The sequence below is a fragment of the Papaver somniferum genome, chromosome 8 (genome assembly GCF_003573695.1).
Source record: "Papaver somniferum cultivar HN1 chromosome 8, ASM357369v1, whole genome shotgun sequence".
Classification (NCBI taxonomy): domain Eukaryota; kingdom Viridiplantae; phylum Streptophyta; class Magnoliopsida; order Ranunculales; family Papaveraceae; genus Papaver; species Papaver somniferum.
In genome coordinates this window covers 86,193,841-86,265,929 of record NC_039365.1, presented here as the reverse complement: position 1 = coordinate 86,265,929, position 72,089 = coordinate 86,193,841, and the positions used below count along the sequence as shown (strand labels likewise).

Below are 72,089 nucleotides of genomic sequence, written 5' to 3'. Positions count from 1 at the left end.
GCCACACCTCTAGTGCTCGTGGGAAATTTTAAAGTGACCTGATTGGTCGGTAGGAAGGAGAGGGGCCGTCCAAGCATGGGTATGGACACACTTCTGGTGTGAGTGTGGCGGCTTTAGAGCAACCTGATTGGTCGATGGGAAGTGGGGTCGGCAAGTAAGGGCCCAGCCACAACTTATGCGCGCGTGGCTAGTTTGAGACGACCTGATTGGTCGAGGGAAATAGGGCCGGTTTAGGATGGGGCGTGGCCAATGGCAAGTGGCGCCAGTCCTAAGGCATGGCCACGCCTCCCTTTGCTGCTGCGGATCCCTGATTCTGGGCAAGATTTTGCACCTACTAACCCATGGAGGATTAATTACCTAGTTTTCCTAAGCTTACTTTCGACAAGAAAAGTCTGGTATACTGCGCAAGGGGCAAAAGAAATTGATTGAATTCTATGTGTTGACACAAAGTTCTTTAAGTTCATTGTCAGAGAGCGGCATGCTTTCTGATTGAATACTTTATGCAAAGACCTTATCCTTGATATTTGGAAATTCGTGCTACTCTACTGCGAGTGAACACAAATTTTCATGCCATATCAACATTAAGGGTTCAGCCGAGGAACATAACATAGAAAGCATTCAAAGAAACTTATATTAAGTGAATATAGGCAAGGCGCCGAAATTTACAGAACATCTGGGATGGTTCCTACATGCGCCAGTCGGGATACATTTCATGTAAGTATATTGAACGGCTCAATAAGTATGCCAGTGGAGAGGTTGACACTCATGGCTCTGTTTCCCTACAGAGTGACGTCACATCAGATGTAAGGCTTTACAGTTTTAACCTTAAGTTAAAAACCACCATCAACACCTGTTATATCAAAACATGGTAGGTAGTGGTTTCAGAATCGGAAGGAATGAAGTTTCTATACTCATTTGGATTAGGTAGGGAGTAAGCTATTCTCGGAATATTTCCGAGTTTTATATGGTACTTACGTGGAAGAAGGGAAGATATCTTATTTGTTGTATTTGATTATGTCTTAAGAAGGAATTTTGAGGAACCAGAAGACGCGTAAAGGAAGATTGCAAGTTGAGATAAACTCGTGACTTGAAGAGAAAGTCCGATACTTTCTACCCAAGAAGGCTTATTTTTTGAGATTTAATCTATTTGCTATCTATATATAGGGATCTAGGAGGTCACACAAAGGGAATCGGGAGTTTGGGGTCTGAAAAGAAGGCATTGGAAGGCTAGGAAAAAGTTGCAGAGAATTTTCTCTGCTGGTGCTGCCGGAGAAGAAGAAGAGAATAACAGATAGACAAAGTCGTAGAAAGCGTTGCCTATTCTTTCAAATTCAATATCTTTGTAACAATTTTTGCAACAATTATTTCGAGTTCGCAACTCTGCTGTTAGAGCTTCTCTGTAACAGTGAGTTCTGTAAAAATTATATATGTTACAAACTCGTTGCTTTATACTTTTTTTCATATTTCTCATCTTTAAATATTCAAAAAAAAATCAATCTCAACAAGTCCGAGAATCGAATCATTTTATTTACCACTTTCAAAACAACATCAACGACCTTTACTCTAATAACAAATTAACTCGCCAGTTACGAACAAATTAGATGTGTATCCCAATATTTTCCTCTCTTCTCGCCAGTTACGAACAAAAAAGTTGAAAATAGTGATCTCAATGTTAGAAGCACTAAGATACAAAATTTTCGCGAGAAAAATAATCATTGACATAAACTATTCTCTAGGCCAGTTACGAACAAAGAGATCAATTAATGTGATATGACTCAACATAATAATTATATCCTCCCTAGACATGTACGGACGTAGAGGTTAAAGTTAACCCCTTATTCTCTGGCGGTTATGCAATCAAGGAGAAAAGCATATTCCCACAGAACATCTTACGAAATCCTGTAGAAGTATATTCACAAAGTGTAATCGTGGAAAGATCAATACTGCAACTCTCAAAAAACTTTACTCCTCTTTTGACAAGAATTAAGAGTTTAACCTATGAGAACATATGAGATATATGTTCTAATCAACAGAATATGATAGCAAAGAACAAATCTCACAAAATAATCAATACATATATAATCCATAAATATTAGGTATTGCGATTCATCTTCCAAAATAAAATTTAACTCAATAAACTTTAAACATGCAAGATGATAGTATTTGGAATAGCTAGTGTCACACATAAAAACTACTCCAAAAGCTAGTGTTCCTCCTTAAACTATAAAAATAAATTTCTACAAGAGTTAACTAGTAAACATATTTTTGAGGAATGTTTTATCATTCTCGAACTCAATGTCAGCAACGGGCCTTGGAACATGCGGTTTTTGAATAAGAGTGTTAATTCCTTCAAGGTTATTAGTTTGTTCTTTGACAAGTGGCTTATTCAATCTTGAGAGATTTCTATAGAAATCCTTGAGTCCTTGCACTTCCATCTTTGTCTTCTTAAATTCTTCAAGAATATTTGCAAACCTTTGTTGATTTGAGCAATTTGCTTTAGGTTACTTCATGTTCTTCCTTTTTGTCTTGATGAGCGAATCTTTTTCCTTAGTGTAGGATTTCTCTATTTCCTTAGTAATGAAATCAACCACCATCAAAATACAAGTCTCACTAGAAGAGATCGTGCTTGAAGGCTCCGCAGTCCTTATGAATATGGGAGTTGTGCAAAAAGCACAAATATGTAGCCCTTCAAAAGCAGTTTATGTTTTGGAAGAATTCCAAAAATTGTAATGACCAAAACCTCCACTAGTATTGTCCCTACTTATCCACTGCAATTATCCGATAGTGTAGGATTTTTAATGGGAACCTCCCGGTTCATCGTTAAACAACTTCCTGGGAGGTCACCCATCCCTGAATTACTCCATACCAAGCATGATTAACTGCAGAGTTTTATGCCTACTCTGGAGCCAACTGTGCTGAAAAGGTCTCGGTGACAGGAAAGGACAAGCCATTACTTATGTTCCATTCGGACAACCACTACCGAATATCAGGGTATTACAATACCACCAACTTAAATTGGAGTCGTCCCCGGTTCCGGAATATTTTCAATCCCAGATCTCCTATGTTCCCTGCCCCTCATGAGAATAGTACCTGACCCAATCCATCCAACGTACTCTCTTACCCTCAGAAGGTGACCTGTCGTCAGCTCTAATACATTTTGTAACGCCTCCCCCCCCTCCCGCACACCCACCCCACCCACACCCCACCAATATTGTCCCCATTAACCACTACGGTTATACGACAATGTGGGGTTTTCCAGGGGCACCGCTGCGGTCATCCAATAAAAGCTTCCCTGGAGGTCACCCATCCCTGGATTATTCCTGTGAGCACGCTTAACTGCAGAGTTTTTTGCCAACTCTGGAGCCAAATGTGCTGAAAAGGCCTCGGTGTTAAGAAAGGACAAGCCATTACTTATATTATATTCGTCCAACCACTGTCGAATATCGGGGTATTACATCTCACTCCTTACGACATGCATATATTAGACACCATGCACATTTTTTACATCGGCAATATAAATTTTTAACTGTGATCATCTGAGAACGCCACCCCCTGTCCAAATGTTATTTTCTTCACTTAAAAGAATGTGCATCTTTGCATCACAATCACATTTTACAGTATTGCAACATCAGTTTTTGGTTGTTTATTCCCGATACCTTTCTTGTATTTTTTTTTTGTATTACTGGTCGTAAGCATACCATATAAGTTGCAACCACTATTCTCCCACACCTACACGAGTTTTATTTGTTGATCAAACCCGTACTGTGAAACTATTTTATTTCCCATAGTCTATATAATACTCTTTTGCGTCTTTATACTTTTTTAATTTCGTTTTTTAATAAGGTATTGGCATGCTGCTATTGTTGTTAGAGCACTGCTCGGTCAAACTCGCATGCGTTGTTATCTCAAGCATGTTTTTCAATGTTAGTGATCAAAACTATAAGTCTTTATTTATATCCTATTTATAAATGTCTCGGACTAGGACATAGTTTGTGTAGTTGAGCTTAGACTTCCCGACGCTTATCATTTGAAGAAGAAGAACTACTAAGGAGAGCTTGTAGAACTTCATCGACAAAAGGTATGTGGAGACTTAAACTCATCTATCACTTGGAAAGTCTATTTCTACTTTATCTCCTACATTGAGACATAAGTCGTGTTACGATATAGTTTTCTCTATACACATTTGAGATTTCGAGTTGAGTATATATCGCTTACATATTTCTCGAAATATGTGTTGGTAAGCTTTCGCTTCGACCAAATTCATCTTATATCATGAGAAAATTGTTGAGTAACATATTACATGGTTTGTGTGATACAATCATTTAGTGTAAGACTTGGAATGTTTGGATAATGATTATTTCAATATCTTGAAAATTGCTTTGATGCTAATAGTGTGTGAAAAAGGCTATTGTCATTATAGAAGAATGTTTCAATGATTGAAATAAAGAGTTTAGAATCATGTAACCATCTTTGGATATAATCATATATAGTGTGTTCGCACATTAGTGTATAAGTCCAAAACCGGAGCCTAAAGTATGCATACCGGTGTGTATACAAAAAGGTTGTAGGAGACTGGGTAAGTATGCGTACCCGTACGCATACTGGCGGAAGTTCACGTCCGTGAATTTCTGCTGAGTTTGAAAACCAAAACCAAACTCATCTGGTTACCTAAAGTACGCGTACCCATACGCATACTGGCGGAAAGTTCACGTCCGTGAATTTCTGTGAGTTTGAAAACTAAAACAAACTCAAATCCCGTTACTTAAGTACGCATACCCGTACGCATACTTAAGTAGTTACTTTCTAAAATCGGTTATACATGAACCTAAAATATTTATCAATAAGGAATGCAATCTTTGCAAACCGTGCCTATAATGTTCATGTATCGATTCGAGTGAATCAAACCGATTTTGCTTCAATTGTGTTCTTGTATAAATCCATGAGAATATAGCAATTGAACAACTCTTTAACTAGTTTCATTTGTGTCATTTGAACTAGTTATGGTTAAGATGAATAAGGTTGATATGAGAGTAATCATATGGCTAACCTCGGTTAACTATTTGTGAACCAACATGATGTACACGTTTGCTTACGGTTACATAAACCCAAACGAGGGTACTTTTCATTTGTGTGTAACAAGCTAAGTTCGATCTAACGGTTGAAAGATATTAGCTTGGTTGAATCAGGTTTTTCATCTAACGGTGATTATTGAATGCTTTGTTACCAAGGTAACTTGGATTGCAAACCCTGATCTGAAAACTATATAAAGGAGAACTCTAGCAACTGGGAAACCTAATCCCCACACCTCCTGTGTGTTACTAGTTGCATAACTAGAGTCGATTATCCTTTAACCTTAGGTTTCTTCTTGAGACCCTGTAGGTTAACGACTTGAAGACTTTATTGGGATTGTGAAGCCAGGCCCAACTATTCTCTTTGTAGTTGCATGATCTGATCTTGCTGTTTTTATCGTGATTGAGTGCAATTGTAGAATTGGATTGAGATTTATATCTCTGATAGGAAAGATAAAAAAGTAATCACAAACACCTTCGTCTCATCGTTTGTGATTCTACAATAACTTGTTTCGCTAGTCGATTAAGTTTATTGTGAGGTGATTGATAATACTAGGTTGTTCTTCGAGAATATAAGTCTGGTTTATCAATTGGTTCCTGTTCACCTTGATTTATCAAAAGACGGAACAAAAACTCTTGGGTATTTTTGTGGGAGAAAGATTTATTCAATCCTATAGACTTTTCTGTGTGAGACAGATTTGTTTGTCAAGTCTTCGACTTTGGGTTGTAGCAACTCTTAGTTGTATGTGAGATCAGCTAAGGGAATCAAGTGCATAGTATCCTGCTAGGATCAGAGACGTAAGGAGCGCAACTGCACCTCGCATCAGTGTAAGATTGATTAGGATTCAACTACAGTCCAGTCCGAACTTAATTGGTAGTAGGCTAGTGTCTGTAGCGGCTTAATACAGTGTGGTGTTCAATATGGACTAGGTCCATGGGTCTTTTTTCATTTGCGGTTTCCTCGTTAACAAAATTTTGGTGTCTGTGTTATTTCTTTTTCGCATTATATTTTGTTATATAATTGAAATATCACAGGTTGTGAGTTAAGATCAATCAATCAGAATATCCAACCTTGGGTTTTTGATTTACATTGATTGACACCTGAACATTGGTCTTTGGTACCGTTCAAGTTACTCCTCTTATATTCAATCGGGCTCGTGGATTTCTATTTACTGATTGCGGATTGAATTAAGAGTTAGAAATAATAAACTCTTTGATATACTTTATTCTAGATTGAGTCTGACTATCTAGTTGATTCTCTAGAAAGTTTATTAGAGTAAGTCCTCTCAGATTTCCAAACGAATTGTTGGGTGTGGTTGTTAGACCCCCCGCATTTTAAATTGTCCCTACTTGAACTCATTCGCATTATTTATATTCATATCAAAATCCTCATTCAAAAATTGAATAATTAATCCACTGCTCTTGGAATTAGATATCCGAAAAATATTAAGTGTATACAATTATCAAATAAATAAATATTGATATCCAATAATGTCTAGGATGTACATTGGTTGTTGGTGAAATGGACTATATGTGACACAAGAAAATACAAACTACACCACATCAAATGATATATACTAATGTTATCATATACGTTATCAATAAATTGATCATGTTTGAAATATATAACAAGACGTACTATAGCCAAGAAGAATATCCTTTACCGTTGATATCCAGCAGAAGAACTAACAGAAAAACAATTACGGTTTTATGAAAAGAAATGTGAACTTTCAATATTATGTGACAAAACAAGATTATGGAGATACATTATAATTTTTCTTTTATTATGTTCCTTAATTAAGATCCATCTTGGCTAAGCTAGAGCAATACAAGGATACGAGCTTATAAAGATATCACATCCTCAACGATATAATAAACCTGTAGATGTATGAAAGGTGACGACAGTAATGATTTGTCTTTTTTTGGGTTTTATACAAAAAAAAAATTAAGACCCCCCCTAATCCACAAAGACGGATAAGAAGGTAACAAGACCTATAATTAAGAAAGAAATCTTGAACATGCTTAAGAAAAAGTCAGCAGGTGATGATGAAACTGATGAAGAAGCTATAGGAAGTGAAGACGATGAAGAATAAACTGAAGTAAATGGGAGTGACGAAGAGAGTAAAGGAAGTGAAGACGATAAATAATAAAGTGAAGAAGAAATTGAAGAAGTCCAAGATGCTAATACATTATTTTTCACTAAGGAAGATGCACATACCTTTCCTGAAAAGTACATTGGTATCGTTGATAATCTGAGGATGCAATGAGTGTACCGTGGCCTGATTTGATACATTCTTTCTTAGAGAAGCAACTTAATGACAACCAAGATGTTTGTACTGGGAGTAGTTACAATCAAGATGATGTAATAAAAACTAATGGTAATCGCATCTATTTGTTGGTAAGATTACCTAGTAATTTCCAAGAGTATTTTACGTAATGACAATCAAGCTTTATAGTAGTAAAAAATGATAGTTGTGTATCTGACTTTGTTTGGTATTTTTTCCCCAATGAAGCTTGGGTATGCAGAGCATACCAAAATGAGAGTAATGCAAATCCCCTAGATCCTTGACTGGAAAATATGTACCAAAATGAGATATCAAGGAAGCATAGTGATTAGAATTATTGTCCGTAATGATAATATTATCTACATAGACAAGAACATAGGTCAGTTTGGAACCAAGTTTCTGCACAAAAATACTTGAGTAAGCTGGTGAAGGAATGAAGTCAATACCCACTAAAACATCAACTAGTTTCTCATACCAAGCCCCTGGTGCTTGTTTAAGACCATATAGTGACTTGTGAAGTTTGCAGACATAGTTAGGATGTTCAGCATCTTGAAAACCAGGTGGTTGGGTCATGTGTACATCCTCCTTTAAATCACCATGCAAAAAGGAATTACTTATGTCTAACTGATTAATTTCCAATCAAAATTCACTACAATGGATAAGATTAATCTAATTGTATTTGATTTAACAATAAGACTAAAAGCATCAGTGTAGTCAAGTCCTTCAAGTTGATGAAACCCCTTAGCAACTAGCCTTGCTTTGTGTCTTTTCACTGAACCATTTGCATCATATTTAATTAAAAACCCATTTGCATCTAACCAGATTTTGTGAAGGATCAGGAGGAACCAATGACAAATACCTTCTTCCTTAGGAGCTTTATTCTCAACATGCATTGTATTTAACCAAACTGGTATTTTAGCAGCTTGAAAATAAAAATTGGTGTAATGGATATAATATCATCCAGATAAGCAATGAGAATAGGGTATAGATATAATATCATCCAGATAAGCAGAGAGTAAATATTTGGGTTTAAAAATGTCGTGTTTTGATGTAGTAAGCATCTGATGAGTATTTTGGTCAGTTGAGTGTGCAGTTACATTGGAAGGAGTGGATGAGGGGGAAGTAACTGCAGAAGGAATAGTGGTAGTAATGGAAGGAGTAGAGGAAATGAAAGTAGATGGAAGAGATGATGATGGAGCACAGAGAATGTTAGTGTCTAGCATGGCAACAGACATGTAAAGGTTATAAATGGAACCAGGGGAAGTGGATGTAGTAAGAGTAGTATATGGAAAATAAGATTCAAAGAAATTGACATGTCTAGACACATAAATTTTACTTGTTACAGGATTGAAGCACCTATACCCCTTGGGTTGCTTACTGTAACCAAGAAAAATGCATTGTTCACTCTTAGGAGATAGTTTAGAAGAAGTATATGGTTTAAGCCATGGAAAACAAAGACATCCAAAACTTTTAAGAAAAGAATAATCTGGAGGTTTATGAAATAGAACTTCAAAAGGAGATAAGTGAGAAAGGGATTTTGTAAGTAATTTGTTTATGGTATAATTGGCAGTAGATAAATCTTCAAGCCAGAATGAGAGAGGAAGAGAAGATTGAAGTAAAAAGGTTTTCGTGATATCAAGAAGGTGTTTGTGATTTATATCGGCAATACCATTCTATTCAGGTATGATTGACACCATGAGTAGAAAGGAATTTATTAAGTTCATGATTAAAAAACTCACCACCGCCATCAGTTCTAATGCATTTGATCATGCAAGATAGAAGGTTTTCTACTGAGGATTTGAACTGTAAAAATATTGCTTTAAAATTAGATTTGTGTGCAAGAGGAAAAAACCAATAGAAATTTGAAAAGTCATCAATTATATTGACATAATATTTATGACCTGACAGAGAAGTGATGGGAGCAGGGCCCCATACATCAAGATGCAGCCATTGCAAAGGTGTAATGGAAAATGTAGTAGAAACTGAAAAAGGTAGTATGTGACTTCTGCCTAATTAAAAACACACATAATAGGCTTGGACATAATATTTTCAAGCTTTATTATTTTACGGACTCTACTGAAAGATTCAAAGGAGGGATGTGCAAGTCTTATATTCCAGACTGCAGTTGAAGCTTGAACACAAGATAAAGTTGTAGGAAAGGTTAGAATGAGTGATTTGTAGTTGAAGATAGGGTATAGACCATTGTCACTGGTCCCCTGAAAAAGAATCTTCCTTGTGTGAAGATCCTTAATATAGAAACCAGAATAAGTGAAAGTTATAGAATAATTGTTATCTCTGGCAAATTTGTGAACTGAAATAATATTTTGAGAGGCTTGTGGAACATGAATAGTATGATTTAGATAAAAAAAATATGATTAGGAATAGAGATTTTAGAGTTCCCACAATGCTTAATTGACATACCTGCACCATTCGCTGTACCAATAACATCAGCACCAGAATAAGAAGTAGAAGCTTCAAGATTACCAACACCAGATGTCAAATGATATTAGCACCAGAATTCATATACCATGGATTTTCACCAAAGATATTAGTTGCAGCAAGCATGGCATATATGTTTCTTGGAGGCTGTCTACCTTGATAAGCAAAATTCATGTGATTCCAGCATTCAGTAGCATCATGACCATACTTCCTACAAATTTGACATGTAGGTTTGTCTCTAGAGATCAGAAGGAGGTGGTCTTGCAGAAGGATAAGTTGGTGTTGTAGTTGAAGTAGGAGTTGGAGTTGGAAGAATACCATATCCGGAACCTCTACCTAAGGAGAAATTATGTTGACTGCGCCCACCACCACCACCTCTATGAAAAAAATTATAACCACGACTACCACCTCTACCTGGTGGTTTGTAAGAAGCAGCAAAATCTCCATTGCTTGATTCAGCAACTAAGAACTTGTTTCTTTAAGGTACTATCATTTCTTTACTAATTAACAGATTGTGAAGTTCAACACTAAAGACAGGTGGATTATTAATCCTTATGGAAGTAGTAAAAGCATTATAATCTGAATGAAAAGCAGATAATATGACCACTACAAGTTTATCATCAGTTACCTTAGATCCAGCTACATGAAGCTGATCGGAAATAGTTTTAATCTCATTAAGAAGAGTAGAAACAGTTTTGTCACCTTGTTTGAGAGATATTAGATTTGTTCGTAATTTAATTGAGTGCGTTGAAGAAGATCTTGCAAATCTTTCCTCAATACTCTTCCATAATTCATATGAAGTAGAAGATCCTGTGAAGTAAGGAATCACAGAATCAGAGATTGTATAGTTAATCCAGAGTAGAATAGTTGAGTATTCATCAATCAAGTTTAAGTACAATGTATTTTCTATTCCATTGATTTCATTTCTTAGAGATGTGAATTGAACAGGACACGGAAACGATCCATCATGATATTTCATAATTATGAACTTTCGAATAACATGAATCTTTAGTGATTTCCATATCAAAAAATTATCATCTTTGAGCTTAAGATGAACTATACTGGTTAATTGATGAACATGAACCCTAGAAATTGAATTAGAGGTTGGATTTTCCATCACAACAGGAGAAGAAGATGATAGAAATTCTTGAAGTATAAAAGATTGTTGAAAATTTTTTAAAAAAGACATCAAAGATCAAGAAAAATTCAAGAAATTTCGATCAAGAAATTTTTTAGAAGAAGATCCATATGACTCTCATACCATAGTGGGATTAATGAAGAAAGGGAATCATTTTCATTAACCATAACAGAAGAGATAAATCTCTTTATATATAGACAAGGACTCTGTTACAGACAGAATGTCAAAGACAACACACTGTTGTACAGACTAAAAGATTAATTGCACTCAGTTCATACGAAAGGCACTCTAAACAGTCACAACTGAAAAAATAATTGTCTTTCAGTTCCTTTACTAATATTGACATGTACTGAACTGTTCATTCATATCAATATGTACTGTTGAAAAACTTATTCTCTGATTGATTAAAAGTACTTCCTAGGATATGTACCGATTTTTTTTACATCATACCTTGCAGGTTTGATTTACTTGAATTCCATCAAGAAGCAACGTCAAAGTTGGATTAACCAGCAATTCCTAATTTGTGGAAATTGAGTTAATCCTTACTTTTCTTGGGCCTACATAAATATCCCTGGCAATAATAATTATATCCTCCAACTTTTAGAGGAAACTAATTTTACTCATTAATACCAGAAACATCCTTTTTGAATAAGTCTGAAACACGTTGAGTTATAACCTATTTCTATAATACAAGATCTAAAACATTTTTGTTTCTCTTTATAGGCATCACCACCACCACATATATATCTCTACTACCACTTCCGCTGCCTCCAACGGTTCCAAGTTAACTACTGAAATTCGTTATCACTTCATTTTCAACTTTGATTCCCAATCTGGTTCAGGTGAAAATTGATTTGCCATTAAGATCCAGATCGGATCATTTCTAGTATGTTAATTCCATTTTTCATTTTATTCCCAACTTTGATTCCCCATATTAATTTGTGTTTTGAGGTGAAACTGTTTTTTCTTACAGGAGAGCTCTTCGTGAATCTAAAAGTTCCTCTTTTTAATTTAGTTGAAGATTTAGGAAATGATGATCTGATTTTGGATTCAATTTCAGGTAATTTTCGATTTTAAGATCTGCATTTTTTATTAACTGGAGTTTAATAATTAATCTCGTTGATAGAGAAACAACTAATCCTGGTGGTTGTAGTGGCGGAGGAGTTGGTGGTGGTGGTGAACTAAATTGATGTTACGTTTTTGGGATTTTTTGGTGAATTTTTCTTGGGATGGTAATGAAATAAATATGTTGGGTTTGCAATTCAGCTAGTAATTCTGGTGATGATACATTGATACTCATTCTAGCACAACAAATATTTGTTTCGTTTATGATTTTGGAGTACAATATGTTATTGATGAATTTTTCCGTGATATTGGTAATTAATAACAATGAACATTTCAACAAGGTAAAACACCCGTTGCTGATGGTAAAGCTTATATGTGTTAGGGGAATTATCGATTTGAATGATGTCAATCTGGCTTCTGAGCTAAATAAAAGTGTGCTTGAGTAGCTACATTTGAAGATGTTCTAGCGTGATTGTTAGTGATTTGTATTTGTGTTGTAATATAAGCATTAATCTGATGATGCGATGCGATGTTGTCATGGGGTTTATGGTTAAATAGTTGGATATGCACTGGTGTTGATAATGAATGATTCGAGTTAATGGTGTTCAAGTTGTTGTTGTTTATGAAGCTACATGTGATGATAAATTGTTGTTGTTGACCTAATTTTCATGGGATCAAATACGGTTGTTGGGATCAACTCCTGTTGTTGACCCAATTTTTTATGGGATCAACCACTGTTGTTGATCCTTTCAATTCCTATTATTGACAATATTTCCTTTGGATAAGTATAATCATGCTTGTAGTTTAAATCATGTAATTTTCTTCCAATGTTGAACTTGTGGTGCAATGGTAACTGACTCCATGTAAGATGATGTGTGTTCGACTCACGCCAAGTTTACTCCATTTACATGGATCAAGTTTCATTGTTGATCCAATTTAGGGGATCAACTACCGGCTCAACTTCTACCGTTGATCTTTTTTTTTGGGATCAACTACCGTTGTTGATCCCCTAAATTGGATCAACTTCTACTGTTGTTTCTATTTTTATTTGGATCAACTACTGTTGTTGATCCAAAAATATTTGAACCAGTGGTGGTGGCGGCGACGACGAACTAGTCGTGGTGGCGGCGACGGACTAGTGGTGGTGGAGGACTGTTGATGGTGTAATGGTGATGGTGAAGGAGTGGTGGTGGAAGATTAGTGGTGGTGGTGGTTGGTAGGTCGTGGTCGTTGAACGGTGGTGGTGGAATGGTAGTTGAATTTTGGTGGTGGTGGTGCTAATGGTGGTGGTGAAGTGGTAGATGAAGAACTTTGTTCCATTTTAAAATAAAGAAAAATATTATATGGGTTAGGGTATTAAGGTAATCTAATTTTAAATAGATAAGGTTATTAAAAAGTATGGACATATTTATTGTTGTACAAGGATATACTCCATTCCATTTTAAATGATGTTTTTGGAGTTTTCACGCAGATTAACAAATGGAGAGAGACATGAAGGTTTTCCATCTTCAAACATTAATTGCTATTAGTGCATCTAAAAAAAAATTTATGGTTCCAAGATAAAATGTAAGGGTATAATTGGTAGTTTTGTGGAAAAATATGAAAACTTTCAAGTATTGTGGAACAAAAATATAACCCTAAAACATCAACTAAAATGGAACGGAAGGAGTATTTATTGGGTGTCAAAAGCAGGGACATATAAATAACTAGGAATTACTAGGTAGTCCAGGAAACCCAGTACCGGTTACTCTCTAATCCATCCCTAGAATAAAATTATCCGCTGGTCCAAATGTTTTTGGACCAGAATATTTATTCCCTAGTCCAAAACGTGCGGGTCACACAAGACAAGTTTTTTAAAAGTACCAAAAATATCGTTTCCTCAACTCCACGAACAAATCAAATTCAGCTTCTTTCTCTTTTTTTTCATCTCAGATTTGTTTCTCTTTGGTTTTCTCTGCTCCTGCGTTTTGGTTCATCACAGTATCTGGTAGCGTCTTTCAATTAGGCTCATCACAGCTATTATCTCGTAAATCATCTGTGCTTCGAAATCAGATTCGAACAAGGTATTTATCTCGTAAATCATCTTCCTCTGCTGTTGTTCTTGGAATGTTGATGAATAATTAGGTTTATTCTGATCCGATTTCTATCAGAATAGTTGTCTATGATGTACATTGTTATCTTTCTTTTATGATTTCAGTTTTGTGATGATTTACATTGTTCAATTCAGTTTCCGTTCGATTTACATTGTGATTTTTGTGTGTTTCAATTAGGTATCTTAAAATCGAATTAGGTTAATCTCAGATTCGAACAAGGTATGTTACTATAATCACCTTTTCTCTGCTGCTGTTCTGTTTTAGTTTCTTTGTAATCTGATATAGGTTTGTTTTACTGTATTTTTTGATATAGGTTTGTTTTGTTAGATAGATTGTGTAGTAATTTTGTATTCTCTTTTTGATATAGCTGCAGTTCTTCTATTTATAGAAGATGAAACTCAAAACATATTGATATGTTGTAAAATATATTCTACATGTTACATACCAATACGTACTGCATATAGCCTGCAAATATATCTTACTAAAATACAGTATATGCCAATACATATCAATATGTATAACGTATAGGAATTTAGAGACTTAGTTATTCTACATGTTACATACCAATACGTACTACATATAGCCTGCGCTCTTAGTATGTATCGTGCAATATAGTAGATGCCAATACATATCAATATGTATAACTTATATCCATTCAGAGACTTAGTTAATTTTTTGATCATTTACAGGGTTAACATGTCTGACGTTGCTCCCAAACCAGACTTCTCCATCTATTCTCATGTATACCATAAGCAATATCATTTTGCATATGAGGTTACATCGTTTTCAACTTTAGAGGATTTGAAATTTTGCATCTGTAATATGTGGATCTGGTTGACTCACCGACAGTATGAACTTTGCATGTAATCTTATCCGACAGTATGAACTTTCTGAAGAATGATTTTGTGTCAGGTATGTATTTCAGTCAGATACATATTAATGTCTTAATTAAGTAAGTTTGATACAATACAATGTACTTTTAAGCAAGTAGTGTTCTGATTTCTCTTTTTCTTTTATCACAGGCTTTAACGTGCAGCAGAATGTTATATCGATGATGTTGCCAGATTCCTTTTCCACAATTCTTTCCTCTAGCCCTTGTTCTATTCTACCGTTTTTCTTTTTGATTTTGTCATTACCAACTGAATTTGGTTAATAAGCATTTCATTTACAGTACGTACATTACAAGTGTACTGAAAATACTGTTTTTGTTGTTTCTTAGAACATCTTTTGGTTTTTGAAACATTATAAGTCTATCAAAATGTAGTTATTGTAGTTATTTTCGAATAATGAAATATGTTGTTAAGTCTATCAAAATGTCAGTATCTATCACCAGTAGTGAAGTATTTACATACTGAAGTATTTTCTGGTTATGCATCAGTTTTTTTAGATGCATAATACATTATGCATTATTTTTGTTTTAACTGCATAATGTCTTATGCATTACTTTTTTTCACTTTTCTGGTTATGCGTCAGTTTTTTTTAGATGCATAAGACATTATGCATTATTTTGTTTTAGATGCATAATGTCTTATGCATTACTTTTCTCACTTTTCTGGTTATGCATCAGTTTTTTTTTAGATGCATAAGACATTATGCATTAATTTTTTTTGCTGCATAATGTCTTATGCATTACTTTTCTCACTTTTTCTGGTTATGCATCAGTTTTTTTAGATGCATAAGACATTAGCATTATTTTGTTTTAGCTGCATATTGTCTTATGCATTACTTTTTTCACTTTTCTGATTTATGGATTTTTATGCACGTGCATAATGTCTTCTGCATCATTTTGTTTAGTGCATAAGACATTATGCATTATTTTGTTTTAGCTGCATAATGTCTTATGCATTACTTTTTTTTTTTCACTTTTCTGGTTATGCATCAGTGTTTTTTAGATGCATAATACATTATGCATTATTTTTGTTTTAGCTGCATAATGTCTTATGCATTACTTTTTTTCACTTTTCTGGTTATGCATCAGTTTTTTTTAGATGCATAAGACATTATGCATTATTTTGTTTTAGCTGCATAATGTCTTATACATTACTTTTCTCACTTTTCTGGTTATGCATCAGTTTTTTTTTAGATGCATAAGACATTATGCATTATTTTGTTTTAGCTGCATAAGACATTATGCATTATTTTGTTTTATTTTGTTCCCCTTTGCTGGTGGTGAAGGAGTAGCAGCCTTTGTCACTTTTTTTCCTTTTGCTTTAGTAGTTGCCGCTGTTGTTTTTCTTTTTCTTTTTCTTTTTGCTTCAGGAGCATCATCTGCTTTCTTTCCCTTGGTTTTTGCTGTTTTTGTAAACCAAAAGTTTTGTACACATTACATATCAGTATGGCACAACATATAAATTGTAAAAATGAAGTACAAATTGCAGACAACATATTGATATGTAGTACACATATAAATTGACATACTAAATGTTAGTATGTATTAGTTAAACAACAATAAATTTCAATATGTAACAGTACATATTTTAGGTTTTGGGAATATTGCATGTCAATATGAAGTACATATTAGGCTTTGTTTTTGATTTGATTTACTTTTTTCCTGAGGAACCTTACTCATATAACTTGTCAAAATGAAGTACAAATTGCAGACTACATATCAAAAAGTTTTGTACACATTACATATCAGTATGGTACAACATATAACTTGTCAAAATGAAGTATAAATTGCAGACAACATATTGATATGTAGTACACATATAAATTGACATACTAAATTTTAGTATGTATTAGTTAAACAACAATGCATTTCAATATGTAACAGTACATATTTTAGGTTTTGGGAATATTGCATGTCAATATGAAGTACATATTAGGCTTTGTTTTTGATTTGATTGACTTTTTTCCTGAGGAACCTTACTCATATAACTTGTCAAAATGAAGTGCAAATTGCAGACTACATATCAAAAAGTTTTGTACACATTACATATCAGTATGGTACAACATATAACTTGTCAAAATGAAGTACAAATTGCAGACAACATATTGATATGTAGTACACATATAAATTGACATACTAAATTTTAGTATGTATTAGTTAAACAACACTACATTTCAATATGTAACAGTACATATTTTAGGTTTTGGGAATATTGCATGTCAATATGAAGTACATATTTGGCTTTTTTTTTATTTGATTTGCCTTTTTCCTGAGGAACCTTACTCATACTTCTTGTTGTTGGAGATTTAGCAGTAGGGGAGGTTCCTGTTGGTGAATCATCGGTAGACTTCCTTCTTCTTTTCACTGGTGTACAAGATTTAGCAGTAGGGGAGGTTTCTGTTGCTGAATCATCGACAGATTTGCTTCTTCTTTTCAATAGTGTAGGAGATTTAGCAGTAGGGGAGGTTCCTGTTGGTGAATCATCGGTAGACTTCCTTCTTCTTTTCACTGGTGTACAAGATTTAGCAGTAGGGGAGGTTTCTGTTGCTGAATCATCGACAGATTTGCTTCTTCTTTTCAATAGTGTAGGAGATTTAGAAGCAGAGGACGCTTCTGTTGGTGAATCATCGTCAGATTTCTTTCTTCTTTTCACTGGTGATGGAGATACTTCAGTAATTTCTTCTGTAATCGTCCTCTTAATTTTTCTACTTGTACCCATTTCTTCTTCGATTTAATTTAATGAAAATTAGGTCAGATACTGAAAGAAGAAGCAGTTTCTGTTTCTGATAATGGTGATTTTTCGATCTTTTTCTGATAATGGTGATTAATTGCGTTAGGTTGCAGAAGAGAGACGGGAGCAGTTTTCTGAATGTGAAGAAAGACGAAGCACTTTGCGTTTTTCAATTGAGAGTTAGGTTGTAGAAGAGATAGAGAATGCAACTGGAAAAAAAATGAAAAGAAAACGGAAGGAAACTGTACACATCACGTGGTCCAGGGCATATAGGTAAAATAACATGTTTTTAAACTTTATTGGACTAGCCATTAATTGTTATATCCCGCTGGACCAGCCAGTAATCCGGATCGGATTTTCTGGACTAAATAGTAAAGATCTCTATAAATAATGTACCCTCCTAATTTTTTGTTCCGGTTATTACCAAAACCGTACCATCCCACTTCAGGCTCACTAAAGATATATAAGGTGCTGTTTGGTGTAAAGTGCACCCAAAGGATGGCCCTTATAAAAACGGAATTCTTTGTCGAGTGAAATTGGTGAAAACAACAGAACAATGAGCGAATGGGGAATGAGGTCGTCGCATACCATTTTTTGTTTGTTTATTTATTATTTTTGTTAATCACACGTCCTTCGCGTTTTACAGTATTTTATTTTCATCTTTCTTTTCTATGTGACGAAACAGAGTTGTTAATAATAATCGATCAAATCACTCTCCATCTCCAATCAAAATTTCTCTCTCCCTAGACCATCACGAAGAAGAGTTAGTGAAAAGGGTGTCTGTGAGAAGAGAAATTTAAGAAAGGAAACTGATAATTGTTTGCCCTTCTTCTCTGTAGCTAATTAAATTGAGGAAGAAGAAGAAAATCAAGGAGGTAGTCATTAACAAATTCATTTCAAGCAAGAAAGAAATTAATCCTGGCTGTGACTCGCACTACCCACGATGATGACACAGCAGCAGCAGCAACAACGTCTCTCCTGTGGGAAGAGGAAAAAGAAGAAGGAGCTCCAGACACAGCTCATCAGATCAGCAACGGTCACTTCTTTCTTCTATCCAATTCATTCATTTCCCCAATTTACATTTACTTTTTTTTCACTTCTGCAGTAAATAAATAATAAAATAAACTATCCTATTCATCCGTGAATGTATTTTGCTAGTAATTCATATTTGGATTGAATATGTGCATGTATCAGATTCATGGTTTCAAGTAGGATTTGTCCTTACGACTGGTATCAACAGTGCATATGCACTTGGATACTCTGGCACCGTCATAGTTCCACTTGGTTGGTTTGCTGGCTCTATTGGTTTCATTTTAGCTGCTGCAATATCCCTTTATGCCAATGCACTCATCGCCAAACTCCACGAGTTCGGGGGAAGGAGGCATATTAGGTACAGGGATCTCGCTGCACACATTTACGGTATTATATCATTCTATCGTCCTACTTATATCTATTGAATGCTTGATTTTGATTTATGCCCATGCCTTCTTACATTTATTTACATATTTCAGGCAGTAGGAAAGTTTATTCTCTTACATGGGCACTCCAGTATATAAACCTATTCATGATTAACACTGGTTATATCATTTTGGCTGGACAGTCTCTAAAGGTACCTTCTAATAAGCCAAATAGCAAAACCAGGATCCAGCTCAACTTTTATTTTTGGTTTGTTTTGATAATTGAGCATTTCAAAATTTCTCTCTAGCTTATTAACCATTCATAATTCATTCGGTTGAGACTTAATCGCTGTAGCAGCAGTGTTGTGTTACCAAGGTTTTACTTAAATTTGCCTTGGATATTTCCTTTCTTCTGCAGGCAATATATGTCCTCTTCAGGGACGACCACATTCTGAAGCTTCCGCACTTCATTGCGATGGCTGGATTAGTCTGTGCCATCTTTGCTTTTGGGATACCTCACTTGTCAGCACTGAGGATTTGGCTGGGATTTTCTACTTTCTTTAGCTTAATATACATCATTGCAGCTTTTGTTCTTTCACTTCGAGATGGTACAAATCACTTCTGCTAACTGCAATTATGTTATAAACTGTTTACGAAGTCACTTTTTTCCAGGGCTCTCTCTAATCTATTAAAGTCATTTGGTAGCTCAAGTATTGTTATGATTATTATTAGCTTCCAACTTTCCTTGCTGGTTTTGTCTTTTGGTACAATTAAACAATTTTGTACCCCATATGTAAACAGTTTAGTTCACCCTTGGTTTGCACAGGACTCAACCAGACTTGCTTCATTCTTACGTTACTATTGTCAGCTCCTGAAAAGTCTAAAGTAGTAATATGTAATTGTGCATTATTTTCACAATAGGGATGAACGCTCCAGCTAGAGATTACAGCATTCCCGGATCGAAAGCAAGCAAAATCTTCAGCTCTGTTGGGGCAGCTGCAAATCTTCTATTTGCATTTAATACTGGAATGCTCCCAGAGATACAGGTAAGCTAAACTTATCCACGATTATCCCAAGAAAAACATGTGTTTAAAAGGCATAGCATGAAATGAAGATGATGCATGGAGTTGTTCAGTTAGTTTACCTCAGTAGTTTGTATCAAAAGGGTCAATCACCAGTTTCTGCTAGAATGATCACTTCATCATATTTTCAGAATTACAATTCAAACCTTTAATTTCGAGGATGCATAAAGTAATGAGTAACTTTCAACGACTGTACTTCAAAGCATTTCAAACTTCGAGTTTTAAAACATCTTCTCAATGTCTTTTTCAATGTTTGTATGTGCATCTATATATTTTGCAAGAATTATACAGATAGCATCTTGGTTATGTTCCGAAGCAACATGCTTTCTTGGTGTTCTGGCTTATTCAGAACCTGGCTAGCTTAACTAACCTGGGTGCGTTATTCAGTTATACGTTAAGCAGTTTGAAACTTCGAGAGTTTATACTGGATATGGATTGTCAACCTTATAATAATCTCTTACACGCTCCTAAATGTAAAATGTGGACTTAGCGGTTTAACTAGCCCTCAGCCTCATTCGGACTTCTAAATATTTGAGTCAATTAATCACATGAACACTTGGAAATATTACCCCAGCAGAGCAAATCCCCTCATCTGCTTCCATTATCTTAAAGCATTTTAGGCTCAGCTGTCTTTGAACCTTGGGATATAAAAGCAGTAGTAACATCACATCTGCCAGAGATGGGTTTGTATTTGTATTGAAATTAACATGGTTGTTTTTGGTAAAAATATCAAGAAACGTAAATGTTAAATTCTGAGTTTAGTTTGTACATCAATCATGACAGGCAACTGTGGAGCAACCTGTTGTTGACAACATGCTGAAAGCACTCTACTTCCAATTTACTGCTGGAGTTTTGCCGATGTATGCTGTTACTTTTATGGGGTATTGGGCCTACGGATCTACAACATCATCATATCTCCTCAACAATGTAACTGGTCCAATTTGGGTGAAGATAATGGCGAATGCTGCTGCCTTTCTGCAGACAGTCATCGCTTTGCATGTAATTTTCCAACCTTGTGTGTGTTATGTTTTTTTTTTTTTTTTTGAAGAATGTTTTCAAGGATGTCTTTGTGTTTGCAATTAGTAGTCTCATCAACAGTCAAATTTGATGCTTGCGTGATACGTAGATATATACGTGGTATGAGTGACTATCATGCCAAAGTCTCACTTTTGGAATTTTGAAATGGGTATAGAGATCTTGAGGCTTAGGAGAGAACTCCTTCTTTGAAATATCATGCACAGATCCTGTGGGTTGAGCGCCCTTTTCAAGGAAATTGAGAATAGCGGTAACGTTTGATTAAGTTCGACTCTTTATTGGATCATGAAAACCCCACTTGCTCTTCTTTTGTTTGTTTGTTTGTTCAGTTTTTCTTTTGGGTCTGCCACTAGCTGCTCTTTTGCAACTTACGCACCTGTCTAACCTTTAGCTCTTTCTTTCATTATTTGTTTTGCACTTTGTAGATATTTGCTAGTCCAATGTATGAGTACTTGGATACGCGGTATGGAAGATCAAAAGGAAGCGCATTCTCATTTCAGAACTTGTCATTCAGAGTTCTTGTGAGAGGTGGTTACCTATCTGTAAATACCCTGGTTGCAGCTCTACTGCCATTTCTAGGAGACTTCATGAGTCTTACAGGAGCCTTCAGTACATTACCTCTCACGTTTATCCTTGCAAACCACATGTACCTAATGGCGAAGAAGAACAAGCTTACAGTGTCGCAGAAATCGTGGCACTGGCTTAATGTCTGTGTGTTCAGTGGCATGTCAGTTGCAGCTGCAATTGCAGCTTTGAGACTTATCGTGACTGATTCAAAAACATATCATTTCTTTGCTGATATCTGATTATTAATTGCAAAAATATTCCTGGGTTTTCAAGGGGACCTTGAGTAAGTAAAAGGAATCTAGCCTCGCATTCTTCATTTTGTTTGTTTGTTTTCTTCTTGCTCTGCCTTCAACATGTTGTCATTAATTTATGCAAAATGTTGGGCCTTTCAAAGGGGGTATGCTTCCAGAAAAATCAATAACACCCTTTGTCCACACGCCTGAAAATGTAAATTGGCTTTTTTGCTACCTGTAAATGTTGTATGTAGTTCAAGTAATAATATTACAGTGATTTTTCTGAGAATGAAGACCAACTGATATTGTACTCCCTTGTAAATCAGAGCTGGGCATATAAACACCATAAGATTATCTAAAACATCGGTAGCAGAAGCACTGTTATTTGCCAGCTGAATCGAGGCAAGTGAAAAAAGTAGGGTATTCTGCATTTGTACGGTTGTGCCCTGTACGGATGAACCCAAATTATGGTTCTGAAGTACTGACTGTACCAAAAGATTTCAAAGAAACAATAATGTTGGCGGAAAAACCTCTTGCTTCTATTATTTAACTTGTCTATACCAGACCATGAAAAGAAAATTCTTAAGTTATAGAAAGAAGAGTATCCAAAAAATTCAGATGTTCCCATTGTCAATGTGGAAAATGAGAACATAACATTTATAGCGTGGGCAGGGCTATTATTCCTAATGAGACCAATTTTAAGGGTTTCTGAAGCAAACCCCATCAAATATTGACTAAGAGACTGCGACCCATGAAACCTACAAAGGGTCCATATTTCGAATTTTCAAGCTTCTCTGGTGAAGAACTTCTTCGTCTGGTCATGCAGAAAAAGGGAAGTTGTCAGAAAATAAATAAAAAGTTAATGGCAACCATGTTGTATCGGAGGTTCATATTAAAAACTTATACTACATAATACAACAAAGCAAAAGGTTTGAATTTTACCTGCTCCAAAGTCAAAAACATGATCACATTCCACGATCCCAGCCGACCAAAATTTGGTATGAACCCTTTGTAGAATGCAAGAGGGCCCTGCAAGATGCAAATCAGAATATCAAGAAGTTGTTCTCTTCTATAGCTACGAGGTGAGGGAATGACAGAAACTACTTTGATTGTTCATTGCGAAGAAATTGAAAAGAAGGGATAGTAGATTACATCATTTTTCAAAGTCTTGATAAAACAGTCAATGGTGCTTTTGTAGGTTGCGTCACCCATCATTCTTGATTTCACCTGCAAACACCAATATTATTCGTATCAAAATTTCTCCTACCATGTGAACATACTGCTTCTCGTGTTAATCAAAGATACTAATGATGGTTAAAAAACAAGAGACTGGTGGAAGCCTTCGGTAGAGATGAGAAGTCATTGGGAGTTGAACCAAAACCTGCCTACAGCTTAATCCAAGCCAGGTTGTGGGTTCAATTGCCATTTACCTACCTTACTGATACAATAAAAGGAAAAGAAAGCCTAGAATCAGATTATCACTTTGCCAAACTTAGACTATTCTGACTTGGTGACTGATGAATGTAGAATGAAATTGCACGCTAAAAAAATACTTGTACAGCTTATTGACGAATAAAGTACATTGTCAGCTAGGTTACCAGCATAATATATCACCAATACTATTATTCAATCTCATTGTGGCATGTAAGCTTACCACATCAATTGGAGAACCAATACAGACTGCGAAAAATCCTGCCCCTAGACCAGCAAGGAGATGAGTAATAACATTATCTTCGAAACCTGGAAGCTTCAAAATTGTCTGGGTTGGAATGAAGTAAGTCAGATACAGGAACACAAATGTCAATAATACGATAGGCGCCATAAAAATGAATTGACCCCTCAAAATTGAGATTAAGTACTACGTGTTACCTGTTTAATTTGATCATAACTAGCCAGTTCAGCAGCATTTATAATAGCATTCCGAGCTATGTTAGGCCCAATGCCAGTCCAGAGAGCTTTAACTCCTTCCTAAATATTGGAACCAAATTTAGTAAAAGTGATACACAGATAAAAGACCAACGAGATAAATTTAACTTGAAACATAACCTGCTTAACAATGGTGGAGTAAGCGTTCAATGCTCCAGAATAACGTCTTGGAACCCCAGGCAGCAACTTTCCTTCTGATTGAAGTCGGACTTTCACAAGATCAGTAGGATTGGCAACTGCAATTGCCAGAGCACCTGTTCCATGTCATAAAAGGTAGTCAGACATCGGTAACCAAAAGCAACGTAAAGTGATGCTAGCGTGCCTACTGCCAAGCCAGACTAGTTCCAGACTGAAACATACAACTGTTTGGTTTTGAGATAAGTCTTATGGGAGTTGATTACCTATAAAATGAAACAGTAATAGACAATGTATCCTGAATCGGATTAACTACTCTTAAAACGAAAGGTCATAATTACACTCACCAGTAGTTAGTGCAGCAAGAATCTTCTTAGATAACGGGACATCTCCAACAAAGTCACTTCCAACATATAAGCTCTTAACCTGTGTAACACACACCAGAGATGAGCTATCAACGAAAGAGCAAAGTAAAGAAAGTGAAATACAGTCTTGTAAAAATATAAAATCCTAAGACTCACAGGTTCGTATAATCCAATCCTTAAACCTCCATAGATGCACTGACGGTGTAATCCAGGGATAATTCCTTTCCAGAGTGAAGCCATGCCTTCTTCCCTTGCAATTGTAGCGACAGTACCCAACATTCCCCTGTATTTAGGTAGAGAAGCTCCATCTCCTACAGGTTTCTTTTGAAGTTGAAGCCTGACTTTCGCAGTGTCCAAGGGAATAGTACAAATCTGCACGAAACCACCATAATGTAAATTAAAAGCAGTTCACAAATATAATTCTGGGATGAACTCAAACAAAGGGACTATGCCGTAATTCATTTTCTTCCGCCAAAAATTAAGAGTTAAATGGCTACCGATAAACTGAAGAAAGATCACCATTGTCTTTTAGTTGGGGGGTTTTGGATCATTTTTATTATCCCTAAATCTAAGAATTGGGGGTTAGTAAAGCTAAAAGCATAATCGATCCAAGGCAGAGAAAAAAGTTTAAGCAAATCCTAATGTCACAACTGATAGACTCCTCAAAACAAATTTAAAGAAGAAGTGGGATAAAGTACAGATAATTACGATGTTTAATTTTTATTTTTTTTGTTATACCTCAGCGAAACAAGCAGCCATAGCACTACTAGCGAACGTTCCTGCGAAGGAAATTTCGCCCTTGGATTTCAGATCGGCCACCATTATGAGTTTAGTATGTGAGATATGAACACTCCCTCCTGAATTTGTTTTACTGCTGCTACTAATAAGTTAGAAGGATAAATGGAAGAGGTTAGGGATTTTATTTATAAACCAAGAAGAAAGAAGAAGAAGTAATTGTGAAGAAATAAATATAAAGCCTGGCCTTGACCTGACCTGGCAGAGCTAAAATCCCCTTTGAAACCGGGAAATCGAATGTAACCCGTTATGGGGGCCGCATGGTTTATTAGAAGGGCGGCAGTGTGATAGCAATGTCCTTCTAGTTGGTTAGGGAATGTCGGCAGTGTGATAGTAATGTCCCTCCAGTTGGTTAGGGAATGTCCTATAAAGAGTGTAAATTAAGTAGATTACCCTCTCTATTTTTTAACCTAAATCAAAGCTAAATTGAAAATTTGTTTTCTTTCTTCTTCTCTTCTCCTTCTCCCATCAACCGTAACCTCCATTAAAACTCAAAATTTCATCATCTTCGATTAATCGACGATTCGAAAATTAATCAAGTGTAGTGTAATGACTTATATGAGGTATGTTTTGAAAACCCAATTACGATTTGGTTTATTTTGTTCGATTTAAGTTTAATTTCTATCAAAAATTAGGGTTTTAGATGAAAATTGAAATTTCTTGATTTACGTGAGTTATGGTTGATTTTAACTCAATTACGAAGCGTAACTGGATATTTTGATGTTGTTACGGTTGGTAATTTCAATTACCAACCGTATGTTCTTATATCTGAGAATTTTCTTCAGTTACGGTTGGTAACCATTTTAGTTTACGAACCGTAACTCAGTTACGGTTGGTATCGAGCATTTAGTTACCAACCGTAACTGGTTTTACGATTGGGTTTTCTTCAAATTTAACCAGTTACGGTTGGTAGTTCATCTTTTACGAACCGTAACTTCGATTTATGGTTGGTTATGAGCAAAATTCCAACCGTAAATAGCTCTGAAAATGTAAAAAAAAATGAATTTTTTACGTATTTTAGATAACTTTGAGCAACAAAAAGCTAGTTGGGACTAATTTAGAAGTATACCCGATCATTTTCAGATCCTGGTTCTTCATTTTGTTGGTTAATTTCTTCAATTGATTGAGATTGACCTTCTCCTCTAAATTTTTTTTTTTAACTCTAAAAATCTGATTTTGGTTTTGATTTTGAGTTAATATAAGTGAAATTAATCATTAACACTAAACTTAATTATCATCATTAAACTAGGTTATCAATTATGAGGATTAATTTGTCATTTCCAATATTTTTTTTGATAAGAAACATCTTGAATGATCATGTAATGATCCTTTTTGTCCTATTAAAATACCACCCCTCTAATAAATCATACCACCCCTATAACAGATTACAATCGAATAGAATTCGAAAGAGATGACGATGAGATCAAAATATATATTGGGATTCTCTTCTTTACTTTCTTTGGGAAAAGTGAAACTATTTCATTTCCCACTTTCGAAGGCCCCACAAACCCCAGCTGAGGCTGAGCTCACTACTCACTATCACAGAACAATAGTATCGCAAAAACGCACCACCAAAGTTTCTTATTCCTCTTCCCAATTGTTTGAGAATTGGCAAGTTTACAGATGAAATGAGACTCATGTTTTTGGCCAATTGGTTTTGGGGGTTCTGTTATTCTGCCCCAACATCAATTATTATTCTCAGAAACTTATCCTTAGTCATCAGTCACCACCACCCACCATAACTAGAAAGATGGATGAAGCTGAAGCAACCGCATTTATTTATTTTTTTGGTACACAAGGGTATCGAAACTTCCGTTTCTTATGTAAGATTCTAGATGCCAATAATCACTTTGATTTGATGAATAACTTTTCTTCCTTGTACTCCATTTTATAAGTAAATCCGCATATAGTATGGTCTGTGGGAGAGTTTTGCCCTCCCACAGACTAACAAAAAGGCCCCTCCAGAAGAAAAAAAACACAAGTTTATCAACAATACCAATTGAACAGAATATGCATCACAAGAAGTTGTTCTCTTGATCCCCCAGCGGGTGACGATCAATAAGAATAAAGAAAAGATAACATGATCAGATCATTGGACTCTCCAATTTTCGCCGGCGTAAACTGCTTGATCACCCAGCTCTTCTTCTATCCGAAGCAACTGGAAAAATAATAATAGGAAGATCAGGAATTCAATCTATGATCATTCAAAAACCAGTTTCTTTTGTGTTTGTTTTGACTCCGGAAAAATAGCTGTAAACCAGAAGGATCTGCTGACAACTGAGAAGGGATGCAGTATATCAGAAGAAAGAAAGTGAACCTGGTTATATTTTGCAAGCCGTTCACCCCGGCTAGGTGCACCTGCTTTAATCTGACCAGTGGACAGGCCAACAGCTAAATCAGCTATGAAGGAATCTTCAGTCTCCCCACATCTATGGGAAGTTACTACTCCCCAGTCGGCATCCTTAGCTAGCTTCACAGCTTCAATGGCTTCAGTAACAGTTCCAATCTGATTCACCTGTTTCCTCCCACACTAAAATAGTAAGAACATATGGTACTAGTAGCGCTGATGCCAATACAATCCAGTTTTACAAGACACTGAAAAATACAACTTTCACTGCCCTGTTCCTCAAGGTCACATGGCCATTGCTAAAAGTAACATGCACTGATCATTATGCAAGAAAAGTGACTGTTTCTCTTTTCTTTCTTTTTTTCCCTACATAGGATACGTTTTCTACCGTCTACGGTTAGAAGCAGAAAATTTTACTGGTAGGGATTATCAGACAGAGAACAAGCAACTAGAGGAATTTCAGAAGCCAAAACACTAAAAAAGAAAAAAGAAGGTTGATGGACTTGGGAACACTACAGACGGACTAATTTACAACCAAATGTGGGAAAGAGAATACCTTCAAAACGAGTGCATTGCAAGTGAATTCATCTATTGCTTTCTCAGTACGTTTCGGGTTTGACATCAACAAGTCATCTCCAGCAACCTGGAAAAATAATTCTGTAAAGTTGTCTTTGCTTTTACTTTGCATGATACAGTTCTATGAAAGGAAATCACGAAAGATGATGACATCATCGACCAAACTTGGCCAGAATATGGCAAAAAGGCAAGACAAACCACAAGCCATATCTGTTAGCAGTAGGCCAACTACATATACTATATGACAATGTTCCCAATGAAATTTCAATTAGAGATTATCATTGATAAACATCAGTAAGTGACTGGTCAAATAAAGATGCTCATTTTCGCCAAATATCAATACCACAGGGGTGATTATACTAAGGGCAGAGTTAGATCTAATAAATGGACTCCTGTGTAGATATTGTATAAGTTCTGTTGGTGATCCCTAGGTGAGATATCAAATGGTGCTTGCCTGCATGGAACGGACATTTTATGTAGAAATCTTTTACTGTAACTTATGATCTCCAACAGAAAGATAACAAACCTGGCAAATCCCAAGGCTTGTAAATAACTTTGTATGTTCCCAGTCATCCTTGTCAAACGGATCCTCAATAGACACAATTGGGTAAACTGGCAAAAACAAACAAATAAAAGAACAATGAACAATTTTAGGATGATAGAGCTCTATAAAAATAACAGAGTAACCCAAACTTCAGCAGAACTAAGAAAGCACTACCTTTACAGAGTTCTGTATACAGCTCGGCCATATCTTCTGCTGTCTTGAAATTCTGCCCCGATTTATTGGGAGATTTGTAGTCTAAATCATACTTTGTACCTAAGAATTAACACATCTTTTTTCTTCAGTTAAAAACTAACATATAGTCAAATGCTTTTACGTTAACAGTATCAATTGGAAAAGAATTAATCCTCACCTATGCAAAAATCAGTAGCCGCAACATCCATGGCTATCTTAATTCGCTCACTATAACCTGCTCTGTCAATTGCCTGCTTGACGAGATCCAAGCCTTCAGTGAAACTGGCAGAACAAAAATCTCAGCAACCAAATCATCACCATAAATTATCTTCCACCCGCAGCAAGTTTTAACACGTCTTACCTTGAGATATTTGGAGCAAATCCACCATCTTCACCGACATTGCATCCATTTCTTCCGTACTTTTCGATAATAATAGCCTGCTCTGATTGAGATTGGATTAGAATTATCTAATAAGCAGGACGCATGAGTTGAAGAAAGAAAAAACATAGGACACATTCAGCGGAAAAACAGATAGTTCGTGACAATGTGCTGCAGTGAACTGAAAATAAGTGCCTTCATCAGGATGGTACTTGCGCTATGCAATATGGCACTTAATAACCCCAACCTTTCGTGACAATGTGCTGCACTGAACCGAAAATAAGTGCCCTCATCAGGATGGTACTTGCACTATGCAATATGGCACCTAATAACCCCCAACCTTTCATGTACTATGTTGTCCCATTGAATTACTAATCACAAACGACTATTAAACTTCATTTATATTGGAAAGTTGTAAGTCATCCACAGACACAGCATGAAGAATTCATGACAAGTAGGGGACAGGACAAGAAGGTTATTCCTGGGATTCAGATTCTTGAAACTAGGTGAAGATCCAGCCAACAGTTACTTGATTCAACTGATAACAAACCCCATTAAAGGTACTTTTAACACTGAAGGATTCAGTGAAGTAGCACCAAAAGGTCATCTTGTAGCTTAAAAAAGCAGGGAAGATGTTTGAAAATTACTTACGAACAATAACTTGAATGTTATGGAGCATTAACTTTATTAGGTATAAAATATAACACCATTACTTTGGTGATATGGGAATCAGAGATGTGATGCTTCTTAGTTCATCGGAAAGATGTGACCGTTACCAACTTGAATAGATCTAACCACACACACACACAAAAAGGCTACAACTCATATGAGCAAATCTTAGTATTACAGGCAATTAAACAATACACAGATCATATAAATAAACAGGCGGCCATACGCCCAGCTATTTCTGAGCTAACCAGGTCATACAGACATCCCGACTAATGCAAGACCTAGAAAAGTTATTTGTATCATCAAATATACAGGCCAACATACATTATCTATCTAAACTCTCAAGCAACGCAATACAGAATATAAATAACAAAGACACGGATATTTTAGAGAAATTACCTTTAGATGATGATAGGTCTCGGAGCCCATTTGCACTGCCTCTTCAAATGAGTTTGCACCAACAGGGAGAATCATGATTTCCTGATTGTATTTCATTGTCAATTCAAATTGAATGAAGTTCAGGGAAAACTAGAATCTGGGAGTAACTATGTCTGATTTTATAACTGAAATAGTAACCAGATAAAAACCATAAAATTCAGGGGTTATGTTTAGCCACTAAATAATTCATTTGCTAATGCATGCCCTACAGGTAAGAGGTAATTCCATTTTTATAACAATATAAGAGCTCATTGTTACATTCTTATCCGAGATCCAAAGATTCCAAACTTTATAACAATATAAGAGCTCACTGTTACATTCTTATTCGAGATCCAAACGGCCCAATTTTTATGTACATCTCTCATAAACAAATGAAAGCTTGTCGTGTTACTTGAGAGTTAAAAGTGATACCATGACAATGCAAGTTAAGAGGTACAAGCAAGAAGGATGTGAACTTAAAATATTATAATAGCTACCAGTCTAACTCGATATTATATTTACACAATCATCTATCAAAAGGGTGTTGAAAAGTAAACCGATGAAAAGTAAACCGAGCACCTAGGCATACTACATCTATCACCAACCTCGAAAAGGCTTTTCTCTCTCACGAGATGATAGGTAATGTAATTAGATATACTGAAGATAAAAATTTGATTCGATTAAAGTTTAGTGAACTGTATGTATCATTGTTTCAAATGTATATTCATGAACCAAGAACTTATGCGGGGTCGCACTGGCACAATTTGATGCAATTGAATGGTGGGTGTAAGTCTGAAGGATGCATCTTAGTAGCTATTGCATTATGCAAACCGGAATTTCTCATCTCATGGCTAGCTTAGATGCTCACAATCGTCTCACTAGAATTTCTGATGGCTCCAATTTTCACATCAAATTCAACATATTTATGATATATTTTGAGCAGATATTAACAGATAAACAAAGGCTTTGTAACCTGAATCTATATAGAGCATACTTGGATGGACAAATTATTTCCCGCATGTTTTCCACCACTAATAACTGTGAAGGCAGGGACAGGAAGAACGAGGCTGGTTTTACCAGAGAGATCTGCTATGTGCTTGTAAAGTGGAACCTGCAATGGACCACATGAAAGCTCTTAGAATAAGCATTTTATTCTTCAAAATTGAGTAGAAATGAGATAATGTTGTGGTAGCACTCATGCCTCCTTCTCGGCGGCACCAGCTTTACAAGCAGCAATTGAAACGGCTAGTATAGCATTTGCGCCAAGTTCACCCTGCAAGAAAAATAATAAAAGCAAGGTTTGGTGCTTAACCATTCACAGTGATACAAGGTTGTTGTCAGCGTGGTGTAAGGTAAAACCTACGACATTATATCATTTACACTTATTTAGATCATTCTTAATTCATTCTATCAAATCAATGTTTCCAATCTTTTGAATCTCTAAGCCTTTCACCCGACAAGACTATGTTACTCCTCGGAGCAAACAGCCTTATTTCACAAAACTCTTCTTTAAAGCATGAAAAGGCTGCTGATGTAATCAATTTCCGAGTTGCGACTAGCTGGAGTTTACATATGGCACAAGTATTTCCTGAAGAGATCTTAATGAATAGGAGATAAGCCTCACCAAAACCATACATGTGGCACATGCATTTCCTGAATAGATCTCAATATATTGGAGACAATCCTCACCAAAATCATCCTTTCATTTGTATCCTAGAGCTGCTAAATGAGTGCAAGAAGCTATTGTCAACAGTCTCCACCACTATATTTCTTGTTAAGTATAGTAGCCCACTACTTAAATATCAAAATCTTTTGATGTGAAAGATACCCAAGTACAAAGTAAACTCTCATACCTTATTTTCAGTCTTGTCCAAGTCTATCATAGCCTGGTCAATTTGGGACTGCAGAGTTGGATCCATTCCAACTAGAGCTTCAGAGACCTTCTCGTTGATATTTTTAACAGCTCTGCTAACACCTTTTCCAAGATATTTCCCATTGTCACCATCACGTAACTCAAGAGCCTCATACCTGAGGTTAACATATGTAGATAAGAATCTTCACAAAGATCTAAAAATAAATGTACTTTTTAATTACTAGAGAACATTGCTAAAACCTACATTCCAGAAGAAGTTCCGCTCGGAGCTGCAGCTCTAAACATCCCTTTATTCGTGTAAAGGTCGACTTCTACAGTAGGAACCCCTCTGCTATCGAGGATTTGCCTAGCTTTAATCTTCGTGATCACACAACGAACTGCTTTCCTCGTATGATTCGACTAAACAGAATTTTTAAAAATTATATAAAAGACACTAAGTCAAGAAATTAAAAAATCTCAGATAAATAACGATGAAGATTAGTGAATAGTTAGGGCTAAAATGACTTACGATGAACAATACAGGGTCTGGAGCCTTAGCTCTAACAGCAGCATTTACAGCATCTTCAATTTTACGAGAAAGCAAATGCTTATCCAGATATTCCTGAACAGACATTTTTGAGCCTAGCTCCTTTAGATCAAATCAAGAAGTACTGAAACAAAAGAGTTTCCCCAAAAGTTATATGCCCTAGTTCGAAGAATATTGAAACTTGGAGGAGATGCAGAGAAGAAAGATTTTAGTGCCTTCGATGTGGGTATATTACCCCCCGTGCATAAAGGTGGTTGCTCAATATCATCCATTTATTTACTATGGGCCCAGTTAGCAATTCAAAGTTTGGCATACGTACGGATTCGCAAACGTACGAGTATTATACGGATTCATATTTATTGAACTTAAGTTCGGTCAAAAATCCGGTCAAGGAGCGTGATTCATCAGTAAATCGGAACGGCATACGTACGTGTATAATTCATTTTAGAAATATAAGTTCGGCACACAATATTCGGCTTATATATATAATAAACTAGTAAATATTTATGGCGGAAATGTAACGTTTTGTATATGAAATGAAAGAATTTTCTTGTTTTATTGTATTATATATAAAATATATATACTTTTAATCAAAAATAATATCAGGCATAATGGTCGGACAGATAGAGGGAAAGTTTCGGGTCGTTGGTTTGAACCATTTCAATAACATTTTTGTAAAAACCTTTTGAATGTTAACTTGGTTGTTTGGGCTTCGCTGGAATGTTTCTAATGGACCGACTTTGTCACATGAATTCTTGTTTGGGACGGAAAAGTCGTGTATAAACTGGGAAGTTGGTAAAATACACGTACCTGGTTTCCAGTTTTAATAAGACGGTTGATCCATTCGTTCCCGTTCAGCTCGTAAAAGTCCGTGAATCATTCGTGAATGATACGGAGAATTGCTAAGCTAACTAGGCTATGGGGTAATTGTTCCAGATCCGTAGATCCCAACTTAGAAGGACAGTTACTGAATGGAGTGCGGAAGACAAAACAAAAACGAAAACTTATACCATGTTTGTTTGCATCTGACTCATGATCTGAATCTAAGTCAATTGTTGACTCATCGCGAGTCAGATATTAGACTGTTTGTTTTCTATTTTGAGTTAGATCTGACTCAGACCTAATCCCTAAATCGGACTCGTTTGAGTGAGGTATAGAAATACCCCCGACTCATGGGACCAAGTCACTGACTCACATATTTTTGAGTCAGATGAGTCGGGTCTCACTCAAAACAAACATTTTGAGCTTGTTAGAGCACTGCTCGGTCAAACTTGCAAGCGTTGTTATCTCAAGCTTGTTTGTCAAGTTTAGTTGTCAAAACTATAAGTCTTGATTTCTTGTCTACTTATAGTTGTGTCTCAGATTAGGATAGAATGTGTAGTTGAGCTTTAGACTTCACGGCGTTCATCGATTGAAGACGAAGAACTACTAAGGCGAGCTTGTGGAACTTCATCAACAAAAGGTATGTAGAGACTTGAACTCATCTATCACTCAGAAGTCTATTTATATTTTATCTCCTATTCAGACAAAAGTCGTATAGCTATATAGACTTTACATTATACACATTTGATATTTCGAGCTGAGTTTAACTCGCTTACATGTTTCTCGAAATATGTGTTGGTAAGCTTTCGCTTTAACCAAGTTCATCTTTTATTCTTGACGAAATTCAAAAGATGATCATGTGAAAATCGCCTGGTAACATCTTACATGATTTGTGTGAGACGGTCATTTGATGTAGACTCGGAATGTTTTGTATTGATCTATTGATCACCAAAAATTACTTTGAAGCTAATAGTTTGTGTGAGACAGCTATTCCCGTCTTCTAAGAATGTTTCAATGATTAAGATGGAGTTTAGAACAATTAACTATTGATTGGATATAGCATAGTATGCATACTTTTATGTTAATTGTTGCAAGTTACTCCAAGTCCGGGAACCATAATTTACCCGTATGCATAGTGGTTTGACTGTTGAAGTCCGGGAACTTAGTATGCATATCCATATGCGTACTGGCGTAACAGTTCAGGTCCGGGAATTTAGTATGCATACCTGTTTGCATACTAATTCAATTGATGTTAGTCGTGAACGACAGTATGCGTACCCGTTTGCATATTGGCAAACTGACCAGGTCCGGGAACTATGGGTATGCGTACCCGTTTGCATACCTGAGTGGGTTAAGTTCTAAAATCGGTTTATTCGTGAACAAATACATTTATACAATAAGGAAAGCAATCTTTTGCAAACTGTTTCTATAATGTTCATGAATTGATTCAAATGAATTAAAATCGATTTTGCTTCAATTGTATCTTGTATACTTGTATGAGAATATAAACAATTGAACAACTATATAACTAGTTTCATTTGAGTCATTTGAACTTGTTGTGATTAAGATGAACAAGGTTGATTGTTTTTATAAAAGTATTCATATGTCTAACTTTCGGTTAATTATTGTTTAGCCAACCAAGTGTACACGTTTAAATATGGTTACCCATATCTAAATGAAGGCACGGTTCATTTGTACGTAACAAGCTAAGTTCAATCTAACGGTTGAAATATATTAGCTTGAATCCAATCAGGTTTTCATCTAACGGTGAATATTGAATGCCTTGTTACCAAGGTAACATTGATTGCAAACCCTGATTTGAAGACTATACAAGGGAGAACTCTAGCAACTGGGAAACCTAATCCTCACACCTCCTGTGTGATACTAGTTGCGACTAGAGTCGATTCTCCTTTAACCTAGGTTTTTCTAAAACCATTATAGGTTAATGACTTAAAGACTTCATTGGGATTCTAAAGCCAGACGCAACTATTTTCTATGTAGTTGTGCGTTCTGATCTTACTTTGTTCTATCGTATTGAGTACTATCTTCTCTAAGATTTGCTCGAGATTCAATCTCCGATAGGTAAGATAAAAACTAATCAGAAACATCTTCGTCTCATTGTTTGTGATTCCACAATATCTTGTTCCGCTTCCATACGGTTAATATCATTGTGAGGTGATTGATATTACTAGGCTGTTCTTCGGGAATATAAGTCCGGTGTATCAATTGGTTCCTGTTCACCTTGATTTATCAAAAGACGGAACAAAAACTCGTAGGTAATTATGTGGGAGACAAATTTATTTATTCAATAAACTTTGTTGTGTGAGACAGATTTGTTTATCAAGTCTCCGACTTTGGGTCGTAGCAACTCTTAGTTGTGGGTGAGTTCAGCTAAGGGAATCAAGTGCGCAGAGTCCTTCTAGGATTCAGAGGCGTAAGGAATGCGATTGTACCTTGATCAGTCCGAGATTGGTTAGCGCTCAATTACATTCCAATCCGAAGTTAACTTGTAGTTGGCTACAGTCTGTAGCGGCTTAATATAGTGTGGTGTTCAAATCTGGACTAGGTCTCGGGGTTTTTTTGCATTTGCGGTTTCCTCGTTAACAAAATTTCTGGCATCTGTGTTATTTCTTTTCCGCATTATATTTTATATAATTGAAATACCATGGGTTGTGCGTAGTTCAATCAATCGGTAAATCCAACATTTGGTTATTGATTGAAATTGATTGACACTTGAACATTGGTCTTTGGTACCGTTCAAATTGTTTCTCATAATAATCAGGCTCGCGGATTTCTATCTGTTTGTTTTGCTGATTACATTGAGAAACAAAGATGTAACTCTTGGATGTATTTTCCTTGATTGAGTCTGGCTGTCTAGTTGATTCTCTTGGAATTATATTAGAGTTAGTCCATACAGATTGCCTAATGAAATATTGGGTGTGGTTGTTAGACCCTCGCCTTTTCACATTGGTATGTCAAGGTTGGTTGTCATATTTTAGTATCAAAACTCATAAGTCGCTTGATTAGATTAATTACTAGAGTTAACTTTGTTAGGTTAGACTAGGAAGTCTAAAAATGTTGAGATATACAAGTATTACTCTGAAGACCTGAAGATTCCGAAGACGTGTCGACATCAACGATGACATCATCCTTCAACTTGAGGTTAGTAATAAATGACTTTACTTGTTTTCATTTTTATATCTGTTGATGGTGGATTTTTGATGAAAGGCTAAAATCATTAAATCATAATTGTGCATATTTCTGACCTAGCTTCAGACGCGTATGTGAAATTCATATTTTAGGATTTGGACTGAGCGTACAAACCTCATGTCATGATCTCTGAATGAGCCTACAAACCTCATGCCTGACTGATCTTATTCTCATGTGACTTAGTGTATATGACTGAGTTAACTCAGTGACCAGACTCGACTCGTTGGACCTTGACCGATTTATATTTTGATAATTTAACCAGAACCTGACCTTGACCTTTGACTGATGTTGACCTGGACTTAGACGTTGACTGTTAGTTGACTCCTTCTGACCAAACGTGGACCGTTAGTGACCGTTAGTTGACCAGACAGACCAGGCCTTGGATTAATGGACTTGTTTGTGGACTTGGGCTTAGAACTAGATTTCCTAGTTTGATGTTTGGACCCCTTACGGTCCGAATTAGTTTTCGGTTCCTTCTACAAAGTTGTAGATATTCATTAGACGTATCTAATGAGTTATGAAACCAATCTAATTGAATTAGTAAACCTTTTCTATGCTAAAGATAGAGAATGAAAATGGGTAGAACCATAAATGGGCTTGGAACAATTAGATAGACTTGTATGATTCTTGTGTGAGCCATTGTGGCTAGATTCTTAGAGTTCTTGTGTGATTAACAGCTAGTTATTAACAACGATCGATTCAAATGATGAACCAGTGGATCGTGGATCTCGAGGTAGGCGTGGATAGTCATCAAAATAAGTGTGAATTTACATTTAACTCTTTTGTGATTATTGTTGTTTTCTTTTACAAAAGTTTATGTTTAACAAATTCATGCATTGTCTGATTGTGTATTCCATGCATTGTTTTTTTTTTTTTAATTCCGAAAGTACTGTTGATTCTTTTAATATTTTCATTGCTTGGAAAGGAGTTATAATACTTTGTTTGTCTTTATGAATTATTTGGGAAATGAGAATTTCCAGCTGTGGTATATAGGATGCGCTCCTTCATACATATCTAATAGATGTGGAAGGAATTGATAGACATCAATATTATCTATTAGGTGTGAAAGGAATTGCTCGACATCAATATTATATATCTATTAGGCGTGAATGGAATTGGTCGACATCAATATTACCTATTAGGTATGGAATTTGGCACTCAATATTATATATTGTTTGAAGAAGGAGTTAGTTTCATATACATGATTGTTTATTTCTGTGAATTGGTTGTCTTCTAATGTTTAGGTAAAACATGAATTGTTTTTAAAATCATTCCAATGATTTCTTGAAAGTTAAATGTTATTTCTACTGGGCACCCCTTTTAGGGATGATGTGCTCACCCATTCCCACTTTCAGTTTCAGAGACAGATCAGAGTTGCGTAGCGAAGGCTTCGAGGAGTTGAATCCGTTAGTTGGTTAACTTCGGCTATGTTTATTATGTTGTATATTCTATTTGTAAACCAAATGACTATTGTATGTGTATCATTTGAAAGGAGTTCTTGTATATATATATTTCAGAGTGAGGCTAGTTTTTGGGTTAAGTTTTGTAGTGGATTTCTTAATTGAATGCTTAAGTATTTGATTTAGATTATTAGTGCCTCTGTATTTAGTTAATATATTGGATTAGTCAGATGGTAGATTTGGGGGCGCTACATATCCTCTGATAGGGCGCAAATAATAGGTGGGCGCCCCATATCATTTAGAATGCCCCTTATCCAAAATGGGGTGCCAATAGTAAATTCTCCGGGTTCCTTTGACATATTTTCTGGGTGCCAACAACACTTTTTTGGGGGTGCTTCCAACGTATTTCCGGGGTGTCGTTAACGCATATTCTAGGTGCCTTTAGTATTATCTTATGGAGTACAAATACCACTTTTCGAGCCAATTTCGCTGCAAAAGCTTATTTTTCCAAAAACACCTACAAAGACATAAAAATCCATAATAAATACAAAATTGAGCACTAACAATAAATACAATTGAGATCATATTAGATACATAAATATGTCTATCATTATCCTTGAAGCTATTGTTTCTTATGATTGTTGGATATGGCATGCTTTTTTCTAGTCTTCCGGGGTCTCAAAATGACATAAATGTTTTGCACAAGTCGTCTTTTTTTGAAGATTTTAAAGTATAAAATTAGTCTGAAAGTAAATATCACTGTCAATGGTCATATGGATATTATCTTGCAGATGGAATCTATCTAAAATGGTGAACTTAGTTCAATGTTACCGTCAGCTCCTTGTCGGTGAATTGGGTCGTTCATACACGTATTTTAATAGTAGACAAATCGAATTGAGGAAGGATGTGGCATGGGTTTTTGGAATTCTGAAGCGGAAGTTCGCCATCATTCGTGGGCCTTATCCTAACTGCTCGTGAAATGCATAAGACTATGCTCACTTGCATAATTATGCATAACATGGTAATTCAGGAAACCCGTCGTAATAAAGATTGGACTAACCACGAAGATGGAGATTTAAGGTATGAGGTTCAACCAGAAAGAGGATTACCTGCACGGAACTACGTGCAAGTTGAAAGCAAGAAGATTAGGGGTCCAAAATTTACCTTAGCCCAAGATGAAAGCATTTGCAAAAACTATGTGTTCTTTACACAAGATAGTGTCGATGGTGCCCAACAACAATCTACCAAGTTGTGGGATAACATATTTGCTAAATTTTGTGATGAAACTATGAACATCAATGATCGTGATGCAAATGGATTGTCCGGTCGCTTCGTTGTAATCAATACGCAAGTTGTCTTCTATGTTGCTGCTATAATGCAAGTTGTTCGTGCTCGAGTGAGCGGTCTTGTCGATGTTGATGTCGAACGAAAGTGTCGAAATGATTGGAACCATAAACATGGGAAAAAATTTGGTTATGAAAGTTGTTATCATATTTTGAAAGTGTTGCCTAAATATAATCTAGAAGTGTTAGCAAGCATGTAGAATGTACCTGCAAGTTCACCATACACTTCTTCTCCTTCAACGCCAGTTTCACAACCATCTCAAACATCTCACCCCCCCTCCTCCAGAGAATCCATTTTCTTCACCTGAAACCACAACAGACAACAATTCCAACTTGAATGTCAATGTTGCGATTAAAAGAGAATTATTATGAAGAAACGCTACAAGAGCAGCGAGAAAAGCTGCCCAAGAAGGAGAAGCAAGTGAAGGTTTTTTGGATACTTTAATAGATCATCAGAAGACCTTCGAAAAACAAAGAGCAGTAGACCGGTAGTTCTTAACTAGCTAGGGAGATGAAAAAACATCAACAAACTCAAGAGAAATTTGTTTCAGACTATTACAAGAATAAGATTCTAAATGCAAACACCTCAACAATGACCCCCAGGAAATTGATGGTATGGTAGATGGAGATGGACAGGTTAGCAGAGGAGTTGGAAGAAAAACAAAACAAGAGAAATTTGGAAAAACAATTTGGAGGTCAAGCTGAAGATGAGGATGATGAAGACCACGATGAAGTAGTGCCACTTAATTAATTAATATATCAGCTTTAATTTTAATGAAGATGTAGTAGTTCGGTTATGGTGAATGAAATGGTTCTAGTTTTTCATTACATTAAAACTTTGTAGTAGTTTTTTCATTATATTAAAACTTAAACTTGACAGCATCCATTAAAACTAAACCTAAGATTAAAACTAAACTTAAGCCTAACATCCCATACGAGTTATTAGAAACTCATTAAGAATTTGGTAAGGCACTTCGTATTAAAAAAAAATCCTTTCCATCTTCGCCACTCGTCTCGATTTCGTATTCCCAATTCAGCATTGGTGTCACTTCTAAGACGATATCGATTGACAATCCTTCTCATAGCTATAAAATCCACAAGATCTTTTTTGATAGTCATGAATCGGCTAAACAAAGCAGCTCGATCCCGGTTATGAGGATTACCTATCTCTGTGCAGAAGTCATCATGAATTTTATCCAAATAACTCATATTGGGTAAACTATTCATCCGTCGTTCTTAATCTTTCTTCGGGTAGTAAATTACATAGTTTCTACAAAGAGATAAATCTTCATCTTCAGTAAATCTAGGATCATCCATAAAATTACCCAGAAAGTAGAGAAGTTTTTAAGTGAAGGTGTGATTTTGAAATGGATGAAGTGGAGAAATTTTTAAGTGAAGGTGTGATTTTGAAATGGATGAAGTGGTATGTATTTATAAGTATTGTTGGCGATTGAGTCTAGGCCGCTAATTCTAATGAAAACCGTAAAAAAAAAAAACTTAAACAACTTCAAAACAAAACTATGAAATAAACAATTAAATTTAAACAACTTCAAAACAAAACTATGAAACAAACAATTAAACTTAAACAACTAAACTTGACAACACTACTCAATTTGTCCTCCATCTCTTCCAAACTCAGCCCATATATTCGCTGTGAGATCTTCCCTTAACTTGTTATACAGAGTTCTATTCTCAATATGACTAGTCATTTGCGCATAGTTCCTTGCAGGTAATCCTCTTGCTGGTTGAATCTCAGGCCTTAAATCTTAATCTTGATGGTTAGTCCAATTCTTATTGGGACGGGTTTCCTAAATTACCATGTTATGCATAATGATGCAAGTCATCATAGTCTTATGCATTTCACGAGCACGTAGACCACGATAAGGCCCACAAATGATGGCGAACTTCCGCTTCAGAATTCCAAAAGCCCATTCCACATCTTTTATCAGTTTCATTTGTCTACTATTGAAATCTGAGTATGAACGACCTATTTCACCGGCAGGTGGCTGATGGTAACATTGAACTAAAGTTGACAATTTTGGATAAATTCCATCTGCAAGATAATAACCATGAGTGTAGCGATTCCTGGTGATAGTTAAATTTACCTGAGGACTAATTTCATACTTTAAATCTTCAAACAAAGACGACTTATGTAAAACATTTATATCGTTCTGAGATCCCAGGAGACCAAAAAAAGCATGCCATATCCAACAATCATAAGAAGCAACAACCTCAAGGATAACCGTTGGTTTTGCGTAGTGACCGTTATACTGACCGACCCAATAGGTGGGTTATCCGGTCCATACCCAATGCATGCAATCAAGACTGCCCAACATTCGTGGAAATCCCCTTTCCTGGTTTTGCTTTAATAATTCACTAACATCCGCGTCAGTTGGTTTTCGTAAATAGATTGGACCAAAATGATTAATCATTGCTTCGCAAAACAACAAAAGATACTTGTATGCGATTGTTTTACCTATACGAAGGTACTCATCATTAGAACTTAGAGGTCTGCCATATCCAAAAATCCTTAAGGCCGAAGTAACCTTTTTTTCAGAGCCATGAACTCTAATATTCAGTGCATTGTACTGATAATTAAATTGAGGTTCCACCTGACAAAGCTCACTAATAATATTTAGCACCAAATGTAGGGGCATGCATAATCGACCTTGGAAATTTTCATCAGAGAACACACAGTCGGAAAGAAAATAATCGTGCATCAGCTTCTTGTGCCATTCATCCCGACCCCGGTATGTATATCTTTTTGTGAATACTTCACTTGGCTATGGATCTCTAGGATATGCCTCGATGAATATAGCTACAACAAATTGTTGGTTAGTTCTCTATCTTCAACTGAATCATCATCAATTTGATGCAACGCATGTTGTTGTTTTTCAAATAGGTCCATATGAATACGTACCTCTTCGGCAGAAGAATCCATTGATTTGAAACTAAAAATTAAATAGAGGATTAAAGGTACAAAAGAGTAGGTTGATAGGGTTAATAAAAAATGAGGTGTGATTAAATTGAATTGAATGGGGTAAATTTATAAGGAAACGTGAGGGGAAATAGCTGTTACTTCATTATCTTTTTTTTTTCTAGATAAGAGAGATATTATTGAACAGAAAAAACTTACAAAGAGTTATCCTTTTCCAGATCCCTTGGAATGAAATCTGGTGGCTCCTGAGACCACAGACTATTATCGCTTACTCTGGCATTTTTAGCCAAAGTATCAACTACAGGATTTGCGGACCTTTTGACAAAAGCACAGTACCAAGAATCGAAAGTTTTCAACAGAAACTGACACTCCTGGACAATACTATTTGTTGTCCAGTTAATCACACTTAAGTTGCCATTTATGGCATTCACTACGTTTTTATTATCTCCGTCTAAATGCAGGCTGGTAACTCCTTTATCTTTAGCCCATGTGATTTCTCCCAATGCAGATAATGCTTCTCCTTGTTTCTCATCTACTACTTTTGAAGTCTCCCCTTTTGCACCTTCAAATTTTCCTGCAATACTTCTAATGATTAGGCCAATACCTATTGGCAAATTGTCATTGATAAAAGAAACATCAAAATTTATTTTAATATCATGTTCTATGGGAGGATTCCATTTCTGCAGTACAGAGTTAGATTGATCAGGCAACTGCGTGTTCATGGTTGCAGTTGGGGAAGATTCTCAATCACTAATGTACTGTTTTAAGTGTTGAAAAAATTCTGCCGGCCTGAAGTAAAGTTTATCAAAGACAATAGTGCATGTTAATTTCCATATGTGCAACAAGATACAAGTTATAAACCTGATTTTTTTCATGCATTACAGTTTCACCAAAATTATTAGTAATAAACAGACTTCTTAGCCATTCAATGTAATTCACAAAATTCAAAGTGCTGGCTAAGTTATTATCCATTGCAAACCAGATTCGTTTGGCCACATCACACTGAATAAATAAATGATGCATGTTGTTAGAGCACTGCTTGGTCGCAAGCATTGTTATCTTAAGCTTGTTTGTCAAGTTTAGTTGTCAAAACTATAAGTCTTGATTTATAGTCTACTTATAGCTATGTCTCAGATTAGGATAGAATGTGTAGTCGAGCTTTAGACTTCACGGCGTTCATCGATTGAAGACGAAGAACTACTAAGGGGAGCTTGTGGAACTTCATCAACAAAAGGTATGTGGAGACTTGAACTCATCTATTACTCAGAAGTCTATTTCTATTCTATCTCCTATTCAGACAAAAGTCGTATAGCTATATAGACTTTACTTTATACACATTTGATATTTCGAGCTGAGTTTAACTCGCTTACATATTTCTCAAAATATATGTTGGTAGGTTTCACTTTAACCAAGTTCATCTTTATTATAGACGAAAGTCAAAAGATGATCATGTGAAAATTGCCTGGTAACATCTTATATGATTTGTATGAGATAGTCATTTGATGTAGACTCAGAATGTTTGGTATTGATCATTTGATCACTTGAAAATTTCTTTGAAGCTAATAGTTTGTGTGAGACAGCTATTCTCGTTTTCTAAGAATGTTTCAATGATTAAAATGGGAGTTTAGAACAATTAACCATGATTGGATATAGCACAATATTCGTACTTGTATGCTAACTGTTGCAAGTGTATTCCAAGTCCGGGAATTGAGTATGCATATCCGTATGCGAACTGATTCAACAGTTGAAGTCCGGGAACTATGGTATGCATACGCGTATGCATACTGATTTCAACTGGGTTCGGCCGTGAACGACAGTATGCGTACCCATTTGCATACTGGAGAAAAGACCAGGTACGGGAACTCTAGGTATGCTACTCGTTTGCATACCTGAGTGGGTTAAGTTCTAAAATTGATTTATTCGTGAACAAATACATTTACATAACAAGGACTGCAATCTTTGCAAAACGTGGCTATAATGTTCACGAATTAATTCGAGTGAATCAAAGTCGTTTTTTCTTCAATTGTGTCTTGTATACTTCCATGAGAATATAAACAATTGAACAACTCTATAGTTTCATTCGAGTCATTTGAACTAGTTGTGATTAAGATGAACAAGGTTGATATGAAAGTGTTCATATGGCTAACTTCGGTTAACTATTATTTAGCCAACTAAGTGTACACGTTTAGGTATGGTTACCTATATCTAAATGAGCTACATTTCATTTTTGTATAACAAGCTAAGTTCAATCTAACGGTTGAAAGATATTAGCTTGAATCTAATCAGGTTTTCAATAACGGTGAATATTGAATGCTTTGTTACCAAGGAAACATTGATTGCAAACCCTAATTTGAAGACTATATAAGGGAGAACTCTAGCAACTGGGAAACCTAATCCCCACACCTCTTGTGTGATATTAGTTGCGACTAGAGTCGATTCTCCTTTAACCTAAGTTTTTCTAAAACTATTATAGGTTAACGACTTAAAGACTTCATTGGGATTCTGAAGCCAGACCCAACTATTTTCTCTGTAGTTGTGTATTCTGATCTTACTTTGTTCTATCGTATTGAGTAATATATTCTCTAAGATTTGATCTAGATTTAATCTACGATAGGTAAGATATAAAAAGTAATCACAAAGCTCTTCGTCTCGTTCTTTGTGATTCCACAATATCTTGTTCCGCTTCCATACAATTAAGATTATTATGAGGTGATTGATATTACTAGACTGTTCTTCGGGAATATAAGTCTGGTGTGTCAATTGGTTCCTGTTCACCTTGATTTATCAAAATACAGAACAAAAACTCGTAGGTATTTATGTGGGAGACAAATTTATCTATTCAATAGATTTTTTCTGTGTGAGACAGATTTGTTTATCAAGTCTTCGGCTTTGGGTCGTAGCAACTCTTAGTTGTGGGTGAGATTGGCTAAGGGAATCAAGTGCATAGGGTCCTGCTGGGATTCAGAGGCGTACGGGACGCGACTGTACCTTAATCAGTGTGAGATTGGTCAGGGCTCAACTACATTCCAGTCTGAAGTTAACTTGTAGTAGGTTAGAGTCTGTAGCGGCTCAATACAGTGTGGTGTTCAAATCTGGACTAGGTCCCGGGGTTTATCTGCATTTGCGGTTACCTCGTTAACAAAATTTCTGGTGTCTGTGTTATTTCTTTTCCACATCATTTATATAATCCAACCTTTGGTTGTTGATATAAGTTGATTGACACCTGAACATTGGTCTTTGGTACCGTTCAAGTTGTTTCTCATAGTAATCAGGCTCGTGGATTTCTATCTGTTTGATTTGCTGATTACATTGAGAAATAGAGATATAACTCTTGGATGTATTTTCCTTGATTGAGTCTGACTGTCTAGTTGATTCTCTTGGAAATATATTGGATTTAGTCCATACATATTTCTTAAACGAAATATTGGGTGTGGTTGTTAGACCCCCGCTTTTTCAATTGGTATCAAAGAATGCAAACACGTTTAAACCTCATAAGTCTGTGTTTGTAGCAATCTAACTCTATGGATAGTAATGCTATCTCAATAAATGCACCACCAGATCCAGGGATTCCAGAATTCTATTCCATGACTGATTTAATTAAAAAAAAAGACTTAGCAAAAAAAAAAACTGATTTAATAAAATCTGTAGAAGAAATTCTATCTAAGCCTCTACCAGGTTTAAAATCCCTTAAAGTGTTTTCAGGGCTTGAAAAGAAACTTGAAAGCTTATCTTTTGATGTTGAGTCATATCTCCAAAAAGAACAAGAATCTCATGATATGCTAAATCAAGTTATGATGAATAATATTCATGTTGAGATTGATCTTGATTTACTAATCAGTGAGAGCAATTCTCCCCCTCTGGGAAATCCAATTGGTTGTAACAAACTAAACGAATTCTAAAAGGAGTTTAAATCTTAGTCTTCTGACCGTATCATCTCAAAGCATGACTCAATTCATATGTCAAATCCTGATACACCTACTCAAGATAACGGTGTTTCATTCTTTTGTAAAAAAGTCAGGATGTCTCTTTTCATCAAAAGAGTTTCCCTATGTAGTGCTAAATATAATTTGCAGAGACTTTTTATTATAAGTTGTAAAGGAAGAAATCAGGAACACAAATTCTCATATGTTCTTTTTAAGTTCTTTGAAAAACTTGTAAAAACAGTTCTTTGGGTATGTCTCAATGCAGTAAGATGCAAGAGTATTTGGAATGAAACTCTCTCTTGGTGTCATATATGTGTGCAAACTCTCTTTGTATTATCTTAGTCTATACAAAGGATTGCTCAAGAAAATGTTTGTTGCTTATCAAAATTCGATGAAGCTTAAAACAAACGAGCCCTTGATACCACATGTATGATTCACATACTTTGAATTCGAATCCAGTTCGTGACTGAACCTTGTTCGTAAACATGCTGGTTCGGGTTCTAATCCATTTGTGCTTAAAACAAAAGAAAGAACTCTTCTTGTTCTTTTCACCTTTTCTTTTCGACAGTTCACGAGCGAAAGAGAAAAACCCAAGGGTTTGCGAACTCATAATCACCAAAAACTCTTTTTTCAATCTCCTTGAGTGTTCTTAGTACCATTGGGTTCGCAACAAAATTCTACATCACGGGTTTGTCTTTGATTCTTCTTCCTTTCCAATTCCGGAGCTTCACCATTATCAATAGTTCGTGTACCCGGTAAGTGCTTTACTGGTTCTTAGCTTCTCTTTGATTTCAATGGCATCTAGGAAGAGACTTGGTCGTGGTGAAAGTTCGGGTGGTTAAAATCGTGACACTATTTATGATCCAAGCTTACAAACTAGGTTCGTGGACGTAGAGTCTCGTGATTATTTTGTAGAATATAGTACAAAAAAGCCTATTATGAAGAGGATTTATGATTCCTCAGAACTTAGTGTAGATGGTCTTCCTTGTTTCTTCAAAAACCATAAGTGGGGTATAATTCTTCATCCCATGGGAACAACACATACATAAATGCCCAATTTTATGCTAACCTTCATGAAGCGGACACTGTCAATTGCACGTTCAAGACCATTGTTCGTAATGAAGTTTTTGTTTTGAATCGTCAAGTTATTGCTGAGCTCTTGAATTTGTCCCGGGTCGGTGAATTCCAAGTTTCTCAACCTGAGCATTTGAGACCTTCTGCAAATGAGCTCTCAAACTTTCTTCTTGCAAAGGATGTAACCTGGAAGGATGGGAAGATTGATGTTCATGATGCTGCGTTGTTTCTATGAGTTGCTGGAAAACTACCGGTGGCTAATTTGATGCCCAACATTATTGACTGACTGTTATGGACCAGATCTCTTGTTGAACTGGTCTATTACATTGTTGAAGGGAGTAATATTGACTTATGTGGCCTTATTATTCTTCATATGATAAGTGTAAGACAGACTTCAAAGAAGACTCCTGGATTTCCTTGTATTATCTCAAGGATTTGCAGTCATTATGGCATTATTTATGTTGGAACCAGTCTTGGAGGACCAAAAGTCCTGACCATGAAAAGCATCGAAAAGATGTGCAAAACTCCAGTTAGAACTCCAACCAGAACTTCAGTACCTCCTAATCCTGAAATCATCCATCTTCGACAACAAATTGAATGTCAGTAGGAAGAATTGGATTATGCCTCACAAGCTTATCCAGAGTTGTTTGAGAAGTTCGATGAAATTTCTAGGGACTATTATAAGATGATTGATTAATCATCGTTTAATTGTTTTGTTTATGTCTTTGCTTATGGCATTTTATGTTGAACTTCTTATATCGAACTTATTAACTATTATTTTTAATGGTTGTAATGACTTTAGTGGTATTTTAGCCTTGAATGATTTTATCTTTCAATTAAACTGCTAAATGTGTTAAATCCATAAGAAGTTTGTCTGAATATATGTCAAAAGTTAAGTCTATTATGTCATTGTGCAAATATTGATGAAAAATAGAATGAACTTTTGATGTCAAAGATTAAGTCTATATATGGTGTCATTAATGCAAATATTGATGAAAAATAGAATTAATCTATGAATATTCCGCAGTATTGATCTTTCCATGATCCACTTCTATGTGAAATTACTGTACGGCTCCGTAAGTTTTCTTATGTCGAGCATTTCCGATTAAATTAATCATTGAGGTTCCTTTGTGGTTAATTTAATTAAGTTTTCTGAATACAAATTCATGTTTCATGTGATTTGTTAATGTCCAAAGAAATCCTTCTTTTATTGTAAAAGTAACGTCGCTCTTGTTATTCTTTCGGGAATGACATTTTATGGGGGAGGGTTCTTAATTGAACTTGTGCTTAATTGCCAAATCTTTGTGGGGAGTACGGCTGTGGAATATTGTAGGAGTTTTCTTGTATCTTTATAAACTACTTGATGAATACACTAAGTTTCGACTATGTGAAATCATCGAAACAAAGTTGATATGTTCTTTTTAGTCATGAAGTATCTCTATGAGAATTTCATTTGAGTAGGTCCGGGAACTCTAGTCATGCGTATCCGTTTGCATACTTGAGTGGGTTAAGTTCTAAAATTGATTTATTCGTGAAGAAATATATTTATATAATAAGGAATGCAATCTTTGCAAATCGTGGCTATAATGTTCATGAATTGATTCGAGTGAATCAAAATCGATTTTTCTTCAATTATGTCTTGTATACTTCTATGAGAATATAAACAATTGAACAACTTTATAAATAGTTTCATTGGAGTCATTTGAACTAGTTGTGATTAAGATGAACAATTTTGATATGAAAGTGTTCATATGGCTAACTTCGGTTAACTATTATTGAGCCAACTAAGTGTACACGTTTAGGTACGGTTACCCATATCTAAATGAAGCTACATTTAATTTGTGTATAACCAGCTGAGTTCAATCTAACGTTTGAAAGATATTAGATTGAATCTAATCAGGTTTTTATCTAACAGTGAATATTGAATGCTTTGTTGCCAAGGTAACATCGATTGCAAACCCTAATTTGAAGACTATATAAGGGAGAATTCTAGCAACTGGGAAACCTAATCCCCACACCTCCTGTGTGATATTAGTTGCGACTAGAGTCGATTCTCCTTTAACCTAGGTTTTTCTAAAACCATCATAGGTTAACGACTTAAAGTCTTCATTGGGATTCTGAAGCCAGACCCAACTATTTTCTCTGTAGTTGCGTGTTCTGATCTTACTTTGTTCTATCGTATTGAGTATTATCTTCTCTAAGATTTGCTCTAGATTTAATATACGATAGTTAAGATATAAAAAGAAAATCAAAAAGCTCTTCATCTCATTCTTTGTTATTCCACAATATCTTGCTCCGCTTCCAAAATGTTAAGATTATTGTGAGGTGATTGATATTACTATGCCGTTCTTCGGGAATATAAATCTGGTGTATCAATTGGTTCATGTTCACCTTGATTTATCAAAGGACGAAACAAAAACTCGTACGTATTTTTGTAGGAGACAGATTTATGTATTCAATAGACTTTTATGTGTGAGACAAATTTGTTTATCAAGTCTTCGACTTTGGGTCGTCTCAACTCTTAGTTGTGAGTGAGATCAGCTAAAGAAATCAAGTGTGTAGAGTCCTGTTGGGATTCAGAGGCGTAAGGAACTCGACTGTACCTTAACCAGTGTGAGATTGGTTAGGGCTCAACTACATTCCAGTATGAAGTTAACTTGTAGTAGGCCAAAGTCTGTAGCGGCTTAATACAGTGTAGTATTCAAATCTGGACTAGGTCCCGGGGTTTTTCTGCATTTGCGGTTTCCTCGTTAACAAAATTTCTGGTGTCTGTGTTATTTCTTTTCCGCATTATATTTTTTATATAATTGACATATCATAGGTTGTGCGTAGTTCAATCAATTAGATAATCCAACCTTTGGTTGTTGATATAAATTGATTGACACTTGAACATTGGCCTTTGGTACCGTTCAAGTTGTTTCTCATAATAATATGGCTCGCGGATTTCTATCTGTTTGATTTGCTGATTACATTGAGAAACGGAGATATAACTCTTGGATGTATTTTCCTTGATTGAGTCTGACTGTCTAGTTGATTCTCTTGGAAATATATTGGAGTTAGTCCATACAGATTTCCTAAACGAAATATTGGGTGTGGTTATTAGACCCCCTATTTTTCACATACTTTCATCATGGTTTCCACACAGGGGACAAACAGTTTCAATATTATTTACATATCTACTAAGTTTATCCCTTGTTGGCAAACCTTGGTGAAGACACTTCCACAAAAAGTGTAAGATTTTTGGTTGTATTTGAACTTTCAAAAGCTCGTTCCATGGAAAGTTGTTATTGGATGAATTATTACCCTGCAAAGACTCATTGAGTAAAAGTTTATAAACAGATTTAACTAAAAACAAACCGTTCTTAAATCCTGTCCACCTAATCTGATCCTTACCTATCATGGGTATCCTGGGTTTACAGATTTCAGTCACCACATCAGTAGGAAACAAAACATTTAGAGTGTTTATATTACAGCTCTTAGTGTCTTGATCAATAAGCTGGTCATTTTTCATAGCATTGCTAACAAAAGTCGAAGGCAAAGTAATACCAATAGTTGGTACCCAAACATCTTTCCAAATTTCAATGTTATTACCATTGGCAATTTCCGAACAATAATGTTTTTTTATTATAGCTAGGCCTCGACAAATTCCTCTCCAAATCCATGATCCCTTAGTACTCACCTCATCAGGTAAAGGGTCACAGTTGGGGAAGTATTTATGTTTATAGAGTTGAACCCATTTAGCATCAGGATCTTGTAATAATCTCCAAGCAAGCTTAACGAGAAGAACATTATTAAAAAGAGATGACCTTTTAATATTGAGTCCACCTAAACATTTAGGACTAGCTACTGTATCCCAGGAGTTGGGATAAAAACCTCCATTACTACCATCCTTATTCCACCAAAACCTTTTCTGGATAGAATCCATCCTATCAGTTAACTTCTTAGGCATATGGAAAACAAACATTTAGTGAGTTGAAAGAGAACCTAGCACATTTTGAGATAGAACAGTCCTAGCTGGGCCATTTAGATGTTTGGACTTCCATCTTCCTAATTTTCCATCAAAGTTATCAAACATACTAGTAAAAGACTCAGACTTGTTTCTTTGTAGGAGCAGGAGAACTCCTAACTACTTATATTGCAATCCTATTTTATTAATGTTAAGAATATTAGTGATAGTTGAAAAAGCGGGGGTCTAACAACCTCACCCAGTATTTCGCTTACCAATCTGTACGGGCTAACTCCAATATACTTTCAAGAGAATCAACTAGACAATCAGACTCAATCTTAATAAAAATTATATCAAAGAGTTATCTCTTTATTTCTCAATTCAATTTGCAATGAAACAAACAAAAATTTGCGAGCCTGATTGAATAAAAGAGAAGTAACTTGAACGGTACCAAAGATCAATGTTCAAGGATCAATAAATTTCAATCAACAACCAAAGGTTGGATTTACTAGTTGATCAATTCAAACGCACAACCTGTGATATTTCAATTATAAAATATATATAATGCGAAAAGAAATAACACAGACACCATAAGTTTTATTAACGAGGAAACCGCAAATGCAGAAAACCCCCAGGACCTAGTCCAGATTTGAACACCACACTGTATTAAGCCGCTACAAACACTAGCATACTACAAAGCTAACTTCGGTCTGGAATGTAGTTTAGCCCTAATCAATCTCACACTGATCAAGGTACAGTCACTTTCCTTATGTCTCTGATCCTAGCAGGATACTTCGCACTTGATTCTCTAAGCTGATCTCACCCACAACCAAGAGTCGCTGCGACCCAAAGTCGAAGACTTGATAAACAAATCTGTATCACACAGAAAAGTCTATTGAATAGATAAATCTGTTTCCCACATATATACCTACGAGTTTTTGTTCCGTCTTTTGATAAATCAAGGTGAACACGAACCAATTGATAACCCGGACTTATTATCCCGAAGAACAGCCTAGTATTATCAATCACCTCATGATAATCTTAATTGATTAACGAAACAAGATATTTTGGAATCACGAACGATGAGACGAAGATGTTTGTGACTACTTTTCTATCTTGCCTATTAGAGATATAAATCTCAAGCCAATCTTACGATTGTACTCAATCACGATAGAAAATAGCAAGATCATATCACACGACTACAGAGAAAATAGTTGGGTTTGGCTTCACAATCCCAATGAAGTCTTTAAGTCGTTAACCTACAGGTTTCCGTAAAAAACCTAAGGTTAAAGGAGAATCGACTCTAGATTATACAACTAGTATCACACAGGAGGTGTGGGGATTAGGTTTCACTGTTGCTAGAGTTCTCCTTTATATATATTTCAAATCAGGGTTTGCAATCTAAGTTACCTTGGTAACAAAGCATTCAATATTCACCGTTAGACAAAAACCTGATTAGATTCAAGCTAATATCTTTCAATCGTGAGATCGAACTTAGCTTGTTATACACAAATGAAATGCACTTTCATTTAGGTTTGAGTAACCGCACCTAAACGTGTACACTTAGTCGGTTCAACAATAATTAACCAATGATAAGCCCTATGAGCAATTTCATATCAACCTTATTCGTCTTTACCATAACTAGTTCAAATGACTCAAATGAACTACACTACACGAAATCAGGGAATTTGTAACTCCTGATTTTGTAACGTTTTTTTTAAGTAACGTCGTATCGACGATGGTAACTTTGTAATGTTGAATAATCGTTGCTGAAAAAGCGGGGGTACAACCACCACGTCCAATATTTCGCTTAGCAATCTGTATGAACAAACTCCTATATACTTTCTAGAGAATCAACTAAACAGTCAGACTAAATCTAGATAAAAAGTATATCAAAGAGTTTATATCTCAATCTCTCGATTTGATATATACTCAAGCAAATAGAAATCTGCAAGTCTTTATCAAATACTAGATAGATAACTTGGATGGTACCAAAGACCAATATCCAAGTGTCAATCAATTTAAATCAACAACCAAAAGGTCGGATATTCTAATTGATTGAACAACGCATAACCTATGATATTTCAATTATATAACAAAATATAATGCGGAATAGAAATAACACATAAACCATAATTTTTTTAACGAGGAAACCGCAAATGCAGAAAAACCCCGGGACCTAGTTCAGATGGAACACACACTGTATTAAGGTGCTACAGACACTAGCCTACTCCAAACTAACTTCGGTCTGGACTGTAGTTGAACCCCAATCAATCTCACACTGATCCAAGGTACAGTTATGCTCCTACGTCTCTGATCCCAGCATGATACTACGCCCTTGATTCCCTTAGTTGATCTCACCCACAACTAAGAGTTGTTACGAACCAAAGTCGAAGACTTTAATAAACAAATCTGTATCACACTGAAAAGTCTACGGTAATGGATAAATCCGTCTCCCACGAATATACCTACGAGTTTTGTTCCGTCTTTTGATAAATCAAGGTGAACAGGAACCAATTGTTAACCCGGACTTATATTCCCGAAGAACATCCTAGTAATATCAATCACCTCACAATAATCTTAATCGACGCGGCGAAAGAAGATATTGTGGAATCACAAACGATGAGACGAAGATGTTTGTGATTACTTTTTATCTTGACCTATCGGAGATATAATCTCAATCCAATTCTTTCAATTGAACTCGTACGATAGAAAATGACAAGATCATATCACACAACTACGAGAAAGTAGTATCGGTCTGGCTTCACAATCCCAATGAAGTCTTTAAGTCGTTAACCTGGTTTAGAAGAAGAAACCAAAGGTTAAAGGAGAACCGACTCTAGCTTAGCACAACTAGTATCACACGTAAAGTGTGGGGATTAGGTTTCCCAGTAGCTAGAGTTCTCTTTTATATAGTCTTTCAAACCGGGGTTTACAATCAATGTTAGCTTGGTAACAAAGCATTCAATATTCACCGTTAGATGAAAACCTGATTAGATTCAAGCTAATATCTTTCAACCGTTGGATCGAAAACTTAGCTTGTTACACACAAATGAAACGCACGTTTTAGGTTTGTGTGACCGTACCCAAACTTGTACATTTGTTGGTTCAACAATAATTAACCAAATGGTTAGCCATATGAGCAATTTCATATCAACCATATTATTCTTCACCATAACTAGTTCAAATGACTCAAATGAACTAGTTAGAGAGTTGTTCAATTGCTTAGATCTTATGTAACTACACAAGACACAATCGAAGCAAAAACGATTTGATTCACTCGAATCGGTTCATGAACTTATAGTCACGGTTTTCAAAAGCATTCCTTAGTTTAAATAAACATGAGTTCAAGAACAACCGTTTTTAGATATAACCAACTCAAGTTCGCGGACTGGGTTCACGGACTTAAGTTCCCGGAAGGAGTTCACAAACTCCAGCAGATTTTCTCGGTTCGAGAACTTCCGCCAGTTCGCGGACTTAGCTCACGCCACTATTCCGGTTCTCTTGATCAACAAAGTTCGCAAACTTCGGTTCAAGGAATAAGGACTTATACATACATGTGTTTCCACAACAATGCTTATATCCACCAATAGTTATATAATCTAAACTCTCATTTCAATCATTCAAACATTCTCAGAGGACGTTATATAGTTGTTATTCACAAACCATTTTTCGTCAGAGCAATTTCAAAGTGATTGAAACATGACATGACTTTCGTCACTAGGTAAAGATGAATTTGGCTAAAGCGAAATCTTACAAACACATATTTCGAGAAATAGATAGGCGAGATAAATTCGGCTCGAAATACCAAATGTGTATAATCAAAGTATATATAGAAAAACGACTTTTGTCTCAAGATAGGAGATAAATAGACTTTTGAGTGATAGATAAGTTCAAGTCTCCACATACCTTTTAGTCGATGAAGTTCCACCAGTTCCTTGAGTAGTTCTTCGTCTTGTATGATGATTGCCATGGACTTCTTGAGCTCAACTACACTTTCTATCCTAGTCCGAGACCTTAGCTATAGTAGACTAGAAATCAAGACTTATAGTTTTGATCACTAACATTGACAAACATGCTTGAGATAGCAACGCATGCGAGTTTGACCGAGCAATGCTCTAACAGTTGCAATAATTGGTATCTGTTACAGAGTTTCAAGAGGGTTGTGGGTAATTACCTTCCTATCCTCAACTTAAATTGCCAAGTTAATTGTTACCCTCCGTTACTACTATTAGTGCCTCTATTACTACTATCGGCTCCGAATTTCATTTCACACATAAGGGATACCCAACCTCCCAACGATTCTGGCGTTTTTCTCCAACATTTTTTCCCATTGTAACTCTTCATTTTAATTACCGAAAATCAGAAAACAAAATTAAAATCCGAAAACAAAATTAAACTCATCTGAAATTAGTTTTTCATTTAATATGTCTGAAAGCCGGGAGGTAGATAAACAACTTAATGTTTTGATAGAAAAACGGTTGAGACATTACTACATCATATCTTTCACCTCATTATTTCACATCTCACCGGCTTCTTGGTATATCCCTGCAGCCGCCATCGATTTCACCAGAAAATTCATCAGATTCAATTTGAGATTCAGTTGTAGGAAGCTTCATCAACAAAATTGATTCAATCGATTCTTCTGTGACTCGTCGATTTCATTAAAGATTTAAGCTTAATCGAGTTATCACAGAAGGATTAAGTTTGATTAAGATTTCTGAATCTATCTATTCTCCTGGGTTATCTTCAGCTAATTATTAAGGTATTTCTTTTATTGTTTTCTTAATCGACGGTTTTTCAACATCTGGGGTTTATTAATTTTAGAAATTGATGTTGTTGTGAATTGTATTCTATTGTGGTGTGTTGATAAATCTGTGACATTTATAGGGTTAGTTGATAAACTTAGGTTACTAAGACATAGTACTTTACTTGTTTGTAGGATGTCAAATTTTGTGGATAAATCTTGGATGTGTATAACAAACATTTATAGCCCAGAATACAGAGAAGGGGTTAGAAAATTCATTGATTTTGCAATGGAAAATGGTACTTTTGCAAAAACGTGTGCTTGCCCTTGTAGGAAGTGTGAAAATAGACGTCGACTTGGATTCTCGCTTGTTAGGACCCATATGTATGAGCATGGTGTCGATAAGACATACACCACCTGGAGCTTACATGGTGAGAGAAAGGATGGTGCTTCAACAAGTCGTTCTAAGAGGAAGGCCGTAGTCGAACAAACCCCTGATAAGCAATCAGATTGTTTGAATTTGAATGATTTTATTGACTCTTCCTTTGGTATTCATCATGACCATGATGGAACACAAATTGGAGAATCACCCTTAGAAGATCCAGATGTCGAGAAGCGTTATAATAGGTACAAATCGTTAGAGGCAGAGAAGTTATACCCTTCATGTTAAGACAATCTCACAATCCTCTCCGCTATGGTAGAACTGCATAATGTGAAGAAAACTTATAAAATTTCGGGTAACCGTGTCAACAGTTTGTTGGATTTGTTAAGAGAGTGGCTTTCGAAACCTAACAAGTTGCCCAAAAACTGTGATGATATGAGGTCAATGCTTAAGGGTATGAGGATGAACGCGAAGGTTATTCATGCTTGTGAGAATCATTGTATTATGTATTAGGAGGAGAATGAGGATTTAATAGAGCAAAACGCAGAGGTTTAAGTTGAAAGCTACGAAAGATGGTCCTGTGGTGACAAATGAACCTTGAAAAGTGCTGAGATACTTTCCTGTAGACGAAAAACAAAAGAAAATGTATTCTCTACCTTGGATATCAGACGCAATGTTGTGGCACGATCGAGCAAAAGTTTCATCTGAATATATGTGTTATCCAATCGATTCATCTCAGTGGGCAAAAATGAAAATTAATTTCCGTTGTTTACAGCGGAAGGAAGAAATGTTTGGCTTGGAATATCAACAGATGGGTTTAATCCTCATGGTGTACAGACTTTGAGTTGGAGTTGTTGGCATGTGATCCTTGTGGTTTATAATCTTCCGCCTTCTATGTGTATGAAATTTGAATTCCAAATGATGACTCTGTTGATACCTGGGCGTAAGTCACCGGGTCAAGACATTGATGTTTTTTTGTGGCCGCTGGTCGACACGCTAAAAAAACTTTGGCAACAAGGCGTGTACAAGCTTTTGATTCTTTGAAAAGGGAGTATTTTACTCTGAAAGCAACTCTAATGTTTGGCATTCATGACTTGCCTGCTCGAGGTGTTTTAAGTGGATGTACCACTCATGGCTATTGTGCGTGTGTTTGTTGCGAAGACGAAACTCGAAGTACTCATCTAGGTTACGGCAGCAAGATTGTATACACTAACTATCGTATATTCCTTAAGAAAAGGTACCCATTTAGGTATGTGACTCTTTTGGGATTAGAGACACAGGAGCATAAAAGTGCACCGCTGAGACTAACAGGAGCACAGTCGCTTGAGAAGTTGGCCGATGTTCAATACGAACCTGGTAAGTTAGTGGTCCGCAAGACAGGTAAACGAAAGATATATCAGTCTGATGAAGATGAAGGTGATTCTGTGCTTGTCACAGGTGCTTTCTTCAAGAAGTGTATTCTTTGGGAACTTGAGTCGTATTGTGTCTTGACTATACGGCATTGTGTCGACGTGATGCACACGGAAAAGAACGCCATGGAACACATTATCTACACTATCTTTGATAAGGATAATAAGGCTATTGTTGCATGGAATAATCGTGACAAATTGAAGGAGAATAAACTACATTGTGGAGAGTGGAAAGAGAAGAAAACAAAGAAAGGAGTAGAGATGGTTCCGCTGTTTGTTTTGAGCAAAAAAGAGAAAACCGATTTTTGTCAGATTCTTAAAGATCTGAAAGTTCCCACAGGCTTTTCGTCGAATATAAGTAACAATGTAAATATGGAGCAATTGAACTTGAGCAGCATGAAGTCACATGACTACCATGTGATTATGGGGTACTTATTACCTGTTCTGCTTCAACATGCCTTTCCAGGAGAGAAAGACTTGCGTACTGCGCTTCAACAAGTCAGCTTGTATTTTAGAATTTTGTGCTGAAAGGTGGTTAGCAGAGAGTATCTGAACCAGGATAAGTGGATGATTGTAGAGGCCATGTGTGTGCTCGAAAGGTATTTCCCGGCTGGGTTTTTTAATATAAGCGTGCACAACATGGTTCATTTGGCTGATGAGGCCTTAGTTTGTGAACCTGTTAGGTATCAATGGATGTACCCATTCGAAAGGTGAATTGTTATTTTATCATTTATCCTTTATTTTTATTTATTTTTGTTGTTTTTGTACTGAAATTTACACGTACATACTGAATCAGGGCAATGAAGGAGTGCAAAAATATCCCAAATAACAACAGATACATTGAAGGGTCAATTACGAAGTCGACTGCAATTGATGTCTGTGTTAGATTTGCCATGAAACAAATGAAAAAGGAGGTCACAAAGCAAATTTGGAGCCCTTCTTAAAGGATGAACATTAATTCAGCTATGTGGGTTATGTGCTTGATGAAAAGCCAGTTCACGTGAGCCCTATTCAGTGGATGCAGATACGTCGGTGGGTAATTTTTCGAAATAATCCAGAAGGTCTCGATGTTTATTACAGATATTGGTTGACCGTGTTTTGTTTGTATGTGGACAATGGGTTATTCTATTTAGATTTTAATACTATGTATGCTAAATGTACTGATTATTACGAGAATTGTGAAGCTGATGGGGTTGCAATGGAGGAAGTCGAGATGCAAACCAAGTTCCTTAATTGTCTGTATGAAAAGGTTTGTATCGGCGCTCCTGTTTGTTAGCGTAGTAATGATGCGGTGTGATGATGTGTTGATTTTATTTTCGCTTTCATAACTTATATCAGAAGAAAAATGGATACAGATTTGTGGCGTCACGTTAGAGGCCCAGTTTCTCAGAAAGAGTACAAAATATACCGTGTGGATGGATTTAGTTTTTGTTCCCAAACAAACCAAGAAAAGCCTAAGACCCAGGACAGTGGTGTCACCGTGGTTGCATCGACCACTTTTAGGAGCTCGAAAAGGGACAAAATACTTGTTACTTACCTAACCCGGTGGTATGGGGTGATCAGACAAATCCTAGAGTTGAACTATTATACATTTAAAGAAACTGTCTTCTACTGCGATTGGGTGAAGGTAAAGAATGAAACAAAGATCTGTCAGGATTCAGATTTTCCTTTGGTAAATCATTCAAGATTGAAAAGCCATACCAAAATTTTGGAAGAGCCCGTGATTCTCGCTAAAGAGGCTGCCCAAGTTTTCTACTCCAGAGACGTGAAATATCCAGATTGGTGGGTTGTTATTCATACGCCGAGAGGAATGGTTGCAGATGTGGACAAAGCAGAGATACCAGGACGCGACAGTTTTCAAGATATTTTAGAAGATGAACCACATCACCGTAAATTGCTGGAGAAAAAGCGTCTACCTAGATCAAAGAAATGAAAAATCTCCAATATATGTGCGATCAGTAAGTTTCCTTTATAATGCTGGTCTTGAATGTATGCAGATTCCAATTGCAAGATACTTTGCATTTGATTAGATTAATGCTGGTCTTGAATAACAATTTGTTGTTTTTTTCACCCCCCGTATTTTTACATATATTTGCCTACAAATCTTTGTGTAAGTTACTTTATTGTTTCTGCCCTCTTTTTAGCTGCCCTTAAGTTAGAAGATGTTGTTTCCACCCAATATCTCCTTTTATCACTACCAAACAAACACTCAATTTCCCAACAAAATCATCTTCTTTGGGAAAGTAGTTTATGTTTTCTACTCAGAGACAAAAAGCCAGCAGTTATTAGTTGCTCTTAATAGTTCAGATGCTGAAGTAAGTGGGAAAACAACAACAAAATCATCTTCAATTTTAGCTGCTTCTGAATCTTTGAATAAACCATACTCTTCAATCTTCATCTACACAGGTATGGGTTTGTATTCTTTTAAGTGTTGTTTTTCTTCATCTTCCTCTGCATGATTTCATAAAAATGGATTCTCTTTTTAATGATCCTTTTTTCTTTGTTGCAAAAGAGAATGCAGAGAAGTGTAATAACACTTAATGTATTATTTTATTTTTTTTTGTTACTCTGTTTTGTGGTAGACTATCTAGTGGGAACAATTTGTTTGTGTTGGTGGTGTGTGATTGATTTAAGAATTAAGTGAAATCATGATATGGGTTTTGTTTGAATTACATTATTCTACTATGCAGATGTGTTTGATTTAAGTTTTGTGGTGGTTGTTAGCTTTTTTTTTTCTTCTAGGGTTTGATCTGTTTTTTGAGTGAAAATGCAGATTGTTTATCTTGTTGTTTCTAGGATTTGATCTGTTTTTTAATGAAAATGTAAATTGTTGTCTCTCTTGCAATGTATTTGGTTATGTCAAACACCAAAGTAATTGTTTTGCAACAATAATTTTTATGCACTGCTGTATGGCGTCAAGGAGGATCCGCAATCCTGATTCGTCACATGAGAGGGAAAGAGACAGGAAAGGAAAGAAGCCTAAGGTATGTTGTTCGGATGATGAACCAGAGGCAGGCAGCTCCAAGGATCCTCTTGCTAAGTCTTATAAACTGATTGAGCTCATGACCCCTGAACAGTTGAAATAGCTCCAGAAGCGTGTGAACAACTTCGTCGCATGTCATGAAATATGGCTCAAAGTTAAAGAGGATGACGCGACACGCCGGAGGAAGGCTGCTGAAGAAGCTGCTTTGCAATAGGAGTATGACAAGTTCAGAGACGAAAAATTTCGTCGTGCACAGGCATTACTTGCAGCAAGTATGCCGCGATATCCTCCACAAGTAGATTTGCTGGCCTCTGATGTTGAATCTGAGGCTGAACTAGATTGGGAACCTTTTCATCATGTGCCTGAGCCATATTCACCAGATGAGGAGGTAGAGCAGCTCGCACGGGCTGATTTGGAGGAAGAAATAGAAGCAGACAATTGTAATGACTTTCTCATGGGGCCTGTTGATCCAGAAGAGGAGGAGTATGCTCAAGCACCAGTGGATGCTAAAGATAACGACGATGATGATGAAGACTATGAGGAAGATGAGACAAGTGAAGTCATCGACGAAGATGAAGATGAGGAATAAGAGGATGAAGATGTGGAAGAAGAGGAAGATGAAGATGAAGAATATGAATCTGAGGAACATAATGGATATGACTTGTATGAGGAAGATTCTACGGATGATGATGAATGAGGAGATTGTTTTAACTGTTGATGGATGAACCAACTTTTTGCGGGTATGTTTTGGTATATATATACTTAGTGGTGATACCTAGGGGTATATTTTTTGGTTTACTTTTTGATACATGGTTAACAAAACAGAACAATTGCTATGTGGATGATACGACGACGGTATATTTTTTGCTCAGAGATCGCTATGTGGATGTGATCTCTGTTTTTCTGTTTTCCTGTAGCACACCCTTTGAAGACATTTTGTGTATGCTGTGTAAAACATATATATATATATATTATATACATGTATGTGTATGTGTGATTGTTAAAAATGGAATGGACCTGTTCCGACAGGGGTATTTTATGATTTTTTGAAATTAAGGAACATTTTATGCGCCTGTTCTGCCAGGGGTATTTTCGTAATTTTGAAATAAAGGAAACTTTTATGCTCCTGTTCCGCCAGGGTATTTTCGTAATTTTGAAATCACCGAAAAATTTGATGCACCTATTTCGTCAGGGGTATTTTCGTAAATTTGAAATCAAGGAAAATTTTATGCGCCTGTTCCGTGAGGGGTATTTTCGTAATTTTGAAATCATCAAAAAATTTGACGCACCTGTTCCGTCAGGGGTATTTTCGTAAATTTGAAACCAAGGAAAATTTTATGCTTCTGTTCCGCCAGGGGTATTTTTGTAATTTTGAATCACCGGAAAATTTGAAGCACCTGTACCGTCAGGGGTATTTGCATAAATTTGAAATCAAGGAAAATTTCATGTGCCTGTTCCGCGAGGGGTATTTTTATAATTTTAACATCACCGAAAAATTTGATGCAGTGTTCCCTCAGGGGTATTTTCGTAAATTTGAAATTAAGAAAAATTTATGCGCCTGTTCCGCCAGGGGTATATTCGTAATAGGTTGCAGTTTCATCCGATCTGATATATTTCACACCTCAAATCCCACCTCGACGAGAACATCAGGTATGTGTATGGTAATCTTGCAACCTGAGTTCAGTAATAGGTTGCAGTTTCATCCAGTCCGATACATTTCACACCTCAAATCCCACCTGGACGAGAACATCGGGTCTGTATATGGTAATCTTGTAACCTGAGTTCAGTAATAGGTTGCAGTTTCATCCAATCTGATATATTTCACACCTCAAACCTCACTTGGACGAGAACATCGGGCCTGTATATGGTAATCTTGTAACATGAGTTCAGTAATAGGTTGCAGTTTCATCCAATTTGATATATTTCACACCTCAAATCCAACCTGGACGAGAACATCAGGTATGTATATGGTAATCTTGCAACCATAGTTCAATAATAGGTTGTAGTTTCATCCAATCTGATACATTTCACACCTCAAATCCCACCTGGAAGAGAACATAGGGTATGTATATGGTAATCTTGCAACTTGAGTTCAGCAATAGGTTGCAGTTTCTTCCAATCTGATATATTTCACACCTCAAATACCACCTGGACGAGAACATCGGGTATGTATATGGTAATCTTGCAACATGAGTTCAGTAATAGGTTGCAGTTTCATCCAATCTGATATATTTCACACCTCAAACCTCACCTGAACGAGAACATCGGGTTTGTATATGGTAATCTTGCAACCTTAGTTCAGTAATAGGTTGCAGTTTCATCCAATCTGATATATTTCACACTTCAAACCTCACCTGGACGAGAACATCGGGTCTGTATATGGTAATCTTGCAACTTGAGTTCAGTAATAGCTTGTAGTTTCATCCAATCTGATATATTTCACACCTCAAATCCCACCTGGACGAGAACATCGGGTCTGTATATGATAATCTTGCAACCTGAGTTCAGTAATAGGTTGCAGTTTCATCCAATCTGATATATTTCACACCTCAAATTCCATCCTGGACGAGAACATCGGGTTGTATGTGGTAATCTTGCAACCTGAGTTCAGTAATAGGTTGCAGTTTCATCCAATCTGATATATTTCACACCTCAAATCCCACCTGGACGAGAACATCAGGTCTGTATATGGTAATCTTGCAACATGAGTTCAGTAATAGGTTGCAGTTTCATCCAATCTGATATATTTCACACCTCAAACCTCACCTGGACAAGAACATCGGGTCTGTATATGGTAATCTTGCAACATGATTCAGTAATAGGTTGCAGTTTCATCCAATCTGATATATTTCACACCTCAAACCTCACCTGGAAGAGAACATCGGGTCTGTAATCTTTATATGGTAATCTTTCAAACTTAGTATGCATTGTTTTGTTTCTTATTATGTGTTTGACCACAATTTGATCAACTTGACCATAATTTTTACCAACTTGACCACAAATTTGATCAACTTGACCATAATTTTGACCAACTTTACCTCGATCCGGACGCCTTTGACCTATATATTTTGAGATAAAAGCAAATCTCTCCTATATTATTGTACTCTTCTCTCCTATCCGAAAAAGTAAGGTTTCAATTTTGGGTCTCAAATTTCATTCCCTCTCAAATCCCCTCTCTGATACATCTTTTAGATTTCAATTCCCTCTCAAATTTCAGAAACCTTTTCTAATTCCCTCTCAAATTTGAGAAACCCTTTCTTATTCCCTCTCAAATTTCCTTTCCCGCATTCTAAAATTTCAGAATGATTTCAAATCTAATCCTTCTCTATAAACAGAGGGAGATAAAGATCTTAATTTCTTTCCCTTCATTCTCACCATTCTCCTTCGCCATTCTCACTTATACCCCTTTCATCTTCCGTACCTTTTACCTCGCATATATATCTGTACCTCGTTCATTCTCCAGAGGTAATCTATGTAGCTTTTACTTTGGAATATATATTTCAAATTAGGGGTTCTTTTTTATTGGTTGGTATCTCCTTCATAGATTTACTTGTATGTTGTTATTTAATTACTGCTTTGCAATTCTTGGTATTTGGTTGTTATCTCTTTCCATAGATTACAACCAAACTCGGGGTTTCTACATGGTTATGAAGTTTTTCTTCATATGTTGTTCTTATTACTTTAAAATTACACCTTTGTTGGTTGTAATCTCCTTCCATAGATTTCAACCACAATTTGGGGTTTTGTATTTTCGTTCACTGCTAGGTTTGCTCTCATTTTAGTTCAAATACCTAATATGTTGTTTGTTGTTTGGTATGAAGATGTTGTCAAGTCAGGATTCTCACTCTTCAGATCATGTTGTATCTACCAATAAAACTGGTTTTGCATCTGATGTTCGTAGTACTCCATGTCATGGTGGTTATGAAAATGGTTTTATATCTCATGAAGCTTCTCTATCTCATGATGAAACTCAATCTGATTCTGACTTGGAGGAAACACAACTTCCACCCAGACTCTTGGTGGAAATAGATGAATGTAAAAGACCATTTGGCGAACGTGCATAAAAGTTTGCAACTCGTGCAGGGGAACTCATTCGAGATCACTGTCCAATTGACTACAAAGACTGGAGGCTCATTCCTGCAGCCTTCAAGGACCAAGTCTGGAACACGTTCATGGTAACTTATTATCTTCTATACATTTCACTCTATGGTTTGCTCCCCTGATACATATCAGTGTTTATAGACTAACTGCATAGTTATTGTTTATGGCTGACAAAAATACTTCGTCGTTTCAGGGCAAAATTTTTTTCGCATATGATGAGTCTCTTGTCAGGCCATTTTTCCAAAAAATATTTCCCCATATGTTTCTTTCATTCAAATGGGAGTTACGCCTTAACATTCTGAAAAATCTTGAGACTCGGGAAGAGATGGATGCAGCATGCCCTTATGGTGTTAATGATGACGTTTGGAAACAATTTTTGCATAATGAGTACCAGCCTGGCATGTAGGCAATGTATGCTAGATATGCTGAGAACCAGCGGAAGAGAAGGATTCGACATTATTTAGGTAGACTCTCCCATGCCAACAAATCCTACAGAGTTGTAAGTACTTTCTAACTTAGTGGTCTTAACATTAAATTCTCAAACTATTTTATTTGGACAACCCTTACTGGCCATATTGATTGTACATGCCAAAAAATAAGGTACGGTTATCGAGTGCCGTGGTGAGAGCTGGATGCTGGCTCATGTATGGAAAAATGGAGTTGTACATCCAAATGCAGTTGAAGCATATGTGAGTATTGGACCATCATATGTTGTTCAGAGTTTAAATAAATTTAATTGTTTACAGTTTGGTTCTTTTGGATTTCAGGAAAAAGTGGAGGCTGCCGTAGAAAAGAGAAAGGCTGAATCTGAAGCTGGTTTTAAGGTTGTTGTAGATATTACCAATGATCCGGTTACTCAAATTTTTGGCGATGAATCTAATCGAAGTTATTGCCGAGGATTTTCATCGACTGTTACCAAGAAGCAAGCAATATAAGGAAAATTTAGTTCTTCAATAGCCGCGAGTGCAAAAGCTAATTCATTAACTCTAGCTGGTAATGAAGGCAGGGTGGACAGGATCCAAGAGAAGTTAAGTGTTCTCTCAAAGGTGAGCTTCAATCTGTAATTCATTTACTTCCTTAATTTTTATAGTTAGAGATTATAATTATTTTAATCAACTATTGAATTGAATGGGTTGGTTTTGGTTATAGGTTGTTTTCAGTTTCATGGGAAGCCAACAGAACAATGCGAATTGTCAAAGCAGAGCACAACTCCGTGATATCCATTCTCATGTCATTCAACCTGGCGCTGCTGCTAATACTATACCTGCTAAAGGAGAGCCTCAAGTTTGTTTTGTTAACAGAAAAAGGGAGACAGTCGCAACAGGTTATGTGGTTACCGGCTCGCATGGAGAAATCTGTCACGGGGTGAGTGTTAATCGTGACGAGAGGAAGATATGCATTGAGGGTGTTCTTGATATGCACTATCTTGTACCCGATGCTCCTCAAGGCCCGAATAAATGCTTCACATTGGCTTATTATGTTATGGGCGGATTTTTAATCTGGCCTGCAAATCGGTTGGTCTTGCAACCGGTAGATTAAGCAGTTTGGAACTTATCTTTTGGTGCATCTTTCCTTACTTTTTATACATATGCTGCTTATATTTTGTTGTGTTCTTTTGATTTAGTCACTCTTTAGTTAGAGTGTAACTCTGAAAGCTTCTTAGTCTTGCCTGCAAACTGGTTGGTCATGCAAGATCCAGACTAAGAAGTAAACATAGTTTTTTGTGCTTTCCTTACACTAATATATACAAACTGCTGCTTATATTTTGTGGAGTCTTCTTTCACTCTGTAGCTAGAGTGTACCCCAGAAAAGTTCATTTCAGTTTTCTGTCACTTTAAACATTTCTTAAAAATATACTTCTCCGAGTGTATCAGGTTGTACTGCTTTGTGTATATCTATATATGAATGTCTTTCATTTACTTGATTTTATTTGTCCCCCCCCCCTTTTTAACTCCGCCATTTTAAATGTCGGTCCCTAGCACGGGTAAAGGATGAGGGAAGAGGGGCAACCTTGTATCCTCTTCTGATATTTCATATCGTTTTTTTGTCTGTTTTCAAGAACTTTGGTATGGACAAGAATGTTGATACATAAGTTTATCAGTTGTGTTTCTTTCATATATGCAAATCCCATGAGCATGGGATACCGCAGGTCGCCTTTTTAGTCTCAGATTTGTTACCCATACCTTTTATGATCTCTTCAAATATGTCATTTGCTTATTCAGCTGCCATGCATCTGACCGATAATTATTTGTTTTGCAAGGTTTCATGTATTCTAACACCCGAAGCTGGAGATTACCTACTATGGAGAAAGTTGGCAAGTTATTTTAGTATCAGGTTTGTTTCATTACCTATTATGATCTATTCAAGCTACATCTACTCATTATTTTCAAGTACGTGTGTTACATGATTTCTGCCAAAAGGGACAACTTACTACCATCGAGTTTTCGGAGTGGAGATGTTATGGTCGTTAGGTTTGCTGTAATTGAAAGAGATTAATGCAGCTAACCTGGCGAGCAAAACATTATCCTCTTTAATTTTACTGGTGACTGAACTTTTATAATTATTAGTTTCCTTGTTATCATTCGCTACCTCCGGCTGATACACTTACATGCTACAATTCTCTTTTTGTTTTGTGAGGTTTCACTGATGCTAACACCTGAAGATGGAGAATACCTACTGTAGAGAGTTGACAAGTCATTGTAATCTCAGGTTTGTTTGCTTTACCTATTGTGATCCCTTTGAGTATGTGTTTCACATGATTCCTGCCAAAAGGTACAACTTACCACCGTAATTACAGTTGGGTGGGTAAACTCTTGACACATTAGAGTTTCTTGCATTACTTACTGAATATTTGGTTGACTTATGGTACCATTATCTCTGTTTTTCGAGAATTCATTGATGCGAACACCTGAAGCGGATTAGTCCCACTGCGTGAGGGTCAATCATGAAGCTAGTTAAACAAGCGAGACAGTGCTGGCCTTGCAAAGCTGTACCAAGCGAGGGGAAAAACTTATACCAAGCGAGACATTCTTTTCTCTACTTTTATTAATTGGTGAGTAAAGTCTTGCTATATCAGTGCATTGTTTGTTGTCATCTTAATTTAACGTATGAAACCATGTATATAAATTCCCAGTGACAAGTCTGTCAAATATAAACTTTTGTTGCTTAGGTTGCCATGTTTATATAAAAACAACGAGAATGTATGCATTAGAAACTTGCTTATATTAGAAACTGCTGAAACACACAACCTTGTCATTTTCCTATAACATAGGGAACCATGTATGTTTTTTTGCCTCAAGCAGTTGTTTCACTCACATATACTTAGGTATCCGAATGATGAGAAAAATCTTGGTTAAATTGGTTGGTTTATAATGAGAATGTATGTATTGCAAAATGACAATGAACATGTAAGTGAATTGCCAAAATTACCGAATGAATCTTTCTCTCCTACGAGAGTTGATTCTAATTTGATTTTCTGTTTCATTTTTGTTGTTCTGTCAGGATACTGGAGTCGATGGGAATAGCTGATGACATGAGCTGGTTAAGGCTACTCTGATGTCAAAGGACGACTTCTTTTGGCTGATCATGAACAACTTTTTTCAGCCAAGGTATAATGCAGAACAACACTTTTATATTTAGAAACTGCTGAAAAACACAACCCTGGTCATTTGATTATAACCATATAGGGAACCATGTATTTTATTAGGCTTAAGCAGTTTTTTTAAGGTAAGTATGTTAATTGTATATACTTGCATATGTGAATTGAATTAGGAGACAAATTAACCTTGGTTCAATTGGTTGTTGTATGGTGAAAAGGTGGGGGTACAACAACCTCACCCAATTTTTCGCTTAACAATCTGTATGGACTAACTCCAATATACTTTCAAGAGAATCAACGGGACTCAATCTTAATAAAGTATATCAAATATTTATATCTCTCTTTCTCGATTCAATACTTACTCAAGCAAATAGAAATCTGCGAGTCTAATTGAATACAAGAGAAATCACTTGAACTAGAGCTGGCAAACGGGCGGGCCGGGGCTGGCTTGTTACGGGTTACACGGGTACGGGTTAACACGGTCCAAAGCTTGCGGGTTGATATTCTTCACGGGTCGTCATTTCTACAACCCGCACCCGTAACGGGTAAAGCTTGTGGGCTCACGGGTTACCCGGCTTGTTTAACTAAAGTTAAAATTAAAGCCTGATTAAGTTAATTTGTGGCCATGTTTAAGCTTTGACCATCTTCAATCTCTATTCAACACAAAAATCAAATACAAATCATTCATTTTCAACACAAAAATCAAATACAGATGAAAGATCTATTACAACTCTTAACAGATTTCCTCATAAGCAGCTTCATTACCAGCATCTCAAGCTCTCCAACCAAATCAGATAAACATCAAAACCCCTTGCCATAGCTCAACCACATAAAAATATAAATTATCCTCCCTTCGGCCACTACCAACCTGAACTTAAGACTACCAGAACCATTCTCTATCAGTAAATTGGCTAGCTTTGGCAATGGCTCATACTGAAATCAACAGTCAAGTAAAATGGTCACCTCGTATTCGACTGCCAATGGTTGGAAATACCACAAATCAACACTCAAGTACCTGAAAACAGACAACATCAGGGGAAAACATGATTTTGGAAACAACAAATGATATAGAACTCAAACATGATTTTCGAAACAGCAAATGAAATTGAACGCATATGTTTGCTGAAATTGCTCAAATTCATTAACAACAACAGCAACAATAGCAGCTGTAATTCTCAAAAACCTAATCTCTTCATGAATCGATCAAACCCTGAATTCTTGATTCAAAACAGTTCAAACCCCTTAAATCATATAAAACCCATCTCCAATTTTATCCCAGAACTTCATTTTCTCTGATTTATCCACCTTCTTCAGTTCATCTCGATTTCATCATACTCAACCAAATTCGCCTTTTCTTCATTGCTTGATTTCACTTAACAATGTAATTAAATTTAACCTTAACTCTCTGTATAGGGGAAAAGAAGAAGATTAGAAGAAGAGGAAGGAGAAAGAGGTGGTGATTGCGTGGTTCTGATGGCTGCCGCGGCCGCTGATTTCACTTCACAGGGTAATTAAATTAAAACCCTAACTCTCTGTATGGAGAAGAACAAAAAGATTAGAAGAAGAAGAAGAATAAAAAAAAGAAGGAGAAAGAGGTGGTGATTGTGGTGGCTCCAATGGATGCCGCTGTGCATGAAGAAGAAGCCCGGAAATTTTAGATTTTAGGGTTAAGAAATGGGTAAAATTCTTTATATATGAATTCACACGGGCATACGGGTATAACCCGCGAATTTACGGTCTGGGACGGGTTAGCCCGCTTTCCTACAAGCCGAAATTTCTCAAACCCTAACCCGGCTTGTTTAGACACCAGCCGAGCCGGGTGTGGGTTTTTTACGGGCCGGGCCGGGTAAACCCGCGGGTTTTGGCTTGTTTGCCAGCTCTAACTTGAATGGTACCAAAGAATTTTCAAGTATCAATCAATGTAAATCAACAACCAAAGGTTGGATATTCTAATTGATTGATTCAAACACACAACCTGTGATATTTCAATTATATAACAAAATATAATGTGAAAAGAAATAACACAGACACCAGAAGTTTTGTTAACGAGGAAACAACAATGCAGAAAAACCCCGAGACCTAGTCCATATTGAACACACACTGTATTAAGCAGCTACAGACACTAGACTACTACAAACTAAATTCGGCCTGGACTGTAGTTGAACCCCAATCAATCTCACACTGATACAAGGTACAGTTATGCTCCTACGACTCTGATCCCAGCAGGATACTACGCACTTGATTCCCTTAGCTGATCTCACTTACAATTAAGAGTTGCTACAACCCAAAGTCGAAGACTTTAATAAACAAATCTGTATCACACAAAAAAGTCTACCGTAATAGATAAATCTGTCTCCCAAAGATATACCTACGAGTTTTGTTCCATCTTTTGATAAATCAAGGTGAACAAGAACCAATTGATCAACCAGACTTATATTCCCGAAGAACAGCTCAGTATTATCAATCACCTCATAATAATCTTAATCGACGCGGCGAAAGCAGATATTATGGAATCACAAACAATGAGACGAAGATGTTTGTGATTACTTTTATATCTTGCCTATCAGAGATATCAATCTCAAGCCAATCGTTACGATTGTACTCAACACGATAGAATCAGCAAGATCAGATCACACAACTACAAGAAAATAGTATCGGTCTGGCTTCACAATCCCAATGAAGTCTTCAAGTCGCTAACCTACATGGTCTCGAAGAAACCTAAGGTTAAAGGAGAATCGACTCTAGCTAATACAACTAGTATCACACAGAAGGTGTGGGGATTAGGTTTCCCGGTTGCTATAGTTCTCCCTTATATAGTATTTCAAATCAGGGTTTGCAATCAATGTTAGCTTAGTAAAAAAGCATTCAATATTCACCGTTAAATGAAAACCTGATTAGATTCAAGCAAATATCTTTCAACCGTTAGATTGAAAACTTAGCTTGTTACACACAAATGAAATGCACGATTTTAGGTTTGTGTAACCGTACCCAAACATGTACATTCGTTGGTTCAACAATAATTAACCAAATGGTTAGCCATATGAGCACTTTCATATCAACCATATTCTTCTTTACCTTAACTAGTTCAAATGACTCAAATGAACTAGTTAGAGAGTTGTTTAATTGCTTAGATCTTATAGAAGTATACAAGACACAATCGAAGCAAAAACGATTTGATTCACTCGAATCAATTCATGAACTTTATAGCCACGGTTTGCAAACTTGCATTCCTTAGTTTATATAAGTATAAGTTCACGAATAATCGTTTTTAGAAATAACCAACTGAAGTTCGCGGACTGAAGTAAGTTTTTAAACAATTCACAAACTCCAGCAGATTTTCTCGGGACGAGAACCTCCGACAGTTCGCGGACTGGTTCACGGATTCTGTTCCGGTTTTCCTGATCAACAAAGTACGTATACTTTGGTTCAAGGAATAATGACTTATA

At 36.2% G+C, this 72,089-nt stretch overlaps 3 protein-coding genes across 3 annotated transcripts; 1 reads left to right on the top strand and 2 right to left on the bottom strand.

The window, feature by feature from the left end:
- The first annotated feature begins 18,365 nt into the window (after positions 1-18,365).
- LOC113301903 (probable proline transporter 2) lies at positions 18,366-22,309 on the top strand. Its single transcript, XM_026550742.1, has 7 exons — positions 18,366-18,745; positions 18,904-19,128; positions 19,221-19,318; positions 19,525-19,714; positions 20,028-20,152; positions 20,972-21,187; positions 21,649-22,309. Exons 3-7 carry the CDS (start codon positions 19,274-19,276, stop codon positions 22,027-22,029), a joined length of 957 nt encoding a protein of 318 aa, XP_026406527.1. The 5' UTR covers positions 18,366-18,745; positions 18,904-19,128; positions 19,221-19,273; the 3' UTR covers positions 22,030-22,309.
- Positions 22,310-22,540: 231 nt separating this feature from the next.
- On the bottom strand, positions 22,541-25,429 carry LOC113301904 (mitochondrial uncoupling protein 1-like). Its single transcript, XM_026550743.1, has 9 exons — positions 25,188-25,429; positions 24,606-24,821; positions 24,432-24,510; positions 24,070-24,203; positions 23,893-23,991; positions 23,678-23,782; positions 23,176-23,250; positions 22,966-23,052; positions 22,541-22,837 (listed from the first exon to the last, which is right to left on the bottom strand). The coding sequence occupies exons 1-9, from the start codon at positions 25,269-25,271 to the stop codon at positions 22,808-22,810; spliced, it is 909 nt and encodes a 302-aa protein (XP_026406528.1). The 5' UTR covers positions 25,272-25,429; the 3' UTR covers positions 22,541-22,807.
- Positions 25,430-27,080: 1,651 nt separating this feature from the next.
- On the bottom strand, positions 27,081-32,979 carry LOC113301902 (cytosolic enolase 3-like). Its single transcript, XM_026550740.1, has 13 exons — positions 32,750-32,979; positions 32,486-32,640; positions 32,222-32,396; positions 31,570-31,641; positions 31,363-31,479; positions 30,351-30,431; positions 29,265-29,341; positions 29,082-29,185; positions 28,886-28,984; positions 28,694-28,779; positions 28,148-28,234; positions 27,562-27,759; positions 27,081-27,402 (listed from the first exon to the last, which is right to left on the bottom strand). Exons 1-13 carry the CDS (start codon positions 32,852-32,854, stop codon positions 27,334-27,336), a joined length of 1,425 nt encoding a protein of 474 aa, XP_026406525.1. The 5' UTR covers positions 32,855-32,979; the 3' UTR covers positions 27,081-27,333.
- Between the last annotated feature and the right edge of the window lie 39,110 nt (positions 32,980-72,089).

Coding starts and splice junctions, on each gene's coding strand:
- LOC113301903 (XM_026550742.1), top strand. CDS start 19,274: ATGATTAACACTGGTTATATCATTTTGGCTGGACAGTCTCTAAAG. Junction 19,319..19,524: donor TGGCTGGACAGTCTCTAAAG/GTACCTTCTAAT, acceptor TTTCTTCTGCAG/GCAATATATGTCCTCTTCAG. Junction 21,188..21,648: donor AGACAGTCATCGCTTTGCAT/GTAATTTTCCAA, acceptor TGCACTTTGTAG/ATATTTGCTAGTCCAATGTA.
- LOC113301904 (XM_026550743.1), bottom strand. CDS start 25,271: ATGGTGGCCGATCTGAAATCCAAGGGCGAAATTTCCTTCGCAGGAACG. Junction 24,204..24,431: donor TCTTGCTGCACTAACTACTG/GTGAGTGTAATT, acceptor GACATGGAACAG/GTGCTCTGGCAATTGCAGTT. Junction 23,783..23,892: donor GTTATGATCAAATTAAACAG/GTAACACGTAGT, acceptor ATTCCAACCCAG/ACAATTTTGAAGCTTCCAGG.
- LOC113301902 (XM_026550740.1), bottom strand. CDS start 32,854: ATGTCTGTTCAGGAATATCTGGATAAGCATTTGCTTTCTCGTAAAATT. Junction 31,642..32,221: donor TGGACAAGACTGAAAATAAG/GTATGAGAGTTT, acceptor TTTTTCTTGCAG/GGTGAACTTGGCGCAAATGC. Junction 29,186..29,264: donor TTTGCTCCAAATATCTCAAG/GTAAGACGTGTT, acceptor TTGTTCTGCCAG/TTTCACTGAAGGCTTGGATC.